Raw genomic sequence first — 72,089 nt, forward strand, 5'->3', positions numbered from 1 at the left:
AAGATAGAGAAGTGAAGATGGAGGATGGGAGACAAGGAGAGTTTGAATAATATAAATCGAAAAGAGAAGAATTAGAAATAGAAAAGATAAATAAGAATTAAAATATTTTTTATTTTATTTATTTATTATTTTCGAAAATTATGGTTAATAATTTAAAAAGGAATTGAAATTTAGTTAGTGGTTTTCGAAAATAGAAGAGAGAGAAGGGGATTAGAATTTTCAAAAATTGAGAGAGGAGAGTTAATTAGGAAGTTTTGAAAAATATGTGAGAGAAGATGAGTAATTTATTAAGAAAAGATTTGATTTTAAAACAAGATAAGAGATAAGATAAGAAAAGATTTAAAATTGAAATTTAAAATTAGAAAAAGATAAGATAAGAAATTAAAAAGATAAAAAAATTTAATTTTAAAATTTGAGATTAGAAAAGATAAGATCTTGAAATTTGATTTTGAAAAAGATAAGATAAGATTTTTTATATTTTAAAAAAGATGAGAAAAAGATAAGATTTTTGAAAAAGATGAGATTTTTAATTTTGAAAAGATTTGATTTTTGAAATTTTGAAAACTAAGATAAGATAAGATATGAAAATTTGAAATTGAAATCTGAATTTTTATTTAAAAATTTCGAAAATTAAGTAAAAGGAAAAATAGAAAAGATATTTTTTTATTTTTGAATTTAATGATGAAAAAGAAAAACAAGTAAAAGACACAAGACTTAAAATTTTTAGATCTAGCACCCCTAATTTTCGAAAATTTTGGAGGAAAACACAAAGGGACACCAAACTTAAAAATTTTAAGATTAAAACACAAAAAAGACTCAAGAACACTTTCAAGACTAATAAGAACACAAAGAACAAAACTCAAGAAACTTAAAGAACACAAGAACATATAAAGAACACCAAACTTAAAATTTTTAGAAAACCAAAAAGAAATTTTTGAAAACTTAAAAGAAAAATAACAAGAAGACACCAAACTTAAAGATTTGACACAAAATTTAAACAAAGAAAAGCTATTTTTGAAAAATTTTTGAAATGAAGATACCAAAAAATCGAAAATTGCTGTAAGAACAAAAACAAAGACTCAAAGAAACAAAAATTTACCAAGAACATAAACAAAAGGACTCAAACTAAGAACAAAGATTAAACAAAGAAAATAAAAAATATTTTTGAAAAGCTTTTTTATTTTTTCGAAAAAAATAGAGAAGAAGAAAATAAAAATAAAAGACTCAACAAGAACACAAACAAATAGACTCAAACAAAATCAAAAATCAAACAAAGAAAAGAAAAATATTTTTGAAAAAGTGTTTTATGATTTTCGAAAATTAGAAAAGAAGAAAATAAAAATAAAAGACTCAAATAAAATAAACATTACCTGATCTAGGGAACAAGACAATCCGTCAGTTTGTCCAAACTCGAACAATCCCCGGCAACGGTGCCAAAAACTTGGTAGCACAAATCCCCACACCTTCGCACTGTTGTACCAACAAGTGCACTTGGTCGTCTAAGTAATACCTGAGCGAGTCAGGGTCGATCCCACGAGGATTGTGGTTTGAAGCAAGCTATGGTTATCTTGCAGGTCTTAGTCAGGCAAATCAGAAGGTTGTTGGATTACGGAGTTTAGGATTATTATAATAGGGTGCTGATACTTTGAGGATATAGTTGAGGATTGGAGTTGCTTTGCCTTTCTGAATTAACTCTGGTATCACTATCTTCTTTGCTTGTGAATGATGTCTTCTATGACAGGCTGTATGTGATCAATGCCATGGGCCGTGGTCATTGATCTCCTCTGCTACAAATTGAATGCCATTGGCTGTGGTCATCCAATCTGATGAAGGGTGAAGCTCTAGCAGTTCATTCTCCTAGAGATCCTACTCAAAACGTCATAGACAAGGTCAAATCTTCTAGATCAGAGAATGTTGCTTCTTTGGATTCTAGCCTATACCACGGAGACCCTAATCTCCCCAAAAATCAGCTGAACTGATGTCTCAAGAAGTCCCCAACGAAGTCATGGATTAGCCGTCTGAGAGATGTATAAACATAGTTGTTGGCTCGTGCTTTCCAGTTACGTATTCACACGAACCCAAGTAGACGCTAGGGGTGTACATGGGCCGGGTCATACCGGAGTTGACTTAACCCTGATCAACCCGAAATATAGATCGGGCCTAATTTTTAGACCCTAACCCGATCCTAGACCCGATGAAACCTACGCACCTTCGGGCCAGGTGAAAACCGGATAAAAATCGGGTGAAAACCGGGTCTTTAGCATGTAAAAATCACATAATCTCCAACCATTATTTCACAATTCACATAGTAAAATTCACTTAAAAAAATATAACAAGAACCAATATTTCTCTAAAATTAAAGCATAACCATAATCAATACTAATATTGTCTAATAATACCAAATATTTAAATCAATACAAATAACACAATATTATACATTAGTCTAAAATCTTATGCATTTTAAACATAAAACATTAACTTATAATCTTATAATGACTAATAACAAAAAATATTAAAGTTTACAATATTTAAATTCTACATAAGAATAGCCATCATTCATCACTAATAACCCAAAATATTAATTGTGTATGATGATCGGGCCGAGTTCGGGTGACCCGACCTATGGCCCGGACCCGACCCAAAATAATAACCGGGTCTATTTTTGAGACCCTTACCCCGCCTAAAACCCGATGAAATCACACTAAATTAACCTCTAAAGTGTTCGAAGCCGGACCGGATCTTCGGGCCGGGCCGGGTCATGTACACCCCTAGTAGACGCGGGTGTTTGTCATACACGTTTGTCTTAGTATAATGAACAGAGCTGATTGTCACTGATCATCCTATTCACTATGTTGAAGAGTGAGTATACATCTTAGAAATAAATCAAACACGGATCGAAAAAACAGTAATACTTTTATTAATTCATAAGACTCAGTAGGGCTCCTCCCCTCAACCTAGGAGGTTTAGAAACTCATACTGAAAGGTAAACAAAGTGTAAAACGTGTATAATCTATAAAAAGGTCGAAGAAGCTCTGAATTACATAACATAATCCCTTAAATGCTAAACAAATGACTAGTAAGGGTAAAACAGTCTTTCTAGTGCTAAAATCTACTTCTGGGGCCCACTTGGTGAGTGTTTCGGCTAATCTTTGATGAGATTCACATGCTATGAGGCTTCTAGGGCATTGAACACTGGCTAGGGGGTCCTCTCTGGGCGTTTGGACGCTGGGCTCTGCTCTTTGGGCGCTGGACACTTGGAAGGGGGCAGGAAGCTGGCGTTGGACACCAGTTTTGGGCCTTCTAATCCGAAGCAAGGTATGGATTATTATATATTTCGGAAAAGCTCTGAAAGTTAGCTTTCCATACATGTTGAGAGCGCTCCATTTGGACTTCTGTAGCTCCAGAAAAGCTCTTCCGAATGCAAGGAGGTCAGATCTGAACAGCATCTGTAGTGCTTTCTCTGTCTCTGAATCAAACTTTTGCTCCAACTCCTCAATTTCAGCTAGAAATTACCTGAAATTACACAAAAACTCATAGTAGAATCCAAAAATGTGAATTTAACACTAAAATCTATAAAAACTTAATAAAACTAAATGAAACATACTAAAAACTATATGAAAATGATGCCAAAAAGCGTATAAACTATCCACTCATCACCAGGTCCGTCTTTTGTACGATGTATTTCATTGGTTGCTTAGTACAGAACTTTATAGTGTGGGACTGAAAATAAGTTCAGAGCCTTTGACAGGTGAGGATAAAGGTATACACGAACTTTTTTATCTTTTGATAATTCAACTCTGCCCCCCTATAGGGCTTTGCTGACAAAGTAGATAGGCTGCTGCCCTTTTGCATCCTCACGGATCAAAGCTGAAGCTATAGCTCGGCTTGCTACTACTAAGTACAGTACGAGTTCTTCACCCGTAACAGGTCGGGTAAGTATGGGGGGTTGACCCAGAAAGGCTTTGAAGTCTTAGAAGGCCTGCTAGCATTCTAGAGTCCACTCGAAATGCTTCCCCTTTCTAAGAATGGAATATAAGGGTAGTGATTTCAGAGTGGATCCTGCTAGGAACCTGGATAGAGCTGCTAACCTTCCATTCAATTATTAGACCTCTTTGAGACTGGTTGGGCTTTTCATGTTGAGTATGGCTTGACATTTATCCGGGTTCACTTTTATGCCTCTTTGAGTTAGCATGAATCCCAAGAATTTTTCCGTTTCTACTGTGAAGGTGCATTTTGAGGTGTTTAGCCTCATTCCATGCTTCCTTATCGTAGAGAACACCTTAGAGAGATCGGATAGCAGTGTTGAGTTCTCTTTGGTTTTGACGAGCATGTCATCTATATATATTTCCATGAATTCTCCCAAGTGGGAAGAGAACACTTTATTCATCATCCTCTGGTACGTGGCTCCAGCGTTCTTTAACCCAAAAGGCGTCACTATGTAACATTAGTTAGCTTTTGGGGTTATGGATGAAGTTTTCTCTTGGTCCAGCTTTTACATTAGGATTTGGTTGCATCCCGAGTAGGCATCTATGAAAGACAAATACCGATAGTCTGAGGCTAAGTCGACCAAAGTATCGATGCTAGGGAGAGGATATGGATCCTTGAGACAAGCTTTATTGAGGTCGGCGTAATCAACACACATCCTCTATTTTTCGTTTTGTTTTTTCACCAAAACGACATTAGCTAGCCACAATGGATACTTCACCTCCCTTATGAATCCTGCTTCCAACAATGCTTGAACTTGCTCTTCCACGACTTGTGTCCTTTCTGACCCAAGCTTTCGACGCTTTTGTTGGACAGGTTGGGAACTCGGGTATACGGTGAGCTTATGGGACATCAGGTCGGGATCTATGCCAGGCATGTTGGAGCCAGGAGGCTTTCCAAGCGAAGAGATCAGAATTCCTTTTTAGTAAGTCGATGAGCTATTCTTTCAGGTCTTCTTCCAATTTAGCCCCTATATTTTTTGTTTTTACAAGTTGATCTCCGATTTGTACTTCCTCCACTTAGGGTCCAGATTGGAGGCATAATTCCTCCCGAGTTTGGGCGCCCCCAAGTTTGATAGTGTTGACCTCTTTTCTCCTAGAACTGCCTTTTAAGTTGAGGCTTTCATTGTAGCACTTACGTGCTAGTTTTTGGTTTCCTTTGATGGTGGCAATCTATTCCGTTGTGAGAAACTTCATACAAAGGTAAGGTGTGGACACAACAGCTGTAAGTCGGTTCAAGGTCATCCGACCTATTAAGGTATTGTATGCTGAGGTGACGTCGACCACAATGTAATCAATGATCAGTGTCTTTGATTTTGCACCTTTTCCAAAAACGGTATATAAAAAAATGTACCCAAGAGGTCAGATCGGTGTATCCTCTAGTCCAAAGATGTTATCTAGGTATGCCTTTAGATCCTTTTCTTCCAATCTGAGTTTGTCGAAAGCGAGTTTGAACAGAATATCTATCGAGCTACCTTGGCCTATTAAGGTTCTATGAAGGTTCGCGTTGGCGAGGATTATTGTTATCACCACGAGATCATCGTGTCCAGGTGTTTTCCCTTGAGCATCCTCTTTAGTGAACGAGATGGTGGGTAAGTCGGGGAGTATGCTGTCTTCCCCAACTTGGTACACCTCTTTTAGATGCCTTTTTCATGATGATTTCAATATTTTTCCTCCCGCAAATCCTCCATTAATCATATGTGTGTGTCACTCAGGAGTTTGAGGTGGATGTTCTTGTCATCCTCTTTCTTCATCTCTTTTTCTTTTTCTCCGACCGTCCGACCTGTCAGCCAAGTATCTATCTAGTCGGCCTTCTTTGGCCATCTTTTCGATGACATTCTTTAAATCGTAGCAGTCGTTAGTAGATTGCCCATAAAGTTTGTGACACTCACAATATTCTATTTGACTTCCTGCCTTCTTGTGTTTAATTGGACAAGGAGGTGGAAGCTTTTCAGTATGACATATCTCTCTGAAACATCTACTAGAGAGACCCGGAGGAGAGTATCATTGTGGTATCTTCGAGGTTTCTCCGGGTTATACTCTTCCTTCTTCTTGGGCTCTTCTTCTTTTTTTGAGGCAGATAGGGCAGGTTGCTCCTCAAGAGTGGTTCCCTTAGTCAGGAGTTTTTCTCCATGTTGATGTATTTCTCTGCCCACTCTTGTACTTTATTCAGGGAAGTCAGGTGTTGCTTGGATATGGACTGAGAGAATGACCCTTCTTTGAGACCATTAACTAACCCCATGATCACGGCTTTAGTAGGTAGATTTTGTATCTTTAAACATGCTTTATTGAATCGCTGCATATAGTCTCGAAGCGTTTCTCCCGTTTTTGGTTTGACTCCTAACAAGCTCAGGGCATGTTTTACCTTATCCTTCTAGATAGAAAATCTGGTAAGAAACTTCCTTGCCAGGTCGTCAAAGCCTGTGACCGACCTAGGCGGTAAGTTGTCGAACCACTTTATTGCTAATTTGGTTAAGGTTTTTAGGAAAGCTTTGCAGCGAGTGGCGTTAGAGGCAACAGCCAGGTACATCCGGATCTTAAAATTGCTAAGATGGTGTCTCGAGTCGAACGTTCCATCGTAGAGATCCATATCGGGAGTTTTGAAATTTCTAGACACTTTAGCCTGCATGATCTCTTCCACGAACGGATTTTCTCCTCCTAAGGGACTTTCCCCCAATCAGCTCGGTTATTTCGACTTCGAAGGTCGGCTTCTAGTTTTAAGAGATTTTCTTCCAGCTCCCTTCGTCGCCTTACTTCTCTCTGCAGTTATCATTCTGCTCCCCATTGTCGCGCAGCTTCTTGTTCGAGCTGCTCTAGCCATTCTCGTTGACCATGGACTATACCCAATATCTCAATTGTTTGCGGAGGTTCCTCGTTTTCAGGGTGGTGGGTTTTTGAGTGAATCTATCTCTGTGGGGGGTTTCTCGATGTTCCCTCTCCATGGGGATATTTGTTTGTTGTGGTAGAAGTATGACAAGGGCGTGGTCCTCCTGTTGGGGCTCAAGTTTTGATTCGGACACTGCATGCCCATCTTCATACTGGTGGTCCGCCATTATTGGGGGTTGAATCACAGGTTCTCCAGCAACGGCGCCAATGTTTCGAGGGTTACCTGAAACGTGGATTTGGGCCTGAGTGTGAGACCCAAACTCCTTCTGGTGCAGCGCCCGACTTGTTTCAATGCCGAGGTGCCACCGTACAAATTCTTTGTGAGAATGTGGGGGGTGGTACCTACTAGAAACTCCGATGCTTATGTTAGTAAGGGTTTTAGGTAGAATTTTAGTATCTTAGAACGTACCTTATACACGAGGGATGTCAGTATATTTATAGTAGAGTCTTAACCACCTTTGTGGGAGTAGTTCCACCTTTATTGGTGGATGACCATTCTCTTTATCTTGGAAATTATTGGGATCTATCTTTTAGGGAAGATAGAGATAGTGGGAGAGATTCACGGAAGCAGTTACTTGCTTGGGCAAGCAGAGTTGAGCCCCATTCGCGGTGTCTGACTTCTTTAAAGATGTCGGATATCCGTGGGTCGGACCTTGTCCTTATTGAGCCTGACTTTATCCGTTGGATCAGGGTATGAACAATACCTAATAAGAATGTTTTGTTGTGCTAAATTTGAGACTGCTTGTAGGAATTCTCAACTGTTAGTGTGGGAGTTAGTGAAATAAAGTAAAATAATGATAAAAGTCTTATCTATGAGATATAAGTAAGTCAAATAGTATAGAATTTGAATATTTATAATTTAAAATTTGTTATGATTAATATTATTATTAATGTGACACTTTATAGATGTTTATTGTATCTAATTAGTGCTTTATATTTTCATTGAATAATAATATGTAATAAATTTATTAATTATGAGGGTTATAGTTTTAATTTTTTTGTATATGATAACTAAAATATAATAAATAAGTTTTTGATTTTATAATTAGTTCTAAAATAATCTATACAATTCTTAAAATAAAAAAATTATATCATAAAATATTTTATAGTATAATATAATAATATAATATAGTATAATAAAAACTAATTCTAACCATGTTATATATATATATAAAGTATTTATTTAAGTAGAATTTTTCTATATAGAAAAAAAAAAATCAATTTTTGTCTATTTAATTTTGATAAATTATATTTAAATAAAAAAATATATAAACATAAAAATAATATATTGGCACTCAAACAAAGTTTGACTCATATAAATTTTACTTCGAAAAATATTTTTTTGTCAAATAATATTCTACCATAATTTATATAAGTTAAAAAAATAAAATTATAACAAATTAGAATAAATTCAAATATTTATAATAATTCTTCTTAATATCATTGAATATCAATTGACTTCACAACTTATAATTTAATTTCTAAAATTAAAAAATATAGAGAAATATATAATACATAGGTTATTTGATTTATAACATAAAATATATTAAAATAGAATAATATTTTAATAAACATAGTTAATGACAAAGAAATAATAGGATAGTTTTTCTTATAAAAATAATTTAATAGTGATATTAAATTTATTAATTAAAAGATAATGCTAAGATTTATTATTAATATTAATTAATTAAAAGATAATTTAATGGAATTTATTGATCAAATTTATTATTAATATTAATTAGAAGGTAATGTTTGTGGAAGAATGAATAGAGGCAATAAAAAAATTTAAAAATCTAAAAAAAGTACAACATAGAGAAAAGATTTACGTGGCAATAAAGTAATAGATGATATATTAATTTTTAGTTGTAATAAAATTTATATATCAACTTTTATATAAATAAAATAAAATGGATAGATAGATTGTGGTAATCTTTTTTCTATTTACATAATTAACAAATTACCATCACAAACTACATCTAACATATCTCCCTTTGAGCTGTCAACCAAAAAGCACCAGATTATTCTTTTTTTTTTTTTAAACCTATGGATGTACTTGTTTTTCTTTAATGAGACCTTATAATTATAATAAGAGTAAATAATTATTTCAATTCATAAAAGATTTAGTCACTTATAAAACAATTGGGCTACATATTCATGTAATTTTCTATCCAAGTCCATCCAAGTTAGTCCAATACCAAAAAAATCCAATACCATTAAATGAGTGTGTATTACACGCGTCCTAAACCCCAGAATGTTAACATTCATTCGCGCCTTTATTATGGAACAACGTTCCTTCTTCAACCTTGAAATCACTACTGGAGAATTTTAAATATCTCTCAAAATTTTTCAAACATCACCTGTGTTCTCTGCGAAAACTGGTTTTACTGAAGAATCGCGAGAAGATTTTGAAATGAAGAAGAAAAAATAAACGAAAATAAGAACAGAGACTGTGAAAGGTATGATAAAAACTATTGTTCATTTAAAATCTTGCAATCTCACATTTCTCCTAGTTGCATTTTAGGTTTACTGGATTGAGTTACTTCGTTTAGTAGATCGACTTATTCTGATTCCATTTTTTTTTTTTGCGTAACTAGGGTATAGAAATAGAAATGTGTTCTTATTTTCGTTCTGTTCGGTAGAGTTGGTCATTTTGTTTCACTTGATTGTTAGTGTGTTCAATTGAGTTCTTTTTCATGCAGAAATACTTTTCTTGCTGATTGAATGTTTATCATGTTTTATTCAAAACATAAAGGGAGTTCTGTTCAGTGGAGTTGGTCATTTTCATTCATTTGATTGTTAAGTGTTCAGTTGAGTCCTTTTTCATACAGAAATATTTTTCTTGATGATTGAATATTTATCACGTTTTATTCAGAACATGAATGGTGTTCAGTTCAGTGGAGTTGGTCATTTTTATTCACTTGATTGTTAGTGTGTTCAGTTGAGTCCTTTTGCATGCAGAAATATTTTTCTTGATGATTGAATGTTTATCACATTTTATTCAGAACATGAATGGTGTTTAGTTCAGTGGAGTTGGTCATTTTGATTTACTTGATTGTTAGTATATTCAGTTGAGTCCTTTTTGCATGCAGAAATATTTTTCTTGATGATTGAATATTTATCACGTTTTATTCAAAACATGAATGGTGTTCAATTCAGTGGAGTTGGTCATTTTGATTCACTTGATTGTTAGTGTGTTCAGTTGAGTCCTTTTACATGCAGAAATATTTTTCTTGATAATTGAATATTTATGACATTTTATTCAGAACATGAATGGTGTTCAGTTCAGTGGAGTTGGTCATTTTGATTCACTTGATTATTAGTGTGCTCAGTTGAGTTCTTTTGCATGCAAAAATATTTTTCTTGCTGATTGAATGTTTATCACGTTTTATTCAATACATGAATGGTGTTCGATTTAGTGGAGTTGGCCTTGTCCTAACAGCAAAAATGAAAAAGATGACAGTGACAAAAAAGCAGAAACCGCGCTATAACGTAAGCATATGCATACATTAAATATATTTATCCACTTTCATTCAAATAAGATCTATTTTGTATTATAAATATATCATGACATATTATTTCAAAACCTTGCAGAAAACTCACGATCTCAGATGCTAGACAAAAGCAATAGTGAGGGTGTTCAAGGCAATGAGTCAGGAAAAGAAATATATTGTTGAAGAAATAGGATTCGGTGCACTGACACATGTCCCAAAAATGAACGTCTCTCAAAGCCTCTTGAGAGAATTGGCTGCTCACTATGATGAATATTATAGATACCTGGACACTCTCTATGGGAAAATATCCATAACACCTGAAAAGGTAGTAGCTGCGCTGGGCATAAATCACAGCGGTAATACACTTTTCACCTTCTGCTTATTTCGGTTCATCGCTTCCTTTATTTTTGGTTCATTTGTGTACAGAAAATGAAAATGAGGATACTTGACTGGTTAAATTATTTTAGGGAATCGTTTTCCTGAAAAAGTTAAGTACATCAAACTGAATGAGGCAGACAAGGAGATAATTGACGGCTTTAAATGTGCTACATTGGCATCTTTGACAAAATATATCCTCGATATGAGTGTTGAAGGGGGAGGAGAACTGGAAAAAATTTTGGAGAACTTTTGTTGTCTTTGTCCAGAAGTGCTTCTTGCTGCCGAGGACGGTAAGCACGGCCTCCCCATCCATAAGCCGCATGTCTTTCATGTGGACAATATCCGACAATGGGATTGGGCAACTCATCTGCTGAGCTTCTTGAGGAAGGGGATCGAAGCCAGGAGAAAGGGAAAGAAGCAGTCCGTTGATGGCTGCGTGTTTGTTTTGATGTTGATATATTTCCATGAATCCAAGTTCCCTCACTTGGATGCACCTGAGGCTCTTGGGCCACCGTGGGTGGCCCACTAGACACGGAAGAGGATGCTCGACTGGATTTCTAAGGACGCAACCAATACAATGATAAATTAAACAAAAATTTCTGCTGAAATTTTGGTTCAGATGCTTCTAAAATACTCTACTAACTAAATAAGCTTGTATTTTAGGGACTTCTGTACAGAGCATAAGTAAGGGAGGAAAAGACAAAAGGAAAGACGGTGGAGAAGAAAGCAATTTTTTTGAAGGGAAAAGAGAAGGGAAAGCAGAAGAAAGAAGAAAAGAAAATTGTTGTTCTGGATTCTTCTTCGGAAGAAGACAGTTTTCCGAATCCGAATCTGAATCCGAGAAAATACCGCCAACCAAAAGAACACAACAACAGAGGCTGGTGAAAAAACAAAAAATTATTCCGATGAATTCAGAAACAACAAGTGAATCTGAAAACCAAAGCAGTACGAAAGATTCGGAAAGCACAAGTGAATCTGAACAGCAGTAAGTTTGAAGTTCATTTGGTTTAGTTCTACTTGTATTTGATTAAAATTGTTCTTAAGCACTTGTTCTTATGTATCGCAGAGAAGAAGAAGAAGAAATTGAAAAAACAATGACAAAAAAAAAACAAAACAGCCACAGAAGGTGGCTTGTTCCAACAGATTCCGAGAGCACAAGTGAATCTGAAAACCAATAAGTTTGGGAATTGACTATTTTCGGTTCATTTCTATGATTGTATGATATTCATTTTGTTTAGTTTTACTTTTATTTGCTGAAAATTGTTTGTGTGTGATTATTAAGTAAATTACAGCTGTGATATTTTTCTCCGGTATAAATTTGATGTGTTTGAATGTGTTGCCAAGAAAAAGAAATAAAAAACACCGACATCGAAAAGAAAACAACTAGAGAGGGGTGCCAAAACACAAACCAAACCAAGCAAGCTTGTTTTGACAAAGTCAGAGAGCAAAACTAAATCTGAAAGGGAGTAAGTTTCTGAAATCATATTTTCGGTTCATTGATACTTTTATTTTAGATTCATTGATACTTATATTATAAATTTTCAGAAGTGAACGAATAAAGATTAGCGCTACCGAAAGAAGAAGGGGGGCATTGCAGTTATTAAGAGAAAAGAGACCAAAGAGAAAAAATGATGGAGCTCGAAAACAAATGCTGTTCCGGATGACTTTGACTTGACGGAGGTGCGAAATGATTTATTCGAGACGTAAGATTCGGTTTCTTATATCGAGTTCTTTTTTTTTGTTTGCCAACTTTTCTTAAAACCTCTTGTAATTCCTCTGGATTTACTGGATAGTATTTATTTTTTTGCTTAGACTGCCGACTGTAAATCTAGGCAACGAACCTTTACAAACTCAGACGAGCTCCACACCATCTATAAATGCACCCGCCAATGCCAAGTAAATTCGGTTCTTTTGTTGGTTTAAATTCGGTTCATTGGATTTCAAAAAATGAATTTCAGGTGTTTTTAATCCTCTGCTTTTAATCCTGGTTGATTATTTTAATTTGGTATCTTTTTTATTAGGAAAAATACCCCGAAAATTCCAGTAAAAGTTTTTAGAAGAAAGAAACTCCATCGAAAACAGTTTCCAAACCCCAACTGTGTAAGTTGAAATATTTATATTGATATTTTAGATTTAGGTAATAATTTTTGTTTAATTAATCACACGGAATTTGTGTTTAATTGTCAGTAGCACTAAACCTGATCCTGAACTCCAAATCAGTGCAGTTCAAAAAAAAACTGATTTTCAACATCTGGATATGTGAGTTTTTCTATGTGTAGATTTCAGTTTCTCAGTACATATTCTAATCATTCAACATTAACTTCTTTCTTATTTACATTCCTTAGATTTCTTATTGTGGTGTCTCTTCCATGTTCACTTAAGGAAGAGCTAATAAAAGATCCCTTTACCTATGTCCCTTCCGAAAGTCAAACACAAGAAACTTCTGTTAATGAGTAAGTTATAATTAGAATTCTTTTTATTAGTTTTAATGATATAGGATAATAATTCCAGATCGTTATTGAACTATTTTCTATTTAATGCAGCAACCCTCCCGAAGAACAACAGCAACTATGCGAAGAAGCTGTGGTGGCAGGGCAATTGGAAGAAGAAGCACAGCCTGATTTGTAAGTTTTCTGCTTGTTCAAATTTGGGTAATTTCGGTTCATTACATGGTTTAATTGTGGTTCATTTGAATCCAAAGATCAATTACTCTATTTTGTTTGTTATAGCTGCCCTCTAAAACCCAAAAAGCAGGTCGGCGATGAATCTTTCTCGACGAAGATAGAGCTAGAACCTTCATTGAATGTGTAAGTTTTAATTAATATAATTTTTTATTAGCTTTTGTATTATATGATATTGCTTTTTCATTATTACTTAAAACTTTTCTCTGTCATCTTGTAGTGCTGCTCGTCCTTCTTTATGGAAAGATGATGCACCTTCTTTCAACCTTGGGATAAGTCCCCTAACATCTCAACCAACTCCCCCGACCTCTCAACTGACGCTGACACAGATTGAAATCCTGACAGAGGCGGTGATAGATGCTGGGGTGGCGGCAGCATTGAAATTTGCTACGAAAACCACGGAGGAGCTGAGGAAAAAGTGTTATCATTGGATGACACATGTAAAAGAAACCAAAGATAGTACCAACGAATATGATGCCATATTCGTCTTTAACCATGAAGCGCATTTGGAGGGGCTTAGACATCATTTCCAATCTTGTCTCTAAAGCCCGGAGAAGATATAGATAACATGGTAAATTCTTTGCCTATTGCGTTAACATTAATTATTACTTCTAAAGACTCTTATACTGTATATCTCATAAATTTTCTTCCTGTAGGTGGTCCATGCACAGTGTATGATTCTCAACGATAGAAAATGTCGCCAGTTTCAGGAAGAAATATACTTTATGCCGATGGATATTGTAGTAATCCAAATTTTGTATTCCCTGAGTAATTTACTAGTTCTGATAAATAATTTGGTCATTTGTGATTTAACTGAGGTTCATTTTGTAGATATTTATGTTGGGTACCCATGGCAAGAATTAAATTGATCCAAATACCAACAAGGCCTAATGGATGGATATTGATCAATATGCATACTACCGCCGTTTTCTTGACAAAATAAAATTGGCATCGCATCCATTTGTAAGTTGTGATTTCTAAAACTTCTTTGATAATTCTATTGTTTGGACTGAAATATTCTATCATTTTCCCAAACTTCAGCTGTTTGTGCCAATTTACAACCGAGGACACTGGTGGTTGTGGATTGCCGATGTCCAGAAGAAAGCTTTCTATGTGCTTGACCCTGTTAACAAAAAGAAAAATAAAATACCTGACTTGAGAATTAAACTGAATAAATTTGTTGTAAGTTAATTACATCATGTATATTTTGCTATAAATTATTCAAACATGAGTATAATTCGGTTTATTGGGATTGGTGATTTACATTCAGTTCATCCTTAAGTGTTCAGTTGAGTTCTTTTGCATGCAGGAATGTTTTCCTTGTTGATTGAATGTTTATCACGTTTTATTCAGAACATGAACAGAGTTTGGTTCATTGTAGTCGTTGATTTACATTCACTTTTAGTATCCCTTTTAGGGATTAATAATCTCCCATATGAGGATTTACATTGGGGCAAAATCCTTAATGGAGGACGGAGAGGAAATAGAAGCAGAGTATATCAGGCTCAACGGTCAACAAACAAAGTAAAAATATTTCTCTGTTATTGTGCTATTTTTAATCTTTCTCTGCTAATGTGCTATTACTCATATTTTACTTAAGTCTTGCTTAGCTATGATTGCGCGATATACGTTATGAAATGGCTTGAAACAATTGATCCTCGAAAGATCAAAAAAGGGAAGAGGTATCAATATAAAAATTGGACACAAGTAAGTAGTTTCTAAATTAATCAAATTCGTTCCATTTCTTATTTCAGTTGGGTTCATTTCTTAAGTAACTAATTCATTTCAATTGAATTGTAGGAAGAAATTGATGCCTTCAGGCGCGAATATGGTCCAAACATTTTGTTGCATAAAATGAACAAAATCAGAAACTAAGTGCTTCGGGAATCTGAAGCCATGAGACTCCCGAAGCCATCAGTTTCCCTTTCCAACCCTTTTTGTAAATTCACATATGGGGATATAGATAGTAAATAGGATATACTTTGTTTGACCAGTTGTAATTAATACTATTGAGTTTAATTTGTTTAAAAAAGCAAATACTGCTTCTTTAATGTATATATGTGAATATTAATGTAAATTTTATTCGAAATCTAATGTTAATGGAAAATATCATGTTAATGTATATATCTATTAGAACTGTCTGGCTATTGTTTCTTTCTAGGTTCATAGTGAATGGATTCAAGGTATTATCAAACATTAATATACTGGGTGAACCGAAAAAGTGCATATATCAATATAGCAGAGAGCTAATTTAAAAAAAAAAATCTTTATATCAGTATTCAGTTTCAGAAACACCTGAACTCTTTAACATAATAGAATAAAGTGACTATTCAATAAAAAAAAAGTGACTATTCAACAAAGAATTTTCGAAAGCTAATATCAAAAACAAACAAGTGACTATTCAATAAAGACTAACACCAGTCAGAAATTAACCCTCCTATAACTTTAATGAACCAAAATTTGTTCATACATGAATGAAAATTTATGTTAATAAAAACTGAAACTCCTATAATCCTCTCAGGGATAACTCATATCCTGTGCATTGTAAAGGTTGGAGCTTGACTGAATCATTGATCTGCCGTCTAAAAGGTTCAACTACAAAAGAAAAAATAAATCATATATTAGCAGAATGCACAAATAAATGTTTCCCTAATTGAAAGCAAATCAGTGTTACCTTGCTTGGAGTTGGCTTTTTCTTTTTCTTCGTGGAGTTTGAGATCTTTTTTTCCAAGATTGATCCCAGTCTGTTCTTGGGCAGGCCTCTTGTTCTAACACGAGGCTGGCTTTGAAGGTCGTTCACATCGCTCAACGTCGCTTATTCGTAGGATAATGAAATTTTTTCTTTGCTTCTCGCTTGATATTCTTGCATCTCGGCCATGACATTGTCAAAGGCCCGATACGGAATTCCGGTCAGCTCCTCGGACTTTGATGCAAATTCACAAATATTGTGCGACCAAAACACCAAATCGTCGAATCTTTTGCTTCTCGGCTCCAGCAGAGGCTCGTCTTGGCTGCTCTTGATATGTGTGTGCCTCCTCTTTATGTTTTTGCTCCAGCGTTCCAGTATATATTTTGGTACCACGTTATCTACTCGCTCGAAGCTTAAGACGCTTAGAGAATGGCGGCACAGTATGCCCCTTGACTCAAACAGTAAGCACTGGCACTTTACCCCTTGTGATACTACGTCTTAGGTGACGAAAAACTTATTGAATGTGGAGTTAGAAACCTGCTCTATGACTTTGTATGTTGTAAAACCTAGGGTGGAATGCATTGATCTTGTGATGCAGTTCGCCTTTCCTCTGAATTTTCCTTGAACTTCCCTGAACTTCTCGTGGGTATACGCATGCTGAAACTGAGCCTCTATTACTGATTTTGTTGCGCACGATATCATGGTGTGAATACCTGCAACATCGAATTCTCTCTCTCTTTGCTCTCTGCTTACTAGGCAATTGTCGTATTGCTTCACGAATTGACTCAAGGAGCTGTTGCGTGTGATGAACTTGTTGAAAAATGCATGCATGCTCTCACTCCTTTGTATGCTTCTCATCCCAGTCCAGAAGTGGTGATCCAGGTAAACTGGATTCCATATATGACGATCTTCGAATAGCTTTGTAGAATGAACCAAAAACATGAGCTAGCATAAACCGAAATCTGTGCACGTTTTAACCGAAAAAGTAACAACATGAAAATAATTCGAATTTAAACCTCGGTTACCTGAGAGCCGCTTGTTGCCTCCGAGGCCGTACTTTGTGAGGAAATCGTTCCAATTTTTGTCGAATGCGTCTTTTGTGAACGAGTTCCAAATGACGTGGCTCATCTTTTGTTTGATTTCTTCATGTCGCTTTGTAGACGTTTAGTTTGCTTGGGATCTTCTCCATGATGTGCCAGATGCACCACTGGTGAATTGTTGTTGGTATGCACATCTCGATGGCCTTTTGCATTGATGTGTATTGGTCAGTGAGAATTCCTTTTGGTGCTTTCCCTCCCATGCAATGGAGCCAATATTCGAATAGTCATTTGAATGATTGGATGTCCTCGTTTTTCATCAAGGCGCATCTGAATTGTCAACTGACCGTGATGATTCACGTCTACAAAAGAACCAAAACCATATTGTACCTGCATAAATGGACACACCCAAACAGTTATGAACCGAAATTTGTAGAGTTTGTGAACCTAAAACTATATTTAAGTGAACCGAATACCTGTTTGTGTTGTACCTAGGATCGAATGAAACCACGTCTCCAAAATACTCGCATGCAGCCCTGCTCCTTGCATAATTAACCGAACATGTTATTAAGGTGAAACAATTGTATAGTACTAAATGAATGGAACATTATTCATTATATAAATTCAAATTCGAACAGCTATCTGCATAATGAACTGAACATGTTATTAAAGTGAAACAATTGTATAGTACTAAATGAATGGAACATTATCCATTATATAAATTCAAATTCGAACAACTGTCTACATAATGAACCGAACACGTTATTAAGGTGAAACAATTGTATAGTACTAAATGAACGGAATATTATACATTATTTAAAATCAAATTCAAAACACCTGTGTCTACAATTCAGAGATTATCAATTCAATTCAGAACACCTATGTCCATTCAATTCAATTTAATAATTGCATTCCATTCCATTCCATTCAAAATTGAATAATCCAAACCTTGTCCGCTTGATAGGATTCAGAAGAATAATCCAAATTGATCTCATTGAACTGATTTAAAGTTGAATCATTCATTGTTTCAGAAGATAAATGCTATATGCAGATCAAAGAAAAAAATGAAGAAGAATGGGAAGAAGATAAATGCAACATAAGCAGATCAAAAGAAGAAAACGAAGAAGATGAACGCTAGCAAAGAAGAACGACGAAGCTTATTACGTTGAATGCTAGGGGTGTTCATGGCCCGACCCAGCCCAAAGATCAGGCCCGTCCTCGAACCTTTTAGGGGCTAATTTGATGTGATTTCACCAGGTCTAGGGCCAGGTAAGGGTCTCAAAAATAGACCCGGTCATTATTTCGGGTCGGGTCTGGGCCATAGCTCAGGTCACCCGAACTCAGCCCGGTGGCCCAGTCATCATACACAATTAATATTTTGTGTTATTAGTGATGGATTATGGCTATTCTTATATGGAATTTAAGTATTGTAAACTTTAATATTTTGTGTTATTAGTCATTATAAGACTATAAGTTAATGTTTTATATTTAAAATGCATAAGACTTTAGACTAATGCATAATATTGTGTTATTTGTATTGATTTAAATATTTGGTGTTATTAGACAATATTAGTATTGATTGTGGTTATGCTTTAATTTTAGAGAAGGGTTGGTTCTTGTTATATTTTTCTAAGTGAATTTTACTATGTCAAATAATGGTTGGAGTCTTGGAAATTTGGATATTTTCAGATGCTAGCTTATAAGAAGGTAATGTTAACATCTCGGTTTTTACCCAGTATAATCGTAGCCCAAAAGTGTGTAGGTTTCATCGGGTTTAGGGTCAGGTTCGGGTCTAACAAATAGGCCCGGTATATATTTCGGGCCGGATCTGGGTCACATCAAATCCAGTTTCGCCCGGCCATGAACACCCCTATTGAATGCAATGCAGATCAATAAAGAAAGCGAAGAAGAAAGACGCAAGAAGAGAAAAACTACTAGAGCTTTACGTTGAGCAGAAAATATTTACGTTGTAGCAGAAAAGGTTTACGTTCATATGTTAGAGCACGTGTATCACAAATGAGTTTGGGGGTAGAAAAGGCGCGTCTAGCAAAAATTGCTTAGATAACTTGGTTAGGGTTTTTGCATGAATGTGGAGCATTATTACTTATAAAAATGACTACAAAATATCTAAATAAATTTAATAACCATGAAAGTTTATCATTGTTAGACAAAACTACCAAAGCCTTTACTCTATTAAAATAATTCTGTAAAGACCATTTTCTTTTCTTCTTCCTTCTTCAACTTTTTTCATTAATTTTTTTCACTTTTATTATCCTCCAACACAATCACCACTACTTCCGTTGTAAAGTCCACCATCCCACTAGATTTATTTCTCTGCTTCCACTTCTCCCAAATAGTTGCATCTTGCCACAACCACCATGACCTCCTCCATGTGTTCTACAATCCCTTCACCCTTCTCCCCTCTAACCTTTTCGAATACTTAATCCTCTCTAACTGCCACCCCTCTCCGCCACCGCTGCTTCTCTCGAATCCCGTTGCACAAACCCTCATCTCCTCTCCCTCATGACCATTTCCCTTCTTCATCCTCCAATTTTTCTGTAAGTTGGAATTAATACTCTTGCAAATCCTTTGCCACCACGATAAAGCTCCGCAACATGACGGTTGTGACGACAACAATGAGCATGCAATGAGGCGGTGACACTGAACGGGCTTTTGCCGCTTGACGTGCCGCTGTATTTGTAGTTGCCTGTGTTCAACGGAGTGGTAGACCTTGTGCGGTGGGGGCATGCCGTGAACCAGTTGATTCCAACAACGATGATGAATCTCTTATTATTGTTTGATATGAATAAGGTTTTGCCAAGTGGAGGGTACTTGGCTATACAAATTGATTCTTTAGGAAAAAGGTGGGCCTTGAAAAAAATTTATGTGCCATTGATTAAAAAAATTGGTTACAAGAAAGTCAAGTGTGCCACTAAATAAGTCTAATGATAGTGGCATCAAGAATGGTGAAGTTTTTGTCATCGTATTATTCTATAATTCTACCTCGAGTTAAACCCTAAAATGATCCTTAAGATTGGTGTCGTGCACTAAAATTGTCTTTGAAATTTTAATTGCATCAATTATGTCCTTGAGATTGACAAAAGTGCACCACATTAGTCCGTGACCTATTTTCCGTTAAAGACGTGATGACATGGCTTGATGACGTGGACTGTTAGTGACACATATCACTCCATGGTTTGGCCACATGTAATGGCATGATGATGTGTTAACCGGTGACACATGGCATGCTGATGTGGACGGTTGTGCCACATGTCGCAACAGTATTCGTCTACGTGTCATCCGCTATGTCATCATTGTAAATGCACCAAATTAGTCCCTCATTTTGCATTAAGTGACTCATTTTAGTCGCTGAAATTGAATGTTGTGCACCAAACTAGTCCGTTCACTAGTTTTTTTCTCATTTTTTCTATAAATTCAAAATTCTGAATATCTTTAAATGCATTAATTTTAATTCTATTTTTTCACATGTTATTTAAATAGAAGTGCTTTTATAAAATATTTTTTTCTCTTACAGGTACCCCTAACCGCCGTCTTGGAGTTGACGTGAAGACATTTTAAGTATCCCCACTACCATCTCCTGACCTCTTTCATCTAGACTGAAGAGGTCGGAGATGGTAATGAGGGTGCTTGAAGTGCTTTCAGTCTAGTCCATTTACACACAACGAAAGCGTGTATTTCATAAGAATCGAAAAAAAAATAGTGTATTTTAATTCTTGATTTCTTATTAAAAACACATATTTTTTTTATAAAAAAAAAATGTGTCTAATCAATCAAATAATTCTTTTTCATAATAACATACTTATATATTACAAAATTTACCAATGTTAAATTATTATACAAAAAATTATATAATTAAAACTAAAATCTTAAAAATTTTTATAAAAGCACTTGTATTTAAACGATATATGAAAAAATAGAATTGAAATTAGTGCATCCAAAATTTAAAAATTTTAAATTTAAAAAAATGAGAAAAAACTAGTGAAATGACTAGTTTGGTAGACGACGTTCAATTTCAGGAACTAAAATGAGTCACTTAATGTAAAGTGAGGGACTAATTTGGTACATCTACAATGATGACATAATGGATGACATGTGGACGAATATTGTTGCGACACGTGGCTAAATAGCATTGTGACACGTGGCACAACCATCCACATCAGCATGCCACATGTCACCGATCAATACATCATACCATTACACATGGCCAAACCATGGAGTGACACATGTCACTAACAGCCCACATCATCAAGCCATGTCATCACGTCGTTAACAGAAAATGGGTCAGGGATTAACATAATGCATTTTTGTCAATCTCAGGGACGATTTTAGTGCACGACATCAATGTCAGAAACCATTTTGGGGTTTAACTCATCTACATCAAAAGGATAAGTTGCTATTGTTCCATAAGTCTACATCAAAGACGATAAGTTGAAATTTTTTTACTTCTTGATTTTTTGTTTTCATTTAATTTTAAGATTTTTTAATAATACTATTGAAAATAACAATAGTGATGAAAATAAAAAAATGTTCCAAACTGAAGATGAAGAAGAAAACGGAAGAAGAAAGAAAATGGGTATTTGCGAAATTATTTTAATAGAGTTAAGACTTTGTTTGTTTTGTCTAACAATGATAAACTTTTATAGTTATTAAATTTATTTAGATTTTTCGTGGTTAGTTTTATCAATACTTAAATCTTTTATGGTAAAAAAATAATTATTTACTTATCCTAATAAACTTAATTATAGGTCAGAAATATCAATTTTTATTGGTTATTCTAAAAATCTTAAATGATATAAGTGTCTCACAAAATCTGAAAAGATTTTAATCATTGGGCATGTTTTGTTTGATGAATCTTCTTTTTCAAATAAATCTTTATTTTCTAATAACTCTCCTTCACGTCTCAAATCAATTTCCTCATACTACTTTACCTATACCTCTTTATCCTATGAACACTCATGATAATTATTCTTGTTCTTCTACTAACAATGCTACTGCAACAAATTCTATCTCTAATGAGGCATCGGATTCTGTAAGCAAATCACAGGATAACACTCATACTAGTATGCCTACTCCGATCACTACTATTTTACTACACACACAATCTAATACCGTCTTCAACTACATCTGATTCGGATCAGTCTCAATCTATCATCAGTACCTCTTTTGTACATACTCATGATGTATCAAATTTTGGTCAGTTTACTAGTTCTTTTTCTCCATCTATTCCTACTAGTGGGAAAGAAATAAATCTTCCAAGTAATTCTTCTATTTCTTCTCAAAGAACATTAACTCAGTGACTACAAGGTCAAAATCTGGTATTTCAAAACCCAAGGCCTTCTCCACACTTGTTCCTAACCATCAAACTGACTCTGAATTTTTTCAAACCAAACCCTCATCTGTCCAGAAACCCTTACAGGTTCCTCACTGGAAATCACTCATGCTTGCTGAATTAGAGGCTTTACATAATACTAACACATGGACTCTTGTTACTCCATCCCCGAATAGCACTATTATAGGTTCAAAATGGGTGTTTTCCACACAAAAAAATTCCTACTGGTGCTGTTTTAACATATAAAGCTAGATAGTGGGTTTAGGAAATAATCAAATTGAAGGAGTTGATTTTACTTAAGTCTTTAGTCATGTTACCAAACCAGGGACAATTCGGGTCCTTTTAATTATAGCTATATCCTCTAATTGGCCTATCTTGCAATATGATCTTAACAATGCATTTTTAAATGGCACATTGCATAAGGATGTTTATATCAGGCAACCACCGGATTTTGGTTCAGCAAATTCAGAACAGGTTTGCAAGCTTAATATAGCTATATATGGTCTTAAAGAGGTCCCAAGAGCCTGGTATATCACTCTTTCTGCCAGTTTGGATTTCATTATGCGAAATCAGATCCTTCATTGTTCATTCAGCACAGATCTACTTTTTCTATCTATGTCATGGTTTATGTTGATGATGTTTTTAGTTACAGGAATAATAAGGATGCTATTACTTCATTCATGACTAAACTAAATGCTGTTTTTACTCTAATAACTCTTGGCACTTTTAATTATTTCCTTGCGATTGAGGCAACAAAGTTAGCTTCTGGAGATACCATCTTTCACAGAGTAAATACATAAAAGAGCTCCTTCTAGAGCTGGAATGTTGGATGCAAAGCCTGTTCTAATTTCTATGATAACTAGTGAGAAATTATCTCACTATGGATTAGAGGCGTATGCAGATCCAACACATTATAGGTTTGTTGTGAGTACTTTTCAGTATTGCACTCCAACAAGACCAGAATTTGCTTTTGCAGTAAATAAAGTCAGTCAATATACACAAAAGCCTCTTCTTATTGATTGAAAATCAGTCAAACGGATTCTTCGTTAGTTGGTTGATACCTCTGAACAGGCCAACAACTCATTTTTCTGAATCTTCCCTTTTCCAGAATCTATTATCAGTCAGTTATGACTTTCCTTTACTGACTAGCCGTTACACTCAACTACTATATATAGCTTGTATCTCATCTTGTAAACCTCAACTCAAGATACTATACACAGTATTCAGTTCTTTCTTTCTGTTACAATCTCTCTCTCAATTCATATCAGAATCTATTCAGAAACCCATAAAATTTTTATTCTATATTAGAATTGAGGTGTAAACCCATAAATTATCATAATAAATAAATAAAAAGCTTTGGATGCGGCGTATTGAACAATTCATAAAGGCTATCATGAGGAATGGATCCGGAAGTTACACCAAGGGAGGTGGATACCAAGGTGCTATCATTGATTATATCTCATACTTTTCGTAGTCAAACATAAATAAACCATCAATTTGATATGCTTCTTCAAGTTATGCTTCTGCTTTTCAAAATGTATCCCTCTAATAATCGTAACCAATCCGCCGTAAAGCAATGGCAGAACAAAATGTATTTCACCTGTTACAAATGATCTGTGGCATTAAACTACTCACTGGAAATGAAAGGATGATACACTTCAAAACATAACTAGATAGAAAGAAACATATAATTAGAACAAAGCTGGACTTAGTGAAGATTAATCACCAGGAAAATTAAATCCTGTGTTGAGGTAAAGGAGGGATAAGAAAGAAAAAAGAAAACATATCATATAGGATTATAAATGGTTAGCAAATATAAGGCAGAGTAATTTGCTTCCGCACGCATCAAATAGCCACCCGCCGAGCCCAGCCATGGGAAAGCAACACAGTAATTAGTGTGCAAAATTCAGGATCTGCAAGCTATGCCTATGTGCTTCCGTGTATGAGATTGAAAAGCTGAATATATCTTCTACTTCTAGCTATCAAGTAAAAGGATAGAAGTTTGAAAACAGCAAACTGCCAAGGAAAATATATGCAGCAGAGTATGCCCAAATCACATATCCCCATCTATGGTATTTGGTAGGATGTGCCATTATGTACGAAGAAAACCAATAAACAGGTGGGCTTGATGACAGGAACCGGGTCGCGACCTGTCATTATATGTCCAGTTCCAGAAAATTTCACATTAGTAACAATTACAACACTTGACCTCAGCCATTCCCAAGAAGCAAAAAGATTTGACAAAAGTAAAAGTGATAAGACAGAAATATGGAGGAATGACAGAGAGATCTTTCTAGAGATTTCTCGCATCCAAATACTGTGAAGTTTTCTTTTTTGGCCACAATCATTCCTCCATTTTCACCTACTTTCCTTGCTACCATCATACCTGCATGGCTGGATATTTTAGTTACACTATGTGGCTGTTTTTTGTATTAGCTAATGCTATCTTGATATTTTTCTGTTGCGATTATTGTCATTCATTTCGGTCTCTGCTCTGCGCTATTTTGGGGGTTGAACATTGGCTTTTTGTAATTATTGGCGGAAAAAATCAATTCGCATATTTAACAATAGTCAGGTTCAGGTCTCCACAAATCACAATGATTAACAAAGCCTCATGTATGATGCTGGTCAGTTTGTCGTATTCAGGTCTCTCAACATGATAAACAGCAGCAGAGTTCAACAACACAGTTGGCACTAACCTGTACATGCATGACAAAGAAAGCTGTGGCTGCCATGAATGCCAAGTGCAATACAAATGGGAGTACACATGCAGAAAAGTATCCTGGCCTAGTTGCTGGCTCAGCCATGTGAACTTCACCAACAGCTCCTTCAGTCACCTTCTTTCTCTTAGTAAGATTGGAATTTTCTGTTATGAGAGTATGGATGGTGTTATAGATGAAATGACAGTAAAATTTGATCTATGATTATACATCCAAATTTGCAATATCTTTATGCACTTATGTATATAATGTATAGAAAAATGGATTGAGGAATTAAGAAAAGATTATTAACACAAATGGTTGCACCAAATATGCAAAGGAATTAGAAAAATATCAGCACTAAATAGAAACAGTGAAATTGGATTTAAATGTGAAACCCATTCAGTGAATTATTTAGCACCATTCCTCACATAGCAATGTACTGCCAAGTATGCAACATTTGCAATGTTATCTATACGAATATACCTTTGGCCTTAACAGAAGATTTATCCACATTGCCAGCTTTTTTGGACCTATAAAAATCATCCGACAAAAACACAACTCCAGAGCTCTTCTCTTCAATAGAAGTTCGAAAACCCAGTGAGAAGAAGTTCTCAGGCCTTGATTTAGCATAATAGACAACAGAGTAAAGTGCCACAGACAGTACTGGCGATGCAAGAAGAAAGTTAGGCAACTGCTTCAACTGAAAATATTTCAAGAAACCTACACCCCTGGAAAATAAAACTTAAGAACTTCAATGGAACATCTAATATTTAAAAATCCTTATGGACTACAGATAAAATATTATATCAGGCTGCAAAGACACTAGAGAATAATAATTCAGCCAATAGCATAACTTTGGTAATTTAAATTAGCAAGAATCTTTTAACTTAATGAGTGAACTTACCAATAATGACTTTGTATGTAATTATAAAGCAATGGTACCCTCGCCTTGCACCAAGGCCTTAATTCATCAGGAAGCCGTCCTTTACACATATTGTAATACCCATAAGCTTGGAAAGCTACAAATGGAGCAAAAACGAACACACTACGTAAAGCTCCAGCAATAACAGTCCCCAATGCCAACTGTCGCCATGACAAAAAGAATCAATCAAGAATTCCAGTTAAGAATAAAAGGTAACTACACTGGACAATTTTTTTTCTTTCCAGTAGACATTGGAACCAATCCTAGAATATTAACTACCTGAGTTATGACTTATGACTAGGTACTAAGTCTAAAAGTATTTCTGTAAGACATGTTGAAGGCCCGTACTAAGTGAAACTGAAATTGATTTCTCACCCAGTATATTTACTGTCTAGACGTGAGGGGGAAAAACAAAACAAAACAAAACAACACAAAACTGTGGAGAACTCAAAATTATTTTCTTCCCTTTTAAGCACAGATCCACCCATTTCCCCTCAATTGTCTTGAATATCATAATTATCTGCAATCCTTATTAATTAAGTTAACCATATATCATCAATTAATATATCTTAATTGCCAAGTAACTATATATCATCAACTAATAGCTAGAAGCCTTGTTCATTGATTTATCTTCATTTTCTCTTTCACCATAAAATATCATACTTTTGCAACTCTACAAGCACCTCAGACAGCAACCCGTCAGCAAAAAGAAAAAGACTTGGCCAATATCTGTACATTACATAATTAAGTTAAAAATGGACACAATCTTTTGAAAGGAATGACCAAAGGGAAATATAAGTTTCCAAAACCCTCTCCCAAAGGAAAAGCAACAACATAGCGACTGATATGATGGATTTTCAAACAGAGAAGAAGCGGAAGGAACTCACAGCAGTGCGCTTTTGCTGAAACATAGCATTATAAGCCCGATGCATGGTCTGAAAACAGAGATAACCAGCATTAAGCACCCCATTAGACCTTGCACAGCCAGAGAGAGCGAAAAAGAGAGAGGCTAAATTATTCCCACCCTTTACGAAATAGTACAACCCTGCGAAAGAAAGGAGGGCATACAGACTCTCTGAGTATCTGCAATTACAAATCAAAACCAAAATATAAGTTCTGCTTAACTAGGATCAAGGCCTAGAAAGAATCAAACAAATACTAAACATAAACACAGAGTAAGAATGAGAGTTGTGAGCATTACATTGATGAATAAAAAATTGAGGCTGGGTTAAAGCAGAACAAAATCGTAGCCCGTAATGCAATTTCAGGGTCCTTCAAGATAATCATGGAAAGCCTGCAACAGTTATAACCACAACAACAGTAAGCATCATCCCTTTTCCCACACAACAAAACATTGGCTGTGCTTGTATAATCCATTAGAGTCAATTCTCTTGCACACTACTTGAAAATTCATCTAATATCTTAAATATGATTATGCGTGCTAATAAACTCTATGGAAAAACAAAAGGGAAAAAAAAAATTTGGTTCTGCCTGCTTTAAAAAAATATTATTTTTTTAATTTTCGTCTTTTTTTTCTTTTGCCCGTTGATCATGAGCTAAACTGAAATCCGAGAGGTTCAAAACTTGTTGAACTCATAAATCAGTTGATATTAACCTTGAATTCACACTAATCAGCATATGATTTCTATAATCACAAGCTTCGCATACAACTAACCTGTACAAGTAAAGAGCTGCGAAGACAAAAGCGACGTTGCAGATTAGGTAACCGGAGAAAGCAAGAACTGCTCTGTGTCCAACAAAGGGGGCGAAAATTGGAGAGAGAAAGCGAGAGAGGAAGGAAATGGAGATCGGGAGAAGCGGCAAGAACGCGTAGGTCTGCTCGTACTCGTAACCGCCGCACTGGGCGATGCGGACGAAGTAGACGGAGTCCCAAACGATGCCATTTTCGAGTGCGGAAGCGAGTTTGGGGAGTAATAGGGTTTGGGATTGGGGAAGAGTGTGAGTGTGCGTGTGGTTGGCGGTGAGGCAGGGAAGGTTCAACGGTGCGGAGCTGTCGTAAGGGGATGCTAGAATGCGCCATGTGATGGTTAGGGACAAGACCAGGAGTCTGGAGTATAGTGCTGATTTGAGTATGAATTGTTCGTGTTGGTGAGGAGGAGGATGAAGCACCATTTTTGAAAGGGGATGGATGATCTTACTTCGTTGAACACCTGCAATATCGGAGAAGAAGAAGCTGGTGGAGTAGTGGTGAAGAGATGTGGTATTTTTGTCTTTTCACTCTATGTAAAAGTAGCCTAAATTTTTAAAGTGGCTCTTGAGATTGACACTGTGTACTAAAATCATGTCTGGAATTCTAATTACACTAATTACGTCTTTTAGATTAAAAAAATTGCATCATATTAATTTTTGGCCTATTTTTTGTTAATGACGCACTGACATGGTATGATGATGTAAACCTTTAGTGACACGTGTCACCTCATGGCGTGTCATCCACTATGTCATTGTTACATATACACTAAATTAATACCTTACTTTGCATCAAATGACTCATTTTAGTCCATAAAATTGAATGTCATGACCAAATTAGTCCCTTCATCAATTTTTCTATTTTTTTTATAAATTCAAAATTTTTAATATCTTTAAATATACTAATTTTGATTTTATCTTTTTACAAGTTGTTTAAATATAAGTCATTTTATAAAATATTTTTAAAATTTTAGTTTTAATTATACAAATTTTTTTCTACAATATTTTATTAAAAAATTATATAAGATATTAATAATGATATAGTAAAAAGTGTAAGTTAAGAATATAATAATATTTTTTAATACAAATTTTTTAATATTTAACATCTTAATAATTATTTTAAGAATACTTGATAAGGCACTTATTAACTAATATAAATTCATAATTTCCGTCTGTATTAAGAATGTCCGATTCTCCATATAATTGACTTTTCACTAAATTAATAAGATAGATTTATACAGTCGATTATAATAATTTATTTTATCTATAACTTAGCTAGGCGGCCTTTTCATATATTACACTATTAATTAATATAAGCACTTATTTTAACCATGGCTTAAATAGTATTAAAATAGATACAAATAAACACAAGAGGCAATAATAAAGTTTTGCATTTAGCTAACACGTATTCTAATGATATAACTTAAAATTATTAATTAAAAATTTTATTATAAAACTTGTATAATAAAAAATATAATTAAAATTAATATATAAAAAATATTGAGAATTTTAAATTTACAAAAAAAATGAGAAATAACTTATGAAGGGACTAATTTGGTGTACAAGTAACTTACGAATATTATAAACATACATATCATCACAACTCCTATACCTCTTACAAGGATATAATAATAAAGGCGAGGAGAAAAAAACTCCTTAAACTCTTCGTCCATCCTGAAAAGAAAAATCTGTAGGGATGAGACTATCGTCCTCATTGGTTCTCAGTAAAATGTTTTTAACAATTGTCATAAGATGATATTTAAAAAAAAAACTATTTTCAAATACAGTGATTATTGCTTGTCTTATGAATCTTTTTGAAAACCAATGGTTAATTATCCGAAAATCCAAATTCATATTTTAAATTTATAAAAGCAAATCAGACATAATAACCAAAGAGTTTTACTATAGACCAAAGGACCACACTAACCAAACTTACCACTGATTCATCCAATCATGGCATCTGGTCCAAAAACCATATCACAACCTCCGGTCCATCACAAATCAACTCACGGCCTCCAACCCAATACAAAATTAAATCATGGCCTCCGGCCCAAAACATAATCAACTCGGTCTTTGGCTCATATCAAGTCAAAACACGGCCTCCGATCCAACTAAAATCAAATCACGATCAAAATTCAGTCTCAAAATAGAATTAATTATTGGCATCAAATAATACAAGGCAAATACAATCAGAGAACAATTACAGTTAGTACCACATCAGGAACAATCCTCAGCGTCACCACTGCTAGCATAAGGGATCTCTCAGTTGTTCAAGCACAGACAAAACAATACAAGGAATACACAAATAGAGAGGACGGTTAAAGCAATTAGTTCAATTAGCATTTAGGTACAATTATTCAAATAGACAAGCTAAATACAAGATGCACACTAAAATAATACACACAAATGCGAATGATGCATGCTTGTCCTACTAGTCATGAGCTCACGTGCCGGTTATCATGCCAAGCCCAACACACCCGGTAGCTAATATAACTCGGATATCATCCTCTTAAAAACTGGTGGGCGGTACACCACCACAATTCTCACCTGGTGGGTGGTACACCACCACGATCCCTACAAACATTTTCAATTGAAAAATCTGTGGATGGTAAATAACCATGATCCCACAATATGCGTGGGCGGTAAACAACCACGATCCCCACGTCAATTGCTACACTGGACAAGCGGTATACCACCACGATCCTTGCTAAGTGCATAAGTTACACACAATCATTTATATCCACAATCCATCTTAATCAACATGTTCAATACTGGATAAGCGGTATACCACCACGATCCTTTCCAGTCAGTAATTACATTCAAAACCACAATCTTTTAAAATCTTGACCCGGAGTAAGTGAGACTAAGTCACAACCCTTGCATCTACCCAGGAAGCTCAAATACTAACTGGGAGCAAGTGGGATAAAATCACAATCCTTACATCTTACCCCAAAAGTTCAAATATCAAAATCTCTTTTAAAAGATTAAGTTAAATCCATTTCTCTTTCATAAAACTCATTTTTCACCAAATCAAAAGTCTCGAATTAATCTTTAAAATTCATTCTTCAATTCCGTAGGAAATCCCAAAAGCATAACTCTCAGATTTGAAATAATTGCTTAAAGCTCCCTTACAACTTCATTCTCAAGTTCAATAATTTTTCAAAAGACTCAAAATCATCTCTCTTTGCCAATCAAACTCAAATACTGTAAATTCGCTAAAACTCCTCAAAATATGATTCCTCAAATCGACCTCAAAATATAATCCTTTTCTTAATAAATCAAACTGAAAGTATAAATCTTTTCTTAATAAGGCAAACTCAAAGCATAATTCTTATCTTAATAAATCCAACTCGAAACACAGTCCTTTTCTTAATAAATCAAAATCAAATAATATAATTCTTAAAATAATTTTACTTCTAAATAACACTTTAAACAAAGTCTTTAATTGTGGAGAATATTATTGGTGATGTTGTTGCTGCGTTTTATTTTTATTTCTTCTTTTTCTCCTCTTTTTCATGTTCTTATAGTCATTTATTCTTTTTTTTATATTTTTTCTTTTTTTCTTGGTTTTATTACTCTCAAGAGAGTAAATCAAAAAGAATTTTGAGAAAATAAAATAAGAAGGAGAAGATGAAGAAAAAAAGATGAAAAAGAAGAAGACGAAGCTGAAGATGAGGAGGGGGAGAAGGAATAAGAGTTTTGAATTGTGCAGGACAACGAGACCAAATGCACCGAAATTAAAGTGATTGCAACACAATTAACTCAGAAATGCACTAAAATTACATAATGATTGCGACACATTTTATGAATTTGACTTTGGATATAATGCAGGAGTTTTTGAGTTTATAGAATGCATAATTTTCAGTTCATTTGTTATTATACAATAGTGTTGTTATAATAATATTTCGGTTCATTTGCAGCCCAGATGTTGTCGATGAACAATTTGTCCCAAAGATTAGGATGACTTTCAAGACAAATTGAATGGAATAGAATGGAATCTAATGCAATTGAATCAAGTGGTAATGAATAATTTCATTCTTCTTTGCTAAAATCAGTGTTGTTTTATAATAATATTTCGGTTCATTTGTAGTCCAGGTGTGTTATCGATGATTGGGATGACTTCTCTTTTTTTAAGATGGTATTCTTTGTCATTTTGGCTGTAAAGAATAAAAAATTTGGTTAATACTTAACAGCAGCATCAAGTGAACCTCAGTTAATTCACAAATGAACCAAAATTAGTTCAAATTTGAACGAGCAGTCAAAAAGACTTTGTTGAGTTAGAAAAATAATTAACATATTGATGAAGACAAACATGATTGATTTGGGTTAATAACTCAAGTGGATTTTGATGATGTGGTTCAAGTGTGCAGGCCCAAATTGCTTTTATTGCAGTCCAATCCTATGAAACCCAATTATCCGAAGCAGCTAAATGAAAATGATTCACTAACCAAGCCCATTAACATCCAAACAAAAGAAAAGCTATCCTGAGCTGAGTTTCAGACAAGTTCATTTCGGGTAAACACAAGAAGAAAGAGAGCGAGTTTTACTTTTCCATTCAAGCATTTAAGAGGAAGAAAAGAAAAGCTAATCAAGCAAGATAATGTCAAATCAAGATAATCAAAAGCATGCTAAGCAAGTTCAGAGGTTAAAGATAATTTATTTCCATTTGCATGCAAGTCAATTGCTTCACTTTTTTTTTCTTTCTCCTGCACCAGCATTTCAGGTAATATGAAGAAAGTGGTAGTAAAGTGTCTCTGCTTTAAATCAATGGTTGAAAATATTTCTTGGAGGCAAAGTACAAATATAAAGGTTTGAATTTTGCTAAGCTCGTTGAAAAATATAAATTATGTTGCTGCTATGTTTGCTACGAGGCTGAACCCTGATTCCAAATTTCTAATTTTTTGGGTTAAAGAGAGAGAAGAGAAGATTTCAGCTAGCCTAAGGATCAAGAAATTGACTTTTGGAAGGAAACCCTAGCCGTGGCTCAAACAAGATACAAAAAGAAAATTGGTTTTCAATTGAACACCAAGGAGAGAGAACCCGAGAGAGAGCAAAGTGTGTAACCTCACAAACTGAGTTTGAAGTCTTGGAAGTATTGCACCTACACTAAAGGGAGCACTTTGCCAAGATGAAGAACAATATTTTGAGTTTAAAAGTTGGGTTCAGCGCATAGAGTCAAGGCTGTGAATCATCATCTCCTTCATGGTTTACTATTTGTATTTCTGTTTCAATGTTATATCTTTCTTTGCATTCATTGAGTGGTAAAAGGCAAGAAAGAGAGGCATTGTGAAAAAGTCATTAAGTGAAAAGGCTGAGAGAAACGCTTGACAGAAAAGTCATGAGTAATTTCAGATTTGTTTTTGTTGTAATTTGTTTTGAGTCTTGTACCTGAAAGATATCCCTTACTAAGTTGGATAAGAACTTAGTATGTCAAGTTTAGATAGTTACATAACCAAATCAAGTTTATGTTGAAGCTTGATGTGTCTCATATAGGATTATGTTGAGTCTTAGAAAATTGGTGTATGTAATATTTAAAAGATAGTGAAAATTTCACCAATGTTGTGGTGGAGACTGGATGTAGATTGCATTCCACACGGCAACTGAACCAGGATATATAGCTGTGTCACCTTCTTTCTTTCTGTTCTGATTTTGTTTTTCTGGTTTTATGAGACAAAATGGAATTGTTCCTGCATAATCCACTACACTGGCTAAACAGAAGCCAAATCACATTTTCTGGTTTAAGGCTTTATTAATCAAAGTTAAAAGAAAGTCATAGATTCAACCCCCTTTATCTAGGCCATCAAGAACCTTCAGACTTAATCATCAACAAAAACACATCAAATTCATTTTTGGATCCAAATGAACCTCTGATGGTAATCAGTGGCTAAGAGAAGGGGGTTGAATCTTAGCTTCTTTTTTCCCAGAATATTACTTTTACTTTTTCAACAAACTTCAGGAGATATTTTCACTTTTGTCTCGTAACAAGTTGAGAGACATTTTTCGTTTTATCTCCTAAGAGCCAGAAACAAAAAAGAAGCAGAGAAGAAGAATTGACACCAGATATATCCTGGTTCAGCTACTAGCTGCAATGTAGCCTACATCCAGTCTCTATCACAACAATAATGGAATTTTACTATCTTTTTCAAGATTACAAACACCAATTCTTTTCTAGGATCTACCCAATCCTATCTAGGACAATCCAGATTCAGACCCTAATCTGAATTTGATTTGGACTCAAACTAAGCTTTCAACAACAAAGTGCTAACCCAACTTGCAAGGAAATTCCCACATGATCATGACACACAACAGATAGATGTACAAAGAAACTCTGAGACATATATGGCTTTTTCTCTAATATTGCTCACTGCCTTTTATCTCTCACTGGCTTTTTCTTACAAATCTCACCATGTTTGCCTTTCACCATGAGACTCAGACAAACAATACAAAGAAAAAGAAAATAAAATGAACACCATTGAAGGAGAAGAACTCAGAGAGTTTTAGGATAGCTATGAAAACTCTGTGCTTTTTTCACTTTCTCTCCTTGATCTCAACCCTTGGCCGTTCACCCTTAATATAGAAGGGTGAAGCTTCCAAGGTTGAAACCAGTTCAACCAATCCAGCAGCTTCTTCTCCAACCTTAGAGCAGCAGCGGTTCAAACAGAGAGGAGAGAGAGGGAACCCGAAGCTGCTTGCATGTACCTCTCTCATCATTTTTCATCCATCTTCTTCAATCTAGGCCATTGATCTTGACTTTGGCCCTAAGAATTGATTCTGAGCATTGATGAGCATCTGACCCATGCTGGCTTCATGCTTTCCATTTTTGTTTCTTCCAGCTAAAGACTCTGAGGCTTACATCTTCTTTGAAGCACAAAAATGGAAAAAACTTTCTATTGTTCCTTTACCAAGAGAGATTTGCTTCCTGACTGAAGCTTTTCTTTCCTTTCATGGCAAGAAAATCTTTTGGCCCTTCTTCACAGATTTTTCCTTTTGTAGAAAAAATCTTTCTTAGCCTTTCTTTATAGGCTTTTCTCTGTGGCTTCCATTTTTCTTCTATCTTCTTTTTTGAGTGATTGATTTGACCGAAGCAAGAGAGAGAGAAGAGAGGAAGCAAGAAAGCTTTCGGTGGAAGCTATCAATACAAATTAAATTGAATTGAATTTAGAATTTCGGTTACCAAGAAATGCAATTAATTGAATTGGAATTTGTGTTCCAATAACCAAGACATGAAGACTTTGTCAATTTGAATCCCTTTGGTTTTGTGATCATCGAAAGGGTTGCTAAGGCTTTGGGCCATCTATCCTTTTTAATTTGTTTAGCCACTTGAAGTAAATAATTATTGTTGAGCTAAGTTTGTTTGACAACCAAAACGGGCTTGTATTGACTGGCCCAATAGAAAACTAATTTTTCTTCCTGCACACAAACAGCAACATCAAACAACCAATTGGACACAATTACATAAACATTCAATAATATTTTTATTAATTTCCTTATTTATATTTTAATAATGTTTGATCATTATTTCAATTTTCCAAACTCAGCAACCTCAAATAAACTAAGAAATTAATCGAAATTATTTAATGTGGCACCAGAAAAAATCAGAACTAATAAAGATGTTAGCAAAATGTTGCAGTGAAAGAAAAAAGGCTTTAAACCAAATTGGGTTGGTCTAGTGGTTAGCTCATAGCCTGCTTAAACAAGTGTCGAGAGTTCAAATCCCGCCTTATGCATGCAGCAACCCATTGACCATCGACAAACCCTTCAATGGAGCTCAGTATCGCGGCGGATTAGTTTTTGATCTGTCGGGCTAGGGGATACTGTGAAAAGAAAAAAAACATTTATATCCTAACATTCATTAAAAAAGAGAACAAAAATAGTTACCAAGTACTAAACATAATGATAACAACGATATGTATAAGAAGAAAATGATAATAACAATAACAATGATGATGGTGATGATGATGGAAGAAGAGGAGGAGGAAAAGAAATGAGAAGAAGAAATTCAAATGAGAAAAGGAGGAAGAGGGAGAGGAGGAGGATGAGGTGCTGGTATTGTTGGTGATGATGATAACAAAAGAGAAAAATAACAAAAAAAAAAAAGGAAAAGAACCTGTGTGTACGAATTTGAAAGAAGAAGCAGCAGCGACGACAATGAAACGTGCGCACGTAAATTTGAAATACTTGGTTAGAGTTATGACTTGGATGTAAAATTTTATTTAATTTTTTATCTGGTGAACTCTTGAACCATTCCTGATAATTTTAAGAACTGAATTGGATTAAATGTTTGATTAAAAAAGTATGTGGAATGCAACATTCCATGAATATATTTCAACATCAATGTCATCAAAATTGCAAGTTTATAAATTCGTGTAAAATTTCCTATGGGTCTAAAATGTAATTACCCCAGAGATATATTCATGTTAACTTTATAACAAGCATTATAACTAATAATTAAAATGTCGAGCTGTAATATTTTGTCGAAAAATATTATTGCAACAACTCAAAAAGTACCGGATAATAAGTTTGGGTTGAACTAGAAAAATACAGATCCCACTTCCCACACATGAATTTGTCCTTTTTTCAACTCATCTTTGTTTGTCAACTGTCGATTGCATTTTCAAAGGCATAAACTAGAGTTTAAAAATTTGATAGCCTGCGATCAATTTCTCCAAGAAGTCTATAATAACATGTATTATATACTATCAAAGGAACAAAAGAACATTGTCTATTTCCAGTGGTTGAAGCAAATCGAATCCGCAAACCGGAAACTAGGATTATAATTAACTACTACTTTATCTACTAGACACTGCAGCTTCCCCCCAAAAAGAAAATCAGTCAGGTCTATATCAAAATTCTCAGAACTTCCTACTCCTACACCTGATTTTGTGATTGATAGTTCATACCAGTGGATCTGAGATTGAGAAATATGAAGCTTGATGTCAGCCAAATCATCTTTTTACACGTTTCAATTGCAGCTTCATTTCTTCCATAAACAGCCAGTGATCCATCGTTAACTTCGGTAGCAAAAGATCAAGGAGATGCCACTCTCATTTCTTCTCAAGAGTCAATGCTTCAGTCTTCAGCAGCACATTTGATCTTTATCTACATCATGTTCTTAACAAGTTGAATGGACGGCATCCAGGGACACTGAATGGACACTCTCGGTCATACACAAGCCCTCCTTGCTATGAAAAGTAGCTGCAATTGGACCGTTTTCATTGCCAGTGTGCAGGAAAGAGCCAGATCCATCCTTAGCTTCAATAATAAGGGAGGGGTCACCATCTTTCGGAATTTCTTTGTCGGTATCAATACCTCTACCAGCACATTTCATCTTGTCTACATGATGATCTAGACACATTGGATCCTGTGCTTCTCCGTTTGAAGATACTGATTTTACACTGTCCATCACTTCAGAGGCTTCAATGACATGAGAAGAGGTCTCAGTTGGAGCTTTTTCATGATCAGAGTTCTGTAAGAATTCTGATCTGTTTTTGTCTTCAATAGTAAAGGAGGAGCCACCATCTTTTGAAATTTCTTCTTCCATGTTAGTACCTTCAGCAGATACAACCACATCTACATGATGTTCTTGACAAATTGGATGCAAGCTGTCATTGATATCATAGGAACTTTCATGTGGAACATTTTTATCATCAGACTTCTGGAAACAGTCGGAGACATCCTTTATTTCAAAAGTATATGAGGAGCTTTCATCTTGTGACATTACTTCTTCAGCATTCACACGTCTATCAGCAGATAATATGACCATATCTGCATGATGGTCTTGAGAAATTGAATGCAATGATTCCATTTGCGGAAATACTGATTCAATACTATCCATCGTAGGTAAGCCTTTCTGGATGTGGCAACTCTGGTCTTTGCAAGAAGCCAAAGAAGCCTTCAGGTCTTTTATGCTCTCCAGACACTCTGATCCATCTCTACCTGCAGCAGTCCCATCTCTTGCTCTGAGTCCTTTACCGCACACCAATCCCTTGGCATGACTACTCTTATCTTCAGAATGTGGTTGACCAATGTATTTTTGCCATTCAGAATATGACTCAATACTATTGATTGTAGGTAAGCCTTTCTGGAAACTCTGGTCTTTGCAAGAAGCTGAAGAAGCAGTCAGGTTTTGAGTGTTCTCCAGACACTCTGATTGAACACTACCAGCAGCAGTCCAATCACTTGCTCTTACTCCTTCACCACACACAAATCCCTTGGCATGAGTACTACAATCTTCAGAAGCAATGCACTTTTGCCCTTCAGCATCGGTTTTAAGGTTCACAGCCATTTTGAGACACATTATTTAAATTAGAACTTTGATGTGAAAATGGTGCTTGTACATTTTGAGGCATTCTAAGATGAATGCCCCTGTCATCAGGAGTGGAATTCTTGTTGAAATTAGGTCGTATCAACTTCCTTCTCTTTGGCAGCTCAAGCATCACATTCTCACCATTGGCACTCTCATTGGAACTTTTGATCTCACTCTCATCATTAAATTTTCTAACTTTGCTACGGCGCTTGAAATCCACAATAGGTGTTTTATTGGTATTGCCCCCACTTGCAGCAGCAGTCAAATCCATACTTACATCATTTGTCGAACATTCAGAGCAATCCTTCTTGATCTTTGGGCTAATTTGAGTTTTATCCTTCAAACTACAATCTCTCTTCATCCTCGAGCTAATTATTGGGGTTTTATCCTTTGAACTGCAATCACTCTTGATCCTGGAGCTAATGATTGGAGTTTTATCCTTTAAACTTTCAGCTATGTTGCGTTTAACTAATGGTGTTGCCTTTCTTTTCAGCATCCATTGATGATGGCTCTGATGAACCATTTCCATCACTTGATCAACTGAGGTGTCCATGCCATATCCCTCATATGATGCTTTGTTCCTTTTTTCTATTTTGTTAACATCCTGCATGAAAGTTAAGCGAGAAAACACACTAACTTTTTTCTTTGGATAACCAAAACTTCTATTTTGACAATCACCATAACATTCAGTATCATATTCATTAACTAATGAATCATCATATTGGACATGGAAATAACCCTCACTAGCCCAAGGAACATCAGGAATAAATGACTCATTATTCTTCTCCAGTGTCATCTCATGATCCAGATTTCCTCTAGATGACATGGGATGGACATCATCGCCCAAATATGATTTGCGATTTTGGAACAAAGAAAAGATCTCATTTACTCTGTCGCTTCCAATATCTGAAGGAGGAACAAGGGATGATGACGAGTTTAAGGAAGGAATATCATTGTGACCCTCATATACAACAGATTCAGCTGCAATCTGGTCAGCTTTCCTAGCAACATTGAAAGGCAAGTAGTCCCTGTCTCTACCATACAGACCATGATTTAGAAAGTCATAGCCAACATCGTGGCATCTATTCATATCATTCAATTCTGTAGGCATGAGACATGTTTGATTACTCGAGGAATTCACTCCACAGTTGCTTGGAAGAGCACTCTCTAGTATTGAGTTCGGACCATTGTTAAATCTCACAGATGAAGACTGACTAAAATTTAAATCAGGATATTCTGGATCATACAGAAAGGTCCTCTTAGAACCCACATCTCCATGTGTTACACATGAATCAACAGGTTGAATCTTAGCAGAAGTTGGCCTAAATTGATTTTGAGCCAAAGAATTATGCTCTAAATGGGATGGTCTTGGAGTGTAATCTGGATCGTACAGAAAGGTTCCCTTAGAAACCGTACCTCCACGTGTTGCACGAGAATTGTTGAACGGTTGGTGGATTGGCTGAACTGTACCAGATGTAGGTCTCAGCTGATTTTGAATCAAAGAATTATGCTCTAACTCAGGCTTGCCATAAAAGTCTGTTGAATTGGTACTGGAATGATGTAAACCAGGATTATCGTCTGAAAACGACATTCTCTGACCTGTCTGTCTCAATTCTTCACTTAACCTACTAGTCGTTGATACACCATCACCATTAACTCTAATGTTATCAGACAGACTTCTAGAGTATCCAGATGAGAGGGTTGGCCCACAATGCATATCCATATAATGTTCTTTCTCATGCGAAGCATACCCAAAATCATCGTATGATGTCATATAGTTGCCAATGTATCCACTTGAGGTGTCCACTGAGAATTCACCAGGTCTTCCTTGCTTATTTGTTGCACTGCCACTTGCATTAAATCTAAATTCAGCTTCTCCATAGTATTGTATAGAATCTCCTTGGAATTTATGTTGCATTACTGGTGACATGCTAGCATCCACACCTTGCCCATCATCTTTCACACACTCTATATGCATTCCATGATCAACAGATCTTCCAGATTTGCCCATTGGGTATGACTCTGATTTCAAGTCTTTCATTCGAGATGATAATCTCTCAGGAATCTCTGGTTCTAGCCTTCTCATACTGAACAGATGTAGGAGTTCATGGACCTACACAACAGCACAAAAACCAGATTGATGTAAAATTTGCATTACAAAGAAAACTCACATTTCATTCAAAACTAATCATCTACAAGACAATAGCAAACCTGCTTTTCAGAAAGCCCAAAGTTGAACTTGTTGGCTGAAAAGTAGTTTTCTATGATTGCATACTTGAATACACTTTGTGAGAGTGGCTTACAATGCCATATTGGAATGAACTTAACCTACATAGTACATCAATAAGAAACTGAGACCACAAGTCCACAATATTACCCTAAGTAAGAAAACTGCACAAATGAAAATCAAATGAAAGGAATGTTTCACTGTAGTTTAAACTCAAAAAACGAGAAAAGGGAAGGATTCCATCTTTTTCTTTGATAGAAGAATTTGACTAGTACAGAGAGAAAGAGTACACAGATTCGCATTGCAATTGCAAGAACAAACAAGAGAAACTAAGGATGAAACAGAACACTCCAAACTCGCAACATACATGAAATCTGAAAGAGAAATTCACATCATAAAATCCCAAAATTCACACCAAATAGAAGTCAAATCAAATCCCACCAACTTATCTGAAAGGGGATGGATTCTTACCTGAGCAGAGAATTGAGTCCTCAACGAACTAAAGGCATTAGGCACGATATTCATACCACCATCACTGGCAGCCTTGAACACCCCATGAAGTTGTTTCTTCTCATATTCAAACAGAAACAGAATCATGCCAGCCTTAATCTGCTCTACAAAGTGGATTGCAGACGAAGGGAGACCGAAAAGTCCCTTCTTAAAACATTCCCTCTTCGTTGCACTATTTGACAAAAAGATCGCTCCATAATCCGGTAGCTTTCCAGCAGCATTGTTATGCTTATCATAGAACCCCATTGATAATTTGATATCTTTTACTACATAAAGCTATCACATTAGAAAATAAAAACAACGGAATGTATTGCACAACTAAACATAAACACGAATTCACCTTCCAAGCTTCAAACATTATACTCCGAAGTCACAATCAGTAACATCTTTGTCAATAAACGCTAATATATATGAATAATTTGAATCCAGACACAAACCTAGGTCAACAACAGCTACAGTCCAGTACGATTACGCAATTAACCTAGATCAAAGAAACCTAACCTAAACATTGTTTTTACGCATGATTATTTGCTGTATATAAGCAATTATTTTTAAAAATAAAATAAAATAAAATAAAATATATAATCGTTTTTTGAATTTTGTTAAATGAAAAAAAAATAACCTACTTCACAGAGTGATCGGAGCAGCAGAAAAAACTAGCGAACAAAATCAATGAATTGATAAGAAAAAATAGCACGAAGAAAAAAGCAAACAGCGCGAGGCAATGGATAAAAGAGCGTGTAGGTAGGACGTTGATTGATTGATTGATTGATACGAAGAACAAAGGAGCGTGGAATGCGATGAGAAGAAGAAGAAGAAGAAAAGTGAGAATGGCAATGAGAGAGAGGAAGAGAGCGTACCGATGGGGATGGGAATGGTGGCGGAGGGAGGGTTTGGTACTTTTGCCGCTTTGGAGAAAAGAGGAGGGAAGGGAACGTGACGTGATCGCGGTTTTTGCTGCGTCAAAAAACAAAAATGGGTGAACGGTGAACTCATAAAGATCATTAAATATGATTTCTTATGGGAGAGGGAGAATCAGATAATAAGATAAGATATAACAATAACAAGAACAAGGTGATAGAGTAATTAAGACTCGTTTGGAGTGCGCTTATCATTTTATTTTGTATTTGGTAAAAATAAAGAACAGTAATTATCTAAATGGCTAAATTAGTTCTTAAAAATTTTAAAAGCAACATTTTAATTTAAAAAAAAAATTAATATACACTGAAGTTTTGTTTCGATAAATAAATAAATTTTAATTTATTTTTTAATAAAATAATTATTCATATCAGTCTCCAAAAATTTTTAAAATGAATATTTTAGTTCCTAAAAAAAATTAAAATACAGATCAACTCTCAATATTTTTTTGTTAGATATAATAATAGTCTTTCATCTAAAAAAAATAAAATTATTATTATTATTAATATTATTATTATTATTAATTATACAATAATACTATACGATAATTTTTTGTATTTTTTTAAACAAAAATAATAATAAATTTATTCATTAGATTCTTTTATATATATATATTTATAATATAAAAAGTATATATATATAATAATAATAATATTTAATAAAATTATTAGAGATTATTCTATAAGAAATTTAAAGTTAAAACTATTTGATATTTTTGTATTTAATATAATTAAAAGATGTCCTATTTTAAAAAATATGTTTGTATTAAAAGAAAATATTTTAATTTAGCTTTCAGAACATCATTATTCACTTTATTTGTTTCTAACGAAAAGAATGTATTAATATGCTAGTATCATGGTCCACATGCATAAAGTTAAGTTAATAATAATAAAGCTTGACATATAATAAAAGTAAAATAGATGGGAACTGCTATGTCTAACAGAGAAAAACGTTAGGGATTGATTCGTATATTAATTTTTTTAGGGACGAAAATGTTCGCTTTTAAAATCTTTGGGAACTAATTTGAGTAATTACTCTATAAATAATTTATATTTACAATTTTTTAAAATTTTTATTTTCTAAAATTCATTTATGTTTATTAAAATTAGAATATTTAATATATTTTTATATATTAATAAATATTTAAATTTATTATTATATTTATTATAATCTATTTAATTTTAAAATTTATTTTATCCAATAAAATTATTATTATTTATACTTTTTCAAAGTCATTTTTAATTTCATTTATTAAATAAAGATATTATAATTTTAAAAGTATATTTCAAAAATCTACTTTGATAAATTACTTTAAAAATAAAAATTTTACGAAATCAATTCTTAATGTAGCTCTATCTATTAATTTAAACTTTAAAAAAAATAATTTTAAAATATGTGGTGTAAAAGTATATATAATAAAAAAATTTAGAAAATATATTAAAAATATATTTATTTTTGTATTTTTATTTTTTTTGTTTTTTGAAAAAATAAATAAATTTACAGCAAATACAGATATTCATGTGATTTTTTAAATTTGATTATGTTATTAGTTATATTAAATATTTATATTTGAATTTTTAGTTTAGAAGTACTTATTTTAAAGTTGTAGCATTTGGATAAATGATTCAAAAAATACAATTTTTTTACACAAAGAGAATGGATATTAAAATAACCATGATAACAAATATCTTTCAATATTAAATGTTGATTTTACATTGACTTAATCACTAAGATTTAATACCACACACAATGTTAAATACAAATTTAATAATAAAAATAGAGTAGTAGAATGATAAAAAAAAATTTTGGAAAGAACATATGCAGCAGGTGGTTTAGATAGAATATTGTGTGAAAATAGTGATGGAGGGTCAGTACTTTCAGTAGATGAAACATTATGTGAAAATACGTGGAGAGCTAATATTTTCAGCAGAAATAGAAAATATTTTTTACAGATCTAAGAATGAAAGTAGCACAATGGTCTTTTTTATTTTGAAGTTAAATTTTTTTTAATGGAAGTGATAAAATTACTTCTGAGGAAGAAGAAATCATATTTTTCTACTTATTCAAAAGCTCTCAATTAACTTCTCGAAAAGTTAAAAATATTTATCAAAAATGGTACCAAATACGCCTAATATAACTTTAAAAAAAAAAAAAAAACTGTTGCTAGTTCTCAAATGACTAAAAGCTAAGAGTGCTTTTGAAAACACCTAAAGGAGAACATTTTAAAATTGGCTTGTACTTATTAAAATTAAAAAATCTAATATAGCCTTTTACATTAATTAATATCTAAATTTTAAAAAATATTATAGTATTTTTAAATTTTAAATTTAAAAGCACCTAATATTAGAATTAATCTCTACATCCAAATCATTTAATCAATTGAATCCAACAAAGTAACTTTCACCTAATTCACCTCCACGCGCCACTACTTCTAACAAACTTTTAGAGGGTGACAAAACGGGTTGAACCCGCTAAAAAAGACGGGTCGGGTTAGAATTTGAAAGCCGTCAAATTAAAAAAATCCACCAAACTCGCACCGCCAAATTTGTGAGTTTTGGCTGGGCAGAGCGGGTTGGCCCGTCGGCCAAAGATTTTTATTTTCCTTTTTTTTTATTAATAAAAGAGTGACTACTACTACAAAATTAATAATTATATAATTTTTGAACACTTTTTTTCATTTTTTATTTTTATTCTTCTTTTAATTATTAACTTTATTTATTTTATTTTACAATTTCGTATATATGTTCAAATTATGTGACTTATTTTTTAAAATAAAAATGGTTCTATTGATAAATATTATTTTGAACAATTTTATTGAAGTTAAAATTAAAGAAAAAAGATAGTGAAAAATTATATTATAATTTGACTATTTTTTATTTGTATTTAATTTTTTAATTATTATTTTTGGTTAATTTTAATTAATTTTATTTTTCAAAAAAAAACAGAGCTAAACGGGTTGTTTGCCGGCCCGCCAATCCTCCATAAAGCGGGGCAAGGTAGCATTTTGAACCCACTTTAGTTGGCGAGGTGAGCCGACCCGCCCCATTTACGGTACAGACCTAGGCGGGGCAGGCTTGCCACCCCTACAAACTTTTGACTCAACTTGCAAATATATATAACTGTCATTTTTCATGCGAATTTCGTTTTCTTTCTCAATTTTTCTCAACGTTTTCTGCATCTCTATGTTCTGTTCCATCTCTGCGTTTTTTGTGTTTCTCTTTCTTCTCTATGTTCTCTTTGTTCTATGCATTCTCTTCATTCAAGTTTAATGCTTTTTTATCTGATTTGAATATAAAGTTTTTGAAATCAAGTTTTGAAATTAGGTTTGAACAGGTATTTCATTGTCGAAGATAATAAACGATTCAAGTTCAGACTATCAATAAAAATCAGATCAAAGTGGATTATTATTTTGAATCGAATCAAGTGGTTGAGGTCTGGTTCGATTCTAGTTAATGTAGTTCATTAGCAGTTTATGATTCTGTAGGTGAATAATGTTATTTTTGTCTTTGAAACTTGTTATTCATAGTTGATGGTTTGAATTGAATGTAATATAGGAGTTCTAAATCTGAATTATTATTATGATAAATCTGTTCTGTTCTTGTTTTGTTGTATTTCTATTTATAAATAGGTGTATTTTGGTAATCTTTCGATGTATTTTTAGGTTCAGTCTTTCAATTGGACCAGGCCGAAGTGTATTATTATTTTGAATCGAATCAAGTGGTGAGGTGTAGTTTGAATATAGTTATGTAGTTTGTTAGTTGTTTATGATTCTGTAGTTGAATAATTTTGTTTTTATTTGTGAAAATTGTTGTTTATGGTTGATGGTTTGAATTTGAATATAATGTACAAGTTATAAATTTGATTTTATTATTTTGATGAATCTGTTTCGTTCAAAATTTTGGAGTATTTTAATTCTAATATGGTGTATTTTAGAATGATTTCAGTGTATTTTTAGTTCCTGTGTGATGTTGATGAGCAGCTTGTTCTAAAAGTTGGGATGACTTTTAACACACTTGAAAAAGCTAAAATATTTTACAAAAATTATTCTAAACTCGTAGGTTTTTCTACAAAAATCTGGAACACAAATAAGAAAAGAAATGAAATTAAGAACCAATTGATTACATGTACTAGAAAGGGAAAATGGAAATCAAACATATCTCCAACTGAGAAGACAAATTCCTCAGATGGATTAAATTGTCCTGCAAGAATTTATATACATATGTTGAAGGATGTTGGTGTTTGGATCATTTCGAAGGTTGTGTTGCATCATTCACATCCGTGCTGTCCAAATCAAGTAGAGATGCTTAAACAATACATGTAATTAAGCATGTTTGTATGACATAAATAGAGAATAACGAGGAAGCCATAATCAGACCAAGCAAAACATATCAATCATTTGTCGCAACAGTACGTGGTCATCGTGAATTAAGTTTTATTGAAAAAGATATGAGAAATTGTATCACGAGAGAAGTGCGGAATATTTCGGAACTAGAGAATGCAAAAAAATTTGGAAAATACTTATTAAGGTTGATCAGTCAATTAAGATTGCTTTTTGGGCTGACCCAAGAAGCAGGACTGCTTGTGAGTATTTTGGAGATGTTATTTCATTCGATAACACTTACAATACAAACAGGTAATATGTTATTCTGGTTTATGTGTATTTTGAAACACTTTCAGTGTATATATATGATTTGTTTCTGTGTCGTTGTATTCAGGTATAATCTAGTTTTTGATTCTTTTGTTGGGGTGAATCACCATGGTCATTCAACATTTTTGAGATGTGCCTTGATGAAAAACGAGGATATTCAATCATTCAAATTGTTATTTAAATGTTGGTTTTGTTGCATGGGAGAAAATGCTCCGAAAGGCATTCTTACCGATCAATGCGCATAAATGCAAAGGACTATTGAGGCTTGCATGTCCACAACAATTCAATGGTGGTGTATTTGGCATATTATGAAGAAGTTCCCAAGTAAATTAAATAGCCACAAGCAACACAAATAAATTGAACACGAGATGAGTCATGTTATTTGAAACTCTTTTACAAAAGAATCATTTGATAGGAATTGGAATAATTTTCTGATGAAGTATGATGTTGGGGACAACAAGTGCCTTTCAGGTAATGGTGTCTTTATTATGATTAACTCATGTTGTTACTTTTAATGTGTGGATATTTATGTATTTTGCTTATGCAGTAGAGGTGTCAAACTGTATGTCTTTCGGTGTATTTTGGTTCTGATTTATTTTCTTATTTTTCCAATGCTTTTCGAAGATCATCATTCACGCATTCTAGGTTATCTTGATCACTACTTCTCGGACGGGATGAGAAGCACATAAAGGAGTAAGAGCATGCATGCTTTTTTTTAACAAGTTTATTATGTGCAACAACTCACTTATCAAATTCGTCAAACAGTATGATAATTGCCTAGAAAGTAGAGAGCAGAGCAGAGAGAGATATATATAATCGTCCACTCTAAGTTATATGGTATATGAAGTTGTAGAACAGGTTTCTAACTCAACATTTAACAAATTTTCGATTACATACGACGTGATATCATTTAAAGTTAAATGCTAGTGCTTATTATTCGAGTCAAGAGGGATACTGTATCGTCACTCTCTGAACACGTTAAGCTTTGAGCGAGTAAATAAAGTGTGACCAAGATATATATTGGATCAATAGAGTAAAAACGTAAAGAGGAGGCACAAACATGTCACGAGTAGCCACGACGAGCCTCTATTGGAGTCAAGATATAGGAGATTTGACGATTTATTGTTTCAGTCACAAAATATTTGTGAATTTGCATCAGAATCTGAGGAGTTGATTGGGATTATGTACCGCGCTTATGATAATGCTATAGCTGAAAATTGAAATGTAAGAATACAAAGCCAGAAACAAAGAAAAATGATCTTTATCTCACGATAATGCTTCGTAGGAAGATATTAATAAGTTTCAATGCTCTCCACAGGTGAGAATAATAGGACGTCCAAAAAATATATTGGGATCAAACACGGAAAAACAGATTGCAAATGCTACAAAAAAAAAAGAAAAAGAAAGCTCTAAGTGAGGTAAAAGTGATGTTCTTTAAACCGGAGAAATTGAGTTTGTGCTGATAAGCGGATAAATGCTAGTCAAGAATTACCAAAAGTATTTTTCTAAATTAACGTTGCAAGTACAGTCTTGACTGACGAGATTTTCGCTATCTAATTTAAAATGTGTCACAAATGAAATGAATAACCGGGAGTAAAATCCCGGGTCGTTTTTCCTAGGAGTTAACACAAAATGCAAATTATTGGTTGTGATTTTCCTGGAGATTTTCAAAGTTGAGAACAAGAGAAAATAAATAACTAGAATTTAAAGCAATGAATAATTAGTAAGAGTTGTAAAATAATCAATATAAAGAGCCTTGGTTAGGGGTGAGAACTAGAAATTCTATCCTTATTGTCTTTCCCAAGTGTGATGGTAAAAGCTCATTACTCTCACTTAGTTATCCTCTAGTAATTAAAGGCAAGTCAAGTGAACACCACTAACTTTAGCTCACAAGTCTTAGTTACTTAATATAGGAGAACTAGACTTGGTGAGGTTCAAGCTAGTCAGCGATTTTCAATTACAGATTAACACTTGAGTATAATAATTCAAGTGGCTCCAATTACTCAACCCCAACCAAGTAAATAAATCTACTCCATTATATTGGATGATATTTTCTCAAACACTTGGTGGGTAAAAATAAAAGACATGATAAATATGACAAAATAATTCGATCCAAAATACTACTAACAATAATCAATCATAACAAAACAAGCAATAATAATAGATATGGTAATAACTCAATGCATTAATAAAATCCAAAAGTAACAAGATCCAAACATGAATTTCAAAATAATCAAATGGAAAAAAGGAATAAAGGAATTAGAGAAGAAAAAAACTATAAGGAGAATGACTCCAATTGAAGGTTGCAGCAGCTCTCTCAAGATCCAATTCAAAGCAAAACTAAGAATGCCAAAAACTCTAGAGAGAAGTAGGAGTTTCTCTCCCTCGACTTCGAAAATTAAAAACTAAGCTAAAGTGTGAAGTCCTCAGTCTCACCTCCATCCCAGCCTCTAGTCTGCATTTTTGGGCTCGAAACTGGGTCCAAATCAACCCAGAAATCACCCCCAGCGAGTTCTGTTAATTGCAGCACGTGACGCTCGTCACGCGTACGCGTCGGTGGGCTCTACACAAGGTCACGCACACGCATCAGTCACGCGTACACGTCAGTGGTCGACGCTCCTGGTCACGCATACGCATCAGTCACGCGTACGCGTCAATGGAAAATGGCTTGATCACACGTATGCCTCGGCCATGCGCTCGCGTCGCTCCCAGCTCTCAAATCTTCAAATTCTTGCGTTCCTTCCACTTTAGCATGCTTCTTCTTCATCCTCTATGCCATTCCTGCTCTATAAATCCTGTAGTCACTTAATGCACATATCACGGCATCGAATAATAATGACAGAGGATTAAAAATTAGTGATTTAAAGGCCTAGGAAGCATGTTTTCAATTATAGTACAAAAGTAGGAAGGAAACTTAAAACATGCAATTTACATGAATAAGTGTGAGAATAGTTGACAAAAACTCACTCAATTCAGTCCAAAATGTATCATAAAATAGTGGTGTATCAAATCTCCCCATACTTAAATTTAGCATGTCCTCATGCTAAGCTTAAGGGAAACAAAAGAGTGAAGGGAAAATGGTGAGACTTATGCAATGCAATTTATCTATATGAATGCAACTACATGCTAAATGCTTCTACCTACTTGGTTAAAAGTAGACAAATTCTCCAAGAACAAACATAAATCGGATTCCCCTAATTCGAATCTCAAAATGAAATACAAGTAGACATGCAAGAAGAAAGCTTGTGAAAGTCGGGAACAAAGAATTGAGCATCGAACCCTCTCCGGAAGTGTATACACTCTAATTACTCTAGTGTTTGAGGGTTGATTCTCTCGGTTCTCTACTAATCTTGCTTTCTAAGGCTTGCTCTTCTTCTACCAATCAACAAAAAATTTAATGCACGAATACACATATCAAGAGGTCTTTTCAAGGGTTGTAATGGGGTTAGGGTCAAGGTAGGAATATATTTGGTTAAGTGGACTAAAATCCGAATCCTTGATTAACCTAAACTTCCCACCTAACCTAAGACATTCCATGTTATTACAATGCAAAACCTACTACCCATTGACTGTCTTTACACAAATTCATGCACCTTTATATCTTTTGAGTACAAATCATATGCATTGATTCAATTATTTACCTGGGGCCATTTTGTCCCCTTTTTTTTGCTTTCTCTCTCTTTTTTTTATGTGCATAAAGGAATTAGTGCATATGATTAAAGTGTTAGATGCACGAACCAGTGCCCAAACTATTTTCACATTTTCATATAAGAATATAAAATACCCAATTCTCAAACCAAGTATTTCCCAAACCCAAATTTTTCACACTTAATTCATATGCACTCTCACTAGTCTAAGCTAACCAAGGATTCAAATTAGGGACATTTATTGTTTTCTGCTTAGAGTTAATGATGTGCTAAGATAAAGAACAAATGGGGTAACATAGGCTCAACATTGGGTTGCAAAGGGTAATGAAAGGGTAAGGCCATATGGGTATGTGAGCTATAGTGAAACAAAGGCATCAATTATATAAGTGCATGCATACATTAAACAATGAAAATATAGAATCAAGCAAGACAAAGATCACAATTTTAGAGAGAACAACACACACTAAAATAAAATATTGGTTGATAAGATGCAACCAATCAAATAGGTTCAAAATCTCACTGGTTTTATGTGTTCGAGCTCTAAAACCATGTTCCGAATTAAATTTCTTCAGGCAAGTTAAACAAAAATTTTAATTCAAATTAGTGAAATATCGTAAAATATTTTCTTGGACAAGAAATTATCACTTCAACCAAGTAGTAATTAAATGCAAGTAACTAACTACACATGCAAGTTATCCTATCTAACAAAAGAGAATTAAAATATTGGTGTTCAAAGAGAAGAGGGTTGTTACCTTCGGGAGTCAGTTACCGACCTCCCCACACTTAAAGCTTAGCACGGTCCTCCGTGCCATCAGTGATGAGCAAAGTGGGGTTGGAATCATCACTTTCACTGTCCGGCTCATCATGGCTTTCCATGCTGTTATCTGAAGTAGATTATGAGGTATCGGGCTCTTCCGGAGGTGGGTGAGTACAACCAATGAGCTCCTTCAAGTAGTTGTAGCAGCGTTTGTTTCGGCGCTCAATTTGCTCAATTCGCCGGCCTTGCTGGTCTAACTTCTCCAGGATCTCAAGTAGCAATTGGTGGGTGGATGGTGGTGGTGCATATGGTGTTGATGATGGTGGAGCGAAGGATGAAGGAGCATCGAAAGAACGGGCTTCATTCCGGCTCACGGGTGGTGATAGGGGCCTAACATATTTTTCATTCGGGATATATTCGTCGTCCCTAGGAATCATGGTCTTCACATCCCCAGTCTGATATGAAGCTCCTGCTGCAAACACCAAGTCTGTAACCAATGCGGGAAAAGGTAGGTTGCCCACTATTTGCACTCGGCCCATAGCTTGTTGAATGAGTCGTGGCAAGTTGAGAGGTTTCTCTGTGAGGATGCACTAGACAAGAATGGCCATGTCGGCCGAAAAAGTGGACTCATGAGTGCTCAGCAATATGTAGTGGGACATGATCTGTGCCCACACTCGAGCCTCCATAGTGAGTGCTTGGGCGGAGATGCACTTGGGTCGAGTCCGGTATTGCCCATAGATACACTCGCTTCCGGGTTGGGCGATGACTCTAAGGATGAGGTTCCAGTCAAACTGAAATGTCTTGTGCTCAAGCTGTGCCTCTTGATAGAATCCATCCCATCCGGACTAGGTAAAAGATCAAGTACTTCCTGAATAGCATCTTCTGAGATAGGGACTTACTTTTGGCGCACAAAGACAGACTGAAAGGTAGGCGAGTGATAGTTGGCGTAGAATTCAGCTACCCAAGAGAGATTAGCTTCTCGCAGCCTCCTATCTAAGAATCTCCACTGCTTCTTTTCAATGCGGGGCACTGATGTGTGGAAAACGATCCAACACAAAACTCACCGGCAAGTGTACCGGGTCGCATCAAGTAATAATAACTCACGTGAGTGAGGTCGATCCCACAGGGATTGAAGGATTGAACAATTTTAGTTTAGTGGTTGATTTAGTCAAGCGAACAAAAGTTGATTTGGGTGATTTGTAATTGACAGAATTTAAATTGCATAAATTGTAAATGGAGAGGGGTAATTGACAAAAATTTAAAGTGCAGAAGAATTAAAAGAGCTGAATCTTAAAGTGCAAGTAATGTAAATTGCAGAAACTTAGATTGCAAGAAATATAAATGACTGAAGCTTAAAGTGCAAGAAATGTAAATTGCTTGAATTGTAAAAGGAATGAGGAATTGGTGTTGCAGAAATTAAACAAGAGAAAGTAAAATGGCATTAAACAGAGAAGTAAAGAATGAAGTAAAATTCAACAGAGCTAAACAAGAGAAGAATAATTGCTTGAGAAGACGAACAGAAAGTGAATTGTAGCTTAATTGCAATAACTAAAAGAAAGTTGAAGATCTCAAGGGTGGAGGAGACTAGAAAACAAGTCTAGATCTCAAGTCCTTCCTTGATCCAACCAAGAATAATAGCAAAAAGAAGTAAAAGAGTAAATTGCAAGAAACGTAGAAGATGAAAGCAGTAAATGGAATTTGAATTCAAATCACTAAATCTTGAATTATGCAGAGAAAGGAACAAAGAGATCTCAAGGTGAGATTGAGACAGAATTTCCTCAATTCTCAACATCCAAGATTCAAATAAAGCTTTGCAGAATAGAAAATAAGAAAACCCAGAGGAAGAGAACTCAATTCTCCTCCCAATTCTCCAAGATCCGAATAAAAGCTCTCCAAATTACAAATCAAAATTCTAACAGAGGTAAAAAGTTCAAAGTAAAAAGTAAAAATCCCCTCTAAATTAAACTAACTTCTTTTTATACACTTCCTTCTATTGATCATTAAGCCTTGAATTTGGGCCTTGGCCTTGATGGAATTGGATTGAAGATAGCCTCCGTTGATTGCTCTTGGACTTGAGAAGAAATCCGTTTGCAATTTGGACTTTGGAGCATTCACGTTTGAGTCAACGTTTGCGTGTTAGCATTATGCAGAACGGTGCTTTTTCTGTCACTCACGTTTGAGTTCACGTTTGAGGTCAAACGTGAGCTCAAACGTGCTCCCTCTAAGGCAATTTTTGCAGCCAACGTTTGACCTCACGTTTGAGGCAAACTTTGGCGCAAATGTTAGTCCTTCTGAGTGTGTTATTGTGCCAACGTTTGACCTCAAGTTTGAGGCAAACGTTGGCGCAAAGGTTGCTTCCTCCAGGGTTAATTTTTGAGCCAATGTTTGACCTCAAGTTTGAGGCAAACGTTGGCGTAAATGTTGGCTTCTCCAGGGTGGCTTTGCTGCCTTCATTTCCATTCCTGCCATCCCCTTTCTTCAACCTTCCTCCAAGCCTTTTGGTCACCTGTCATCAATCAACAAATACATCAAAGCTATGCTAAAATCATGAGACTTCTTATCATCCTTAACATATAAGAAATTATAGCACAAAACCTCATAAAAATGCATCAATTTACTCATGGTTGATTGAATCCAAATACACATGAATTTCTACCCAAATGGCTTACTTGTAACTCAAGAAAGTGTATAAAACCTATTAAAAATAAAGGAAAAAGACTAGTAAAACTAGGCTAAGATGCCTTGGCATCAGGCATCACAAATTGTACGAAATGTTCTGGAAGAATTAGGAGGTGCTCATTGTGGTACTTTCTCTCTACCAAGATGGAGAACATCTGTAACAACCCCGATTTTTGAGTACGTGAGATATTTTCTGAAAGTACGGATTTCTCCAGAAGATCAGTAAAGGAAACACCTCTTCTATATCAACAAGTATCTCAATCCTCATTGTTATTATGTCATCCTTAAGCTAGAACCTCTTCTGAGGCAAGCTCGATAATGCAATCGCGAAGAACCTAGTTTTTGAACCGTATCGGTTGGCAGTTTTGATTCTGATTTTCGTAAATAGTCTCTGTTTGACGAACCGGACTCGATTCATGAGAGGAGAGAGATAATAGTATAATATTATCATTATATTAGTATTAGAAGATGCTTGAATGATATTATAAGGTTACCTGGTCTGTTTTAGTTAAAAACCAAAAATCGGTTTAACCAGGTTTACGGTTTACTGGTGCAGCTTAGCACCAGCACTCTCTGATGAGTTTAGCAATACTAAGGCCTCATCATACATGTTCTATTCTCATAATAAATATGTTACTAGTGTCATTTATGCTAGTAGCTCAGAAAATAATTTTTAGAGATGTTTTTACGAGTGTTCCGATACACCTAGTTTTAGTAGTTGTACACCAGAGATATTTTAATATTATTTTAATCCACCTCCAAGCTAACCAATCACAACTCACCCTACACCCCAAGACACTCCAAGGCTGTATCATTTCATCATTTTTGCCGAAAATAACAAGAGAGAAAAGAGAGAAACTTTCATGAACACTTAATCTTCAAAGCTTGATTTCTTCTGAACTAAAACTCAAATCAAAACTCTGATTTCACCAAAATGATCCTCTCTTCTTTCTATACATAACCATATAACATATCAAGGCTGAAAATAAGGTGAGATGGCTGTCTCCCTCCCTCTTCAATTCGGTTTTCAAGGAAACATGCTTAAACAAGTGTTTTCTTGATGTTCTTCCTTAGATCTCTTGCTTAGCTTGACTTGTGGGCCAAAGATCTTTGATTTCCTGCACGTTTAAGGTGAAGATAACCTTCATAAGATGCTGCTGAAGTTCGTTTAGTTGATGGTTTAGAGTTTTAAAGTTGTTCTTGATGTGTTTTAGGAGGAAAAAGTGCTTTAAGAACACTTCAAAGAGTAACCGGATTTGGAGCAGCAAATCAAGGTAGGGTTTGACAAATTTAATCTTGATTGATTCTATTTGAGTTGTGTGATTATGATATGGTTTGGCTGTGCTTGAAATTGATGATTTATATGAGTGATTCTTGTTGAAATTTTGGTGAAAATTTGATGAAATTTGATGATATTCAACCTATGAAACATGTCCTTGAGTGTAGCTGGAAAAACGAAACCTAATCCTTAAATTGGGGTTCAATTTGTGTTAAAATCATGTAGAAAAGATGGGATTTTAGTGGCTGCTAATTTAATTTGAATTATGATAAAAATCGGTTGCTGAAAAGACTGAAAAACGGGTAAAAACAGAGAAAGAATTTGAAGAATATACGAAGAACACGAAGAACACTTTGCGTGTGGTGAAGAACATTGAAGAACACCTTTTAGATCTTAGAAAGGGCAAGGAAGTAATTATTTTGGTGTTTGAGGGGTTATTTGGTAATTTCTGAAAGTTAGGGTGGTTAAAATAGGTATATTAAAAGTTACGGGTGGTAAAAAGTAAATTTTTAAAGGTTAAAGGTTAAAGTGGGGTAATTTTCGAAAATTTAATAATAAAATAATAAATAATAATAAAATATTAAATAATAATATTTAATTAAAAATAGTATTTTAATAAAAATAATAAAATAATGCAGAAAAGGCAGCTTTCTGTAAAAGCTTTAGAAAGACAACTTTAAGCGTAGAATCTCATAATTACCTTCATAAAATACTTAGGAAGTGGTAATAACATGTTAGTGAGGCAAAGATAAAGGAAAGATAAGAAGTTAAAGAAAAGATAAAAACCAAAGAAAAGTCTGTAAAATTTTAATAACAGAAAAATAGACAGAGATTAGTGAATGAACTAGGGCAAATTAGTTAGTCCTTGAGTTGTGACTAGGGTTAGGTATTATATGAAAAGTTAAACTGTTTCAGTATAGACTTAATGAACCTATACTTGGGACAGGCTAACTATTCATTCCGAAATTTACATAAGCCTTAAAAACAAATGTTAAACAGAGAAAACAGAGCAGAATAAAGTAACACAGAAAATAGAGTAACCAGAGCAAAGTAAAGAGATAAAGAAAAAAGAGTTATAGGGATATAGAGAAAAGAGTAATGAGAGCAGAGGAAACAGATACAGAGAAAAGAGTAATAAGAGCAGAGTAAACAGACAAAGAGAAAAGAGCAGTAAAACCCACGGACGGATAATTGGTTAAATACGGGAAGTACCCACAAACTGAATGATCATTGATCTCGGGGAAACCTATGAACTGTTAACTATTTTATATGCGGAAAAAACCCACGAACTGATAATCATTGATTACGGGAATAACCCACGAACTGTTGTATGTTGATCCCGGGTATAACCCACGAACTGAAGATTACTGTATTGTTGAGTATTGATCTCGGGTATAACCCACAAACTGAAGATTACTGTATTGTTGAATATTGATCTCGGGTATAGCCCACGAACTGAGGATCGTGTTTGTTGTTGTATGTTGATCTCGGGAAAACCCACGAACTGAGGATCATTGTTTTGTTTGTGAATTGATCTCGGGGACGCCCACGAACTGAGGATCACTGTTTCCCCTTGTGCGTATATTATGGGGTCGAGCTTTGCACCGACTGCCGGTAGTCACGAAGGAGTGGTATTCTTACCACCGACACGTATGCACTAAGGACACAAAGGGAAACCATATCTGGGACTTGTTCCTAGGTAATGTCGGGCTGCAGGGTGTAAACCGACACGTGAGCTCATGGCCTGCATAGGACAAACATGCATCATACTTGGTTGTGCATTTCCTCTGTTATGATTATTGAATGAATGTATGCTCTGTTTGTTTGTATTCTATTCTTTGTATTTGCGTTTTATTTTCTTGTATTCTTTTGTTTGTGTTCTGCTTTCTGTTTTCTCTATTTTCTCTATTTACCTGTATCTTCTGTTCACTACTTCTCGGTATTTTACTATTCTTCTGCTAAACAACACGGAATTAATGAACTTAACTAATAACCCCGGCCTTACTAAGAACTCCCTAGTTTTTACCCCTTCTCTCTCCTTTCCCCCTTCAGATGGAAGTAAGAGTACCTTACTGTAGTTCGTTGATGATGGTTCTGCAAAGAGGATTTCGCTCTAGATAGTCTTCTGAGTCTAGGGTGAATATCTTTCTCTGTTTTTATGTATATACTGTGAGACCAGCCAATGTCTACACCCCGTTTGCACGTAAACTCTAACCTAAATCCTGTGTACGAGACTCCTATTGTGTGGCTACTTCATGAGGTACCAGAGAGACGTCCTGTGGAAAAGTCTGATTGTGCAGAGGAGTAGCAGATGATGTTCTACCTTTTGATGACGTTCCACCTGACTTGAGTTTTGAAGACCTAGAACGTACTTTCCCTCGCTTTAGTAGTTTAGAGGGACTAGGTGAGTATAGAGTCTAGGCTAGCCTAGGTGCCAGCTTAGGGACCTCTTGAACAGGTCAGGACATGGGATGTTGTATGTATGTATATGTATATAGTTATTATCTAGCTATATCTAGGGGTGTTCTAACTAAAGGTCTATACTCTAATAAAGGTTGGATAACTGAATGTTGCTAGCTACTTGTGATGTATTTATGTGTGGTTGCTTATAACTGTTTTATCTGTTATCAGTTGTGAGTTGATTAGAATGATTCCGTCTATTAATCCAAACGTTTCCAAAAAAAATATATCTCACAAATTAACTACGCTTTTTACAACGAATCAGGCTCATATGATAAATAATAGATAATAATTAGGAAGACAAATTGGTAGCGCTCGGTTTCCGGTATGATCTAGACATATTGAAAATTGGGTCGTTACAACATCCGCTCACAATAACAGTTAGTGAATCGTGCGGAGTCCCGTGTGGGAAATTCCTTCTCCGCTTCATCAACTCGGATGGTTCTCTTCACCCGTTTAGTAGGTGGCTTGACCTTTGAGGATGGTTGTGCCTTAGCCGGTGCTCTTTTAGTTTCCTTCTTCGCTGGTGTCTTGTTAGAAGCCTTCTCTTTTCCTCTCTTAATGGCCATGCTGAAAAAGGAAGAAAAAGAAGGAATATTAAACTTAGAGAGATAAACACCGGAAGTAAGAAAATGCAAGTGATAATGAATCCCAAAGAAAAAGAAAGTGTCTTAAATACATGGTAGCTACAACATGCAAGTAAGATATTAATTAAATTCATAAAGGCATGTCACTAAAACTAGATGCAAGAGGGATAAAAGCATACAAGTATAAAGCATGAGAAGAATAGCTCAAGCATCAATATCAACAATGATATTCACATGTAAAGCAAGCACAAAATAATGAGCATTTTTATGATGAAGATTAACGAATACCAAGTTCAATGCACATGTATTGTAAGTGTTGTGAAAAAGAAGCAATAAGTTTCAAGAATAAGATAGAAAATAAATTAAGATATCATTAGTGTTTTTTTACAAACACATGGTGTGCATATTATAAACAAGAAGCAAGTTGAGCAATCCAAGTATGTAGTAGACCTAAAATAGAATGGCAATTATCAAAGCAATACTACATAACACAAACAAGCTAAGAAATATCAAAATAATCCACCAATTCACAAAGTATTCAAGATGAAATTCCAACACCAATAATAAAAATACAAAGAAAGAAAAAAATTAAAAGGAAATTACAAATAACAAACCAACATGCAATTAAAGACAATTAAAATAATGGAATGCAATGATCAAAAGAAGAATGAAAGAGTAGAAGAAAGTAAGAAAAGAAACCTTGAAAAGAAGATGAAAAGAGGAATTTAAATGTAAGTAAGAGGAAGAGAAGAGGTGTGAAAAGAGAAAAGAAAAAGAAAGAGGGACATGAGGTTTTGACCGCCGGAGGTGGTGGGGAGGGGAGAGAAGAAGAAAGAAGTAAAAAGGAAGAAAGAAAGAAATAAGAATTAGGATTAGAGAAAGAAATGAGAAATGAAAGAAAAAGGGGGTCTGGGCGGCGCACTGATTTAATTGATTCGATGATGTGACGCGTTCACGTCGTCCATGCGTATGCGTGGGTGGCCCGAAAATGAAAGTGATGTGTGAGCGTCGGTCACGTGTACGCGTGACTAATTTTCAGGCTAGACGTGCAATGCTCGTAGCATTCCATCACAACTCTATGGTTTTTGTACCAGAGATGGCTGCCCAAAGATATGATGTGTGCGCGTCGTTCACGCACAAGCGTGAGTAACCAGAAAACTCAGTGACGCATAAGCGTCGGTCATGCGTACGCGTGACTACTTGTCGTGCCAGACACACGACTCTAGCACAAGACCGGCGCAACTCTCTGGTTTTTGTACCAGAGAGCGCCTCATTGACATACGACGCGTGTGCGTCGCTCACGTACACGCATGAAAGGATGAAATGGCTGGGTGACGCATACGCGTCAGCGAGGCATATGCGTGGGGTGGGTTGTGCACCTGGCACCCCACCCAGACAGTTCAAGCGTAACTCTCTGATTTTTGCACTGGAGAGCGCCAGCATCCCTATGACGCGTGCGCGTTGGGACGCTTACGCGTGAGCCCTTTTTTTATATTAAAATAACTCAGAACAAAGGTAAACATGCATATTTGAAAATTAATACAGACACCAATGAAACAAAGAAAAGGCAAATAAATAAAATGAAACAATAAAAAAGGAAGATCATACCATGGTGGGTTGCCTCCCACCTAGCACTTTTCTTTAACATCCTTAAGTTGGACGGTCCATAGGCTCAGTCCTCTTCCTTGGCTGGGTCCTTCAAGAGGAAGATCTCCAGCTCCTTTTTCTTCTTCACTTTTGCACCATAATACAACTTTAAACGGTGGCCATTGACTTTGAATAAGGTAGGGATTGAGGGGTGACTTAGGAGGACAACTTCATACGGTTCAACCTTTTCCACCATGTAGGGTCCATCCCATCTTGACCTCAGTTTACCTAGCATTAATCTCAACCTTGAGTTGTAGAGAAGGACTTGATCCCCAGCTCTTAACTCTCTTCTCTTGATGTTCTGATCTTGTACCGCCTTCACCTTTTCTTTGTAGAGCCTTGAGTTTTCATAAGCTTCAAGCCGAATGCACTCCAATTCTTCTAGTTGCAGTTTTATCTCAACTCCGGCTCCTCCTAATCCTGAGTTTTATTCCTTCACAGCCCAATAAGCCTTGTGTTTCACCTCTATCAGAAGGTGACAAGCCTTTTGACGTGGCAAAAAATTTCCGATTAAGAATTTATAGAGAAAATAGCGTTGCAAGTACAGTTCCTAACCGATTAAAATCCGCTTATCAATTTAAAAAAGAGTTGTCACAAAATTAAGAACAAAATACTAGGAGTAGAAATCCCAGGTCGTCTCCCAACGAGTTGACAAAAGAATGCTGTTTTATTGATCAGAAGTTTTCTGAGAAATTTTAAGAGTTTGGAGAACAGAAAAATAAATGATTGTAAATTGAAGCAATGGAAATTAACGAGAGAATTTATATAATTCAAATAAAATCCTTGACCGGGAGAAGATTAATTGGAATTTCTGTCCTTGTTGGATTTTTCCAAGTGTAATAGTAAAAGGTTGTTGTTCTACTTAGTCATCCCTTACTGAATAAAGGAAAGTCAAGTAACTAACTAACCAACTCTATCCTCAAGTCCTAATCCTCTCCTAAGGAACGATTAGAGTTAGAGACTAGAGAGTTAGCCAACAACTTCCAATTAAAATTAACACTTAAGTATTCCAACTCAAGGGTTTCCTTTTAATCAACTCCCAAGTCAAGTTGGGAGTTTACTCCATTGAAATGAATACAACGTTCACAGGCATATAAAGGGAATAAGAAGAAGACATGGTAAATTAAATAATAACTAGAAATTAATTAAAGATAAAAATAGTTCTTTGCATTAATAAATCCCAAAATCAAACATATCAATCTGAACAAGGTTAATGGGCAATAAAAAGTAAAGGAATAAGGAAACAAACTAGAATGATGAAAGCTTCAATGGAGGTAGTGACTCTTCTCAATATCTACACCAAAAGCACAAAACTCTAAAAAAAACTATGAATACGAAGAATCCTAGAGGAAGGAGTAGTAATCTCTTTAAGATTCAAAACTAAACTAAAATTATGCGTAATGTGAATGTGTCCTGAGTCTCTGCTTGTCCCCTGGCTCTAGTCTGTGTTTCTGGGCCAAGAATTGGGTCCAAACTCAGCCCAAAATTGCCCCCAGTATTTTCTGTATTTTCTGCACGTGGCGCATGATGAGCGGATAATTTATACGCTTTTTGGCATTGTTTTTAGTATGTTTTTAGTAGGTTCTAGTTACTTTTAGGGATGTTTTCATTAGTTTTTATGTTAAATTCACATTTCTAGACTTTACTATGAGTTTGTGTGTTTTTCTGTGATTTCAGGTATTTTCTGGCTGAAATTGAGGGACTTGAGCAGAAATCAGATTCAGAGGTTGAAAAAGGACTGCTGATGCTGTTGGATTCTGACCTCCCTGCACTCAAAGTGGATTTTCTGGAGCTACAGAACTCGAAATGGCGCGCTTCCAATTGCGTTGGAAAGTAGACATCCAGGGCTTTCCAGCAATATATAATAGTCCATACTTTGGCCAAGAATAGACGACTTAAACTGGCGTTCAACGCCAGCCTTCTGCCCAAATCTGGCGTCCAGCGCCAGAAAAGGATCCAAAACCAGAGTTGAACGCCCAAACTGGCACAGAAACTGGAGTTCAACTCCACAAATGGCCTCTGCACGTGTTACACTTAAGCTCAGCCCAAACACACACCAAGTGGGCCCCGGAAGTGGATTTATGCATCAATTACTTACTCATGTAAACCCTAGTGACTAGTTTATTATAAATAGGACCTTTTACTATTGTATTAGGCATCTTTTGATCATCTTAGGATCTTAGGATCATCTTTGAACGCATTGTTCTTAGATCAAGGGGGCTGGCCATCTCGGCCATGCCTGAACCTTCACTTATGTATTTTCATACGGTAGAGTTTCTACACTCCATAGATTAAGGTGTGGAGCTCTGCTGTTCCTCAAAGATTAATGCAAAGTACTACTGTTTTCTATTCAATTCTTCTTATTTCGCTTCTAAGATATCCATTCGCACCCAAGAACGTGATGAAGGTGATGATTATGTGTGACGCTCATCATCCTTCTCCCTTATGAACGCGTGCCTGACAAACACTTCCGTTCTACATGAAATAAGCTAGAATGAATATCTCTTAGATCTCCTAACCAGAATCTTCGTGGCGTAAGCTAGAATGATGGCGGCATTCAAGAGAATCCAGAAGGTCTAAACCTTGTCTGTGGTATTCCGAGTAGGATTCAATGATTGAATGACTGTGACGAGCTCCTAACTCGCGATTGCAGGGCGTTAGTGACAGACGCAAAAGGATAGTAAATCCTATTCCAGCATGATCGAGAACCGACAGATGAATAGCCGTGCCGTGACAGGGTGCGTGAGCATATTATTCACTGAGAGGATAAGATGAAGCTATTGACAAGGGTGATGCCTCCAGACGATTAGCCGTGCCGTGACAGGGCATTGGATCATTTTCCCGTGAGATGACCGAAAGTAGCCATTGACAGTGGTGATGTATCACATAAAGCCAGCCATGGAAAGGAGTAAGACTGATTGGATGAAGATAGCAGGAAAGCAGAGGTTCAGAGGAACGAAAAGCATCTCCATTCGCTTATCTGAAATTCCTACCAATGAATTACATAAGTATCTCTATATCTACTTTTTATTAATTAATATTCGAAAACCACATAACTGTTTTATATCCGCCTGACTGAGATTTACAAGGTGACCATAGCTTGCTTCATACCAACAATCTCCGTGGGATTCGACCCTTACTCACGTAAGGTATTACTTGGACGACCCAGTGCACTTGCTGGTTAGTTGTATCGAAGTTGTGACAATTTATGAATGTGACATCACAATTTCGTGCACCAGCGCATGTCACGCATACGCGTCGGTCACGCGTATGCGTCGATGGTCATCTTCGCGTGTTACGCATACACGTCAGGTACGCGCACGCGTCGCTGTGCAATCTTGCTTATCACGCGTACGCGTCAAGTATGCACACGCATCGCCATGGAAAGCTCCAAGTCACGCGCACGCGTGAGCCATGCGTGCGCGTCGATGCTTGCTGGTTATCTCCTTAGTTTCTTGTGTTGCTTCCATTTTTGCAAGCTTCCTTTCCATCCTTTAAGCCATTCTTGCCCTATAAAGCCTGAAAACACTTGACACACAGATCATGGCATCGAATGGTATAAAGGGGAACTAAAACGCACAATTTAAAGGCTTAGGAAGCAAGTTTTCAACCATAGAATAAAATTGGGAAGGAATTGTAAAATCATGCAAATCATATAAATAAGTGTGCAAGGACTTGATAAAAACCACTCAATTGAGCACAAGATAAACCATAAAATAGTGGTTTATCAATCTCCCCACACTTAAACATTAGCATGTCCTCATGCTAAGCTCAAGGAGACAAAAAGAATGAATGGGGAAAGTAAGACTCATGCAATGCAACCTATATATGAATGCAACTATATGCTAAGATGCTTTTGTCTACTTGGTTAAAAAATAAACAAGTTCTCCAAGACAAATATAAATTAAATTTCACCATTTCAAATCATACAATAAAAACAAGTGAACTTGTAAGAAAATAGCTCATAAAAGCAAGGAACATAGAATCAGGCATTGAACCCTCACTGGTAGTGTATATGCGCTCTAATCTCTCAAGTGTCTAGGGTTGATCACTCTACTCTTCTCTAGTCATGCTTTCTAAAACCTTGTTCTTTATCTAACCAATCAACAAATGTTTAATGCACCAATGCAGACATCATGAGGTCTTTTCAAGGTTGTAATGGGGCTAAGGTAAGGATGAGGATATATGTATGGCCAAGTGAGCTATAATATGAATCTTTGACTAGCCTAAGTTCTCACCTAACACACACACACATTTCCTATGCTTCTAAAATCATGCCTAACTACCCATAGTCTCACTTTTGTGTTTTTGACCTACTCATGTATTTAAATATTCTTCTTATTTTATCTCATATGCATTCATCTTTTTATTGAACTTAACATTGGGGTACTTTCATTCCCCTAAATTTGATTTTTTTTGAAAGCATTATAACATCCATGCATTTGGTTTTCATAATTTCACATGAGTAGCATTCAAATTCTTAATATTTATCAATTAAGCAACATACATACTTATTAACCATAGTTCCCATAGTTTCCTATACTTAATTTGACACACAATCTCTATCTTAAGCTAACCAAAGATTGAATTGGGGTAGTTCATTATTTTTCCGCTTAAGGCTAGTGATATGGTAACATAAAGAACAAAAGGGAATAGAGAAGGCTCAAAGTGGTAAACAAAGGTAATTAGAATGGTAGGCATTTGGGATAGTGAGCTAATAACAACTGATGGCCTCAATCATACATATGCATGAATACATTAAACAATGAACATATAGAATGAAACAAACCATAGATTGCAATCATAGAGGAGAGAAAACACAGAAGAATAAAAATAATGGTTAAATCATGTAACCATACAATTAGGCTCAAAATCTCACTGGGTTGTGTGTTCTAGCTCTATACCATGTTCCAAATTACAATCTTCAGACAAGTTTAACATAGAATTTAAATTTGAATTAGTTAAATTTTCAAAAATAGGGTCTTGAAAAGAAACTTATTATTTTTCAACCAAGTAGAACATACATGCAAACACTTATTACTATGTAATCTATCCTATCTAACAAAAGAAAGAAAAAAATATAACCTATTGGTGTTAAAAAAAAGCAATTATCTCCGGAAGTCAGGTACTGACCGACCTTCCCACACTTAAAGCTTGGCACCGTCCTCGGTGCCATCAGTCAGGAATAAAGGGGGGCTGGTAACAGCATTTCCACAGTCGGGGTCATCATGGCTCCCAGTGCTGGTAGGTGAAGTAGAGTCCGGAGTGTCTGGTTCTTCTTCATGTGGGTGGTTGCCAACAATCATCTCCTTGAGGTATGTAAATCGGCACTTGTTATGGCGCTCCATTCGCTTTGCCTGCCGGTCCAGCCGGGCCAACCTTTGAAGTATCTGAAGGAGCAGCAGATTTGTTGAGGGTGCTTGTGATGTGGAAGGAGAAGGAATATTTCTGGCTGGGTCAGTAGTCCGGCTGGTAGTAGCTGCTGGGGTCTGATGTACTTTCCGTTGGGGACATACTGATCATCCCGCGGAATCATGGCCTTGGTGTCCCCAGCTCTGTAGGAGACTCCGGCTGCTGAGACTAGATCTGAAACTAAGGTGGGGAAGGGTAGGTTGCCAGCAATCTGTACGTGTCCCATAGCTTGTCGGAGGTGTCTCGGTAAGTTGAGATGCTGGTCTGTAAGGATACACCAGATAAGAACAACCATGTCCGCAGTGAAGGAGGACTCGTGAGTGTTCGGAAAGACATAGTGGGACATGATTTGTGCCCAAACTCGAGCCTCCAAGGTAAGTGCTGGAGCCAATATGCCCTTAGGTCGGGATCGATGGTATCCATGGATCCATCTGCTGCCAGGTTGTGCTATAACTCTAAGGACGTCGTCCCAGTCAAACTGGTAGGTCTGGCACTTGAAAGAGGCTTCTTGGTATGCGTCCAATCCCTCTGGAGCACGGGGAGATCTAAAGCTCGCTGAATGGCCCCTTCAAATATAGGGACTTGCTTCTGACGGACATAGACAGACTGCAGGGCTGGCATGTGAAAATTGGAGTAGAATTCAACTACCCATGAGAGGTTGACCTACCGTGGCTGCCTCCGTAAGAATCCCCATTGTCTGTGCTCAATGCGGGGCTCTACAAAATCAACAATGTGGGTAGGGAGGATGAGTAGGTGCTCATTGTTGTAGTTCCGCTCAGCCAAGATGGGGAACATCTGCTCACAGTAGCGGTTAGTGAACTGCGCAGTGTCCCTTGCTGGAAAGGCTTTCTTGGTTTCATCGACCTTGATGATCCTCTCGACTCGCTTTGTGGATGGCTTGACTGATGTTGAGGATGGTTCCGCAGCTGGTGCTCTTTTCGTTCCTCGCCTCGCCGGTGGCTTGTTAGAGGCTCTCTCTGTACCCTTCCTGGTGGCCATCCTGAAAAGGGAAAAGAGAAAGGGATATGAAATCAAATATCTAGAACCGGGAGGAGGAAAATACAAGTGATAATCAATGCCAAGGTAAAGAAGAATGTCGTAAACACATGGTCGCGATTCCATGCAGTTAGAACATCAATGGAAATATAGCATGATATATTGAGGCAATTAGATGCAAGATGTTTATCAGCATGCCGGCAAAGGCATGAGTAGCATAGATCAAGCATTAATAGCTCAATTTGATTATCAAATGTAACAAACTAACAACCACATTTGTGATGATAATTATATTTACTCAATAAAAGATTGCAAGGGTTTTGTGAAAAACAGGCAGTAGAGTAGAAGAATAGAATAATTAAGAATTCACAATGCCATACGGACTTTTCACAAACACTTGGTATGCATGTAAAATATGTTAGGGAAAGTATGAAATCCAAACATGCATGCAACCCAAAAATTGATATTAATTGTCAAATCACTCCCTAATATATCCACAAGCAAAATATAGAAGAAAAAGTCACCCATTTAAATTTCTAACACCAATTAAAGGAATGTAAAAAGAAGAGATAAATAGTAAGAAGGAAAGAAAGAAGATAGGAAGAAAGAACCTTGAGAAGAAGATTAAAAGAGAGAGGTGATGGGGATGTGAGTGGGAAAGAAGTAAGATAAGAAGAGAAAGAAGAAGGAAGTATGAAGTAAGAGGGAAGAAAGATGGAAGGAGAAAGAAGAAGAAAGAAGAAGGGTGAAAGATAATTAGGATTTGAGGGGGGGGGGGATCAAAACTGGGCGGCGCACTAGTGGAGGTGTGTGGCGCATGCGACGCGTAGGGCACGCGTACGCGTGGGTTGCGTGATTTTGATAGTGACGCCTAAGCGTCTGGCACGCGTACGCGTGCCCTTGGTTTGTGCGAATCGCGCGAAGGCAGTTACGTGCACGCACAACTCTCTGCTCGTGTGGCCTGGGAACCAAAATTCTCATATGACGCGTGCACGTTAGGCACACGCACGCGTGGATGGCCATTAGGGGAAAGGACGCGCACGCATCAAGTTTGTACCTCTAGCACAGTTCCAGCCCCAATCCATCACAACTCTCTACCCAAACACTCATTGACGCCAATTTTCAGGGTCACACATACGCGTCAGAGACGCTCACGCGTGGTTGACGAAAAGCGCAAACGACGCGCACGCATGAGGTACGTGTACGCGTGGGATTGTTTGTGCACAAAACATAGTTCCAGCGCCACTCCTGCTCAACTCTCTGTTCACTTTGTTGGTGTTGCATACTTACGCACGACGCGTACGCGTTAGCGACGCTTGCGCGTCGAATACCTTTTTTTATGCAGAATGCAGTATGCAGCTGATTATGTAGAAATTATGAATGGATACTGAGAAAAAATAAAATAAAGATAAGAATAAAAATGAAAGATCGTACCATGGTGGGTTGTCTCCCACCTAGCACTTTTCTTTAACGTCCTTAAGTTGGACGGTCCACAATCTCAGTCTTTTGCTGTTGGTGGATCTTCCAAGAGGAAGATCTCTAGCTCCTTGGTGTTCTTCATCTTCTCACCATGATACAGCTTTAAGCGATGTCCATTGACCTTGATGAATTTGGAGCTTGAAGGATGACTCGGGTGAAAGACTCCGTATGGCTCTGCCTTCTCTACTCTATAGGGGCCTTCCCATCTGGATCTCAGCTTGCTTGGCATGAGCCTCAGTTTGGAGTTGTAAAGGAGAGCCAACTCCCCAGGTCTGAACTCTCTCCTTTTGATGTGCTTGTCATGCACAGCCTTCATCTTCTCTTTGTATAGCCTGGAGTTATCATATGCTTCTAGGCGAAGGTTCTTTAATTCTTGTAGTTGCAGCTTCCTTTCAGCTCCGGCTTTTTCAAATCACATGTTGATCTCTCTTACCGCCTAGAATGCTTTGTGCTCTACCTCTACTGGGGGGTGACAGGCCTTTCCATAAACTAGGCGGAAGGGACTCATCCCGATTGGTGTCTTGTACGCTGTCTGATATGCCCAAAGCGCATCTTGTAGCTTGGTGCTCCAGTCTTTTCTATGAGGCTTGACAATCTTCTCCAGGATACGCTTTATCTCTCTGTTCGATACCTCGGCTTGTCCATTAGTCTGGGGGTGGTAAGCAGTTGCCACCTTGTGAACAATGCCGTGTTTCTTCAGTAGACCTGCTAATCTCCTGTTACAAAAGTGAGTGCCTTGATCATTCACGATTGCTCGTGGTGATCCAAAGCGATAGATAATATGATTTCTAACAAAAGAGACAACAATGTTAACATCTAGAGGTGAGCACGGGTCGGTTTGGTTCGGGTTCAAGGTAAAATTAGAACCAAACCAATCAAAAAGTAATTAGTTCGGTTTGGTTCGGATTTGCATTTTTTTATGCTTGTACCCGAACCAAACCAAACCGATTAAGAGTGGGTTGGTTTGGTTCGGGTAGCGGGTACCCGATGACTTTGAAATTAAAAAAAAAACCAAATTGGCAAATTTTTATGTTAAAAATTCAACAAATACAATAAACATATACATCAACAAAAATAATGCAAACATATTAAACACCAAATACATTAAAAACTAAACTCAACAAAATCCAAACATATTAATAGTGAATAATCTTGTCTAATGAAAATATAAAAGTGCAATAGAAATATTAGAAGTTAAATACAAAAGTCTAGTGAATAATCTTTGAAAAAAGCTAAAACCAAAATAGAATAAAATCTAAACATTAGAAGCTCAATACAAAAGTGCAATAGAAATATTTGTCTAGTTTTCAAAGTCTTCACTCCATAATCCTTCACTCCATCAACCCAGCATATTCAAGAGAGGAGTTGTGACCTTCAAAAAATCAGCATATAATTAGCTAATGTCAACATATAAAATTGATTAATTAAAAGAAATTCAACAAATAACAGTAAATAAAAATGTTAAAAATGTTAAGAAATTCAGCGGGAGTGGCTGCACTTGGAGAAGAAGTACTTCCAACAACCGAATCACTTTTAGGGTTAGTTTTCCCCATTTTTTTGAATCTGCAAAATACATAAAATAAGAGAAGTCATGTATTTGTTACTAACCAATTAGTACAATTGAAAGACCTTACTGTAGAGTATTTATTAACATTGCAAGCAATGTCCCCAAAATGGAAGTTTAACAAATTGTGGCTCTTTTAACAAATTTTTTAGTGACTCGAAATTCTGATGGATACTACTTTACAGACACCGGTTTAAATTAATCAAATCAACTCAATTAACAAGATAAAATCACATATTAGTAAAATTGCATGATAGATAAAAAAAATAATAAATACATATACAAATAGGAATACAAATATCATAATAATTGCACTCCATCATAACTTGCTACATCCTTAATGTTACCTTGCCTTCAGTGTAATGTTTTATGTTTGGTTTCAACTTCAAATTCTAAGGGGGCTTCTAGTTTTTAGTGAACATTAATTATCAAACTCTAAGGGTTTGGTCTCTAATATAAATATCTGCTACCATGAATTATAATAGTAACTGCATAGCAATTAGCATAATATTTTTGAAGTTAAAAATCAAAATTAGCTTATAGAAGATCCTCAGTTCAAAATCAAATCTAGCTTTTAAATAAGGGCAAGATTCTATTAATATTTAAAAAATTGAACAGCACGATTGTTTCAGAGTGATCAAGATTGCTTTATTCAACAACAACTATGAATGTATAATTTTAAAATTGAACGAAAATAAAATAATTAATAGTTTAACATGTAACATTCCCCAAAAATTATAGACTAACCTGAATGAGTGACCGGAGAAGACGACGCTGGAGCCTGGAGGAAGCTGGCTGCTGGAGAAGGAACGACTGACTGAAGACGAAGCTGGCTGCTGGAGAGGGAACCGCGAACAACGATGCTAACAGAGATACCGACTGAGACGCTAACAACCGAGAGAAAGTGGTTGCTGCGTCGCTGCCGCTACGAGGAAGACGATACACCAGATGGTCCCACGGACGAGGTGGAGAAGACGATGCGCCTGACGCCTAATGGAGAAGACGATGAAGATTGGAGAAGCTGCCAAGCTGGTTGCGTGGTAGGAGGAAGCTCTGTGCCTCTGTCTCTGCTAGGGTTTCGCCATGGTTTGGTTGCGCCGTTAGTGAGATTGTGTATTAGGGTTATCAGGTTATGTGTTTAAGTTATATATATATATGTATGTATTTTATTTAATTAATTATAATCGAGTATACGGGTTGGTTCGGGTTCCGCGCCCTCAAAACCGATACCCAAACCAATCATCAGCAAATGTCATCGGTTTGGTTCGGGTTGGACCTGATTACCCGTCGGTTCCTGAACCAATTTAATTGGTTCGGTTCAGGTCCGGGTGGGTAATCGGGTACCCGCTACCCGTGCTCACCCCTAATAACATCATCAGTACGGGTAGGAATTGCTTCCACCTATTTGGAAACATAATCTACAGCTAACAGTACATATAAGAAACCATCAGAGTTTGAAAATGGACCCATGAAGTCAATGCCCTAAACATAAAAAATTTCACAGAACAGCATAAGCTGTTAGGGCATCTCATCCCTCTTGGATATATTACCAAACCTCTGGTATGGAAAACAAGATTTACAGAAAGCAGTAACGTCTTTAAAAAAAGTGGGCCACCAGAATCCACAGTCTAAGATTTTTCTAGCTGTCCTTTGAGGAACAAAATGGCCACCACTCTCAGAGGAGTGGCATGCCTCTAAAATGGACTGGAATTCTGATTGAGGCACACACCTTTGAATTATCTGGTCAGCACCATACCTCCATAAATATGGGTCATCCCATCTATAATATTTGGACTCATTTTTCAGCTTGTCTTTTTTATGCTTAGTAAAATTGGGGGAGAAGGTATGACTGACTAGATAATTAGCTATAGGTGCATACCAAGGAACTATTTCAGATATTGCATGCAAGCTATCAAATGGAAAAGCATCATTGATAGGAGTGGAGTCATCCTTAATGTGCTCAAGGTGACTCAAGTGGTCTGCCACTAAATTCTGGGAACCACTCCTATCCTTAATTTCTAAATCAAATTCTTTCATCAACAATATCCAACGTATTAACCTTAGTTTGGACTCTTTTTTAGCTAATAAATATTTTAGAGCTGCATGGTCTGAGTACACTACCACCTTAGTACCAAGTAAATAGGCTTGGAATTCATCCAGAGCAAAAACAATAGCCAGAAGCTCTTTTTTAGTGGTGGTGTAACTAGACTGAGCAGCATCTAATGTCTTAAAAGCATAAGCAATCACAAAAGGATCCTTACCTTCGCGCTGGGCCAGCGCTGCTCTTACTCAGCTTATCAAACGCTTCCATGCAGTCCTCGCTCAGCTTATCAAGGCGATCTTCAGCTTATCAAATGCTTCCATGCAGTCCTCACTCAGCTCGAACTCAACATCCTTCTGCAGCAGTCTGGATAAAGGTAGTGCTACCTTACTGAAGTCGTTGATAAATCTCTGGTAGAAACCTGCATGGCCAAGGAACGAACGGACTTTCCTCACGGAGGAGGGGTAAGGTAAACTAGAAATGACATTAACCTTTGCTGGATCTACAGAAATACCAGTATTAGAAACAACGTGTCCTAGAACAATACTTTGTTTAACCATAAAATGACATTTTTCAAAATTTAATACAAGGTTTGAACTAACACACCTGTCTAATACTCTAGCTAAACTATCCAAGCAAAGGTTGAAAGAATCACCATACACACTAAAATCATCCATAAAAACTTCCATACAGTTCTCAAGAAAATCTGAGAAAATACTCATCATGCATCTTTGAAACGTAGCCGGTGCAATACATAAGCCAAAAGGCATCCTCATGTATGCATACGTTCCAAAGGGACATGTAAAAGTAGTTTTCTCCTGATCTTCAGGAGCTATATGAATTTGAAAATATCTTGTGTAACCATTTAAAAAGCAGTAGTGTGATTTACCTGACAAACAATCAAGCATTTGATCAATGAATGGCAGGGGGTAGTGATCCTTTCGAGTGGCCTGGTTGAGGCGCCTGTAGTCAATGCAGACCCTCCAGGCGTTCTGCACTCTAGTTGCTATGAGCTCTCTTTGCTCATTCTTCACTGTAGTGACTCAAGACTTCTTGGGCACCATGATAAACTACTATTTTATGGTTTATCTTGTGCTCAATTTGAG

General features: G+C 35.8%; 2 protein-coding genes across 2 annotated transcripts; both read right to left on the minus strand.

Annotated features, from left to right (window-relative positions):
• Positions 1–24,022: 24,022 nt before the first annotated feature.
• On the minus strand, positions 24,023–28,353 carry LOC107639278 (transferases, transferring hexosyl groups). The gene is made up of 7 exons (XM_016342762.3): positions 27,795–28,353; positions 27,321–27,413; positions 27,007–27,202; positions 26,102–26,280; positions 25,681–25,925; positions 25,195–25,361; positions 24,023–24,645 (listed from the first exon to the last, which is right to left on the minus strand). Exons 1-7 carry the CDS (start codon positions 28,250–28,252, stop codon positions 24,478–24,480), a joined length of 1,506 nt encoding a protein of 501 aa, XP_016198248.1. The 5' UTR covers positions 28,253–28,353; the 3' UTR covers positions 24,023–24,477.
• Positions 28,354–36,486: 8,133 nt separating this feature from the next.
• LOC107639277 (DCD (Development and Cell Death) domain protein) lies at positions 36,487–41,953 on the minus strand. Its single transcript, XM_016342760.3, is given in 5 exon segments — positions 36,487–38,111; positions 38,113–40,245; positions 40,344–40,460; positions 40,831–41,135; positions 41,730–41,953. Coding segments are annotated over 5 exon segments (3,864 nt in total). The 5' UTR covers positions 41,866–41,953; the 3' UTR covers positions 36,487–36,938.
• Positions 41,954–72,089: the final 30,136 nt, after the last annotated feature.

Source organism: Arachis ipaensis, chromosome B4 (genome assembly GCF_059453495.1).
Source record: "Arachis ipaensis isolate K30076 ecotype BB chromosome B4, ASM5945349v1, whole genome shotgun sequence".
Taxonomy (NCBI): domain Eukaryota; kingdom Viridiplantae; phylum Streptophyta; class Magnoliopsida; order Fabales; family Fabaceae; genus Arachis; species Arachis ipaensis.

Excerpts from the sequence above, each read along its gene's own strand:
- LOC107639278 (XM_016342762.3), bottom strand. The coding sequence starts at position 28,252 with ATGGTGCTTCATCCTCCTCCTCACCAACACGAACAATTCATACTCAAA. Across the intron at positions 27,414-27,794 it reads GCAGCTCTTTACTTGTACAG|GCTTTCCATGATTATCTTGA; the intron begins GTTAGTTGTATG and ends TAACTGTTGCAG. Across the intron at positions 27,203-27,320 it reads TCAATTTTTTATTCATCAAT|ATACTCAGAGAGTCTGTATG; the intron begins GTAATGCTCACA and ends TTGTAATTGCAG.